The 60,948-nt window shown below is 30.1% G+C and overlaps 4 protein-coding genes across 8 annotated transcripts; 2 read left to right on the forward strand and 2 right to left on the reverse strand.

Moving 5' to 3' along the window:
* Positions 1-7,584: 7,584 nt before the first annotated feature.
* LOC113005860 lies at positions 7,585-10,180 on the reverse strand. Of its 2 annotated transcripts, XR_005576342.1 has the most exons (4): positions 9,522-10,180; positions 9,146-9,358; positions 8,454-8,675; positions 7,585-7,710 (listed from the first exon to the last, which is right to left on the reverse strand). XR_005576342.1 is itself a non-coding variant. In XM_026141764.2 (3 exons), the coding sequence occupies exons 1-3, from the start codon at positions 9,711-9,713 to the stop codon at positions 8,520-8,522; spliced, it is 561 nt and encodes a 186-aa protein (XP_025997549.2). In that variant the 5' UTR covers positions 9,714-10,180; the 3' UTR covers positions 8,392-8,519. The 2 variants fall into 2 exon arrangements, 1 of the variants encoding a protein (XP_025997549.2); XM_026141764.2 differs by lacking the exon at positions 7,585-7,710 and having other exon boundaries at positions 8,392-8,675.
* A 70-nt stretch (positions 10,181-10,250) lies between these two features.
* On the forward strand, positions 10,251-15,418 carry LOC113005728. Its single transcript, XM_039457077.1, has 9 exons — positions 10,251-11,459; positions 11,917-12,074; positions 12,185-12,262; positions 12,417-12,585; positions 13,134-13,237; positions 13,320-13,760; positions 13,943-14,180; positions 14,261-14,380; positions 15,405-15,418. The coding sequence occupies exons 1-9, from the start codon at positions 11,216-11,218 to the stop codon at positions 15,416-15,418; spliced, it is 1,566 nt and encodes a 521-aa protein (XP_039313011.1). The 5' UTR covers positions 10,251-11,215.
* Positions 15,419-37,559: 22,141 nt separating this feature from the next.
* On the forward strand, positions 37,560-47,606 carry LOC105206407 (ralA-binding protein 1-A). 4 transcript variants are annotated; one of them, XM_039457297.1, is made up of 9 exons: positions 37,560-37,861; positions 37,958-38,033; positions 43,825-44,029; positions 44,107-44,295; positions 44,425-44,505; positions 44,712-44,888; positions 45,653-45,812; positions 45,905-45,974; positions 46,063-46,291. In XM_039457297.1, exons 4-9 carry the CDS (start codon positions 44,223-44,225, stop codon positions 46,081-46,083), a joined length of 582 nt encoding a protein of 193 aa, XP_039313231.1. In that variant the 5' UTR covers positions 37,560-37,861; positions 37,958-38,033; positions 43,825-44,029; positions 44,107-44,222; the 3' UTR covers positions 46,084-46,291. The 4 variants fall into 4 exon arrangements, with proteins under 4 accessions (XP_039313231.1, XP_039313230.1, XP_039313233.1 ...); XM_039457296.1 differs by having other exon boundaries at positions 37,560-38,033; XM_039457299.1 differs by lacking the exons at positions 45,905-45,974; positions 46,063-46,291 and adding an exon at positions 45,277-45,499 and having other exon boundaries at positions 37,562-38,033; positions 45,653-45,775.
* Positions 47,607-54,394: 6,788 nt separating this feature from the next.
* LOC113006259 lies at positions 54,395-60,460 on the reverse strand. The gene is made up of 11 exons (XM_039457648.1): positions 60,249-60,460; positions 56,843-56,970; positions 56,559-56,762; positions 56,326-56,474; positions 56,156-56,246; positions 55,848-56,039; positions 55,540-55,707; positions 55,248-55,389; positions 55,052-55,149; positions 54,828-54,917; positions 54,395-54,758 (listed from the first exon to the last, which is right to left on the reverse strand). Exons 2-11 carry the CDS (start codon positions 56,912-56,914, stop codon positions 54,402-54,404), a joined length of 1,563 nt encoding a protein of 520 aa, XP_039313582.1. The 5' UTR covers positions 56,915-56,970; positions 60,249-60,460; the 3' UTR covers positions 54,395-54,401.
* Between the last annotated feature and the right edge of the window lie 488 nt (positions 60,461-60,948).

Raw genomic sequence — 60,948 nt, forward strand, 5'->3', positions numbered from 1 at the left:
TGCTCGGATGAATTCAGTGCCTCGGATTACGCGGAGTGTCGGTTAATTGAAGCTTGGTTAAACGAGATTCTACTGTAATATTTAAATTTTTCATATTCAGAAGATTACGATCAGCAATACTTGAGAAAAATTTCAGATTTTTTTAATAACTTTTTAGCAATATTTTGGCAAGGTTTTAAATGCAAGAATCGCGGACATTTTGTTATCCCAGCAACATCTTTGAAACGTTGCAAACATATTTCGAAACTTTTTTAAAATATTTTATTTTTTTAATTAAAATATTTTTGAGACATCACTAAAAAATTGTAGTATTGTTTGAATATATATAAACTCGTTATTACGAAATGCCAAAATAAAATAATAGTACAATAATTCATTTATCACGCAAAATTTGATTGAGGGAACAAAACTTATGTGTCATCTTTACCATACGGTAAGTACGAGAAAGAGGTTATAATTTCTACCGCGTTGACAGTGGCTACTATGTCGCAGATGAGGAGCCTTAAGACATAATATATAAAAAATAAAAATATTATGTTTATTAGGATTATCGAATACGTCACTTGCTAATGAAGATGTTAAGCCATTTGGAAAAACTTCATGGTAATAAATTTTTTATTTTTGAAATTTATATAATTAAAGTACATGTGTGAAGCTTTTTGAGCATGATTTATATTTCTGCAGGTCCGACTGTATCCAACCTTAATAGGGATTTGTTTCGAAACGTGTCAAGTAAACTTAACATGGTACTAATGCACCTACGCCGCATCTTAAATGAAATATTTCCTGGCGAAACTATCATAGACAGACCCGAAAATTGTCCTCTCCTTCCACGACGAGCGGAGAAGTCATTCGAGGAATTCAATACATTAAAAAAAAAAATAAATTTGCATTTACTGAGTTCGTAAGTACAGTGGATCTTTAAATACTTATTTTTATCTTCTTCAATACATAAATTTTTTTTACATAGTTATCATTTATTTTCTTGTATGTTTTGAAGGTCAGTTATCTTAATGGATATATCACTGACGATTCAGATAAATGGAATGCTACTACTTGCCTCATGTCCGTCATAGTGCATAATGAGCTTGCAAGACAAATTAGCTGGAAAGAAATCAAAGGAATAAAAATCCCTCTTTATAGGACAAAACTTTAGGAGACTTTGTTTCGTAAATATCGATTTATCGATTTAATATATGTTTCATTTTTTATATATTATGTCTTTAAAAAATGTCTATATTGTAACACACGAACACACGTGCGTACACAAACATACACACATACCTGTTTACTTTGAGAATATTCAATATGGTGATGATGAAATAGATAATTTTTTTATTGCTTTTCCTTTTATTACTGTTTAGGTGCTATAATGAGTCGTTTTAAAGATAAATACCATTGGAGACTGTTGAAGAAGTTGTGAAGCGTTGGTTGAATACCTCTGGTCAACATAAATGAGATAATTTACATTATTCTTTTTTTTTTTAATTTAACTTTTTCTCTTAAAGTTTCCACATTTCCATGTTTTATATAATTATTTTTTATATAATTATTTTATTATGAATTCTTTTATTTCGATTATTTGATTTGAAGTTATATATTTTGTTTTCTTAATTCATTTTAGGTTGCATTCCGATGTACACTGCCAGAACTGAAAATGTATAGTTCACGTTACACATATAGATTTTTAGTACTGGCAGTGAATTTTGGAACGCAGCATTTCTATTAATATCACTTTCCTCTATATTCATATAAAAATGTATTCTATATTCATATAATCTGTATTTATATAAAAATGTTATTTATCACAGATGTAGTATAATATAATAAATTGACATATCATAAACAACAAAACATAACACTTATAGATTTCTTGACATTTCCGTTATGCCAATATTTTCGTATACAGTCAAAAAAACGTCAAAATTATGTCGTCGTAACATAGTTTTGACGGCAACAAAGTATCAAAAATTTATGCAATTTGACGTCATAGTGACAAACTAAAATTTGATCATATTTTGACATCATTTTAATACTTTTTTGCTTTTTCTGTTTTCTTGTGAGATTGAACCTTCCCCTTTACAATGTCTTTATAAATAGAAATGGTGTATTTGCTTTGAACTGCATATAAAAATGTCGACCAGTGCAAAATGTTTTGAATAGTCCCGAGCCCAAGATAATTCGAAATTAGTCCAGGAATATTCTGAAATTTATGTTTTAAAATAAAAAAATGTAAAAAAGCTAAGCAAAGTTAAGACTTTGTTTTATTCAGAAATGATATATAGTATTATGAAGAAATGTTACATACTATATAAGAATACAAACGCACAACAAAGAATTTTATTGCTTTAGCGTTTTCGAAACAAGTCAGGGACTATTTGTATTTCGTATAATTACGTCTGTTGAGTATTAAATTGTGTATTTTGGTACATCGAACGCGAATATGAAAGAAAAAAAATCATCCAAACGACGACGTTTGATGTTTCAAATATCTCCGACGTCAACTATGCGCATTATGATCTACAAAAATAAACATCAGTATATAAACACGAAATGTTTCAAATACTTTCAACTAGACATAATACATTCAAAGTTTTCAAAAAAAATCATATATATCTTACTTAAATTTGGAAGAAGTACTGACTGTCAGAAATTATTTCGACCATCGCAAAACACATTTTTCACTACTTCAATATGACGCCGATGCCAACAAAACATTGTTAGCAGCGTCGTTACATTAGAACGCGTTTACAGTATTTTAAAAATAAATTTTTAAACAATTAATTAGTTCCGGACTTTCAAAATTGAAATACAATTAATGAGTGAAAAATAGGCTAATGAGAGTCAGTGCGAGTCAAAGAGTGCAATCATAAGTATCGATATTGAATCATTTATTCAATTCAAAATTACAAAACAAACGTTTCGACTCGTTTTGGAGTCATCTTCAGCACAACAAAAAATAGTACAGGTAATAGAAATAGAAGCTGTCATCAGTCCTCAAAAACGGGAAGCATCCAAGTCATTAACGGTTTGACAAATCTGTGATGGTATTTTTAACTGTGAAAGTATTGCAAGAGATGACACATAACTGTATAATTATTAAATCTCGGAAAATTATTCTAATTGAGACTATATTTTCTCGTTGTCATGTCGTAAGAAGTGATACTTCACTATAAATTGTTAAATAATTATTTTAGATATCAAAAAATTATTTTAGTTATTGAGTAAATTATAATTGATTTAATCCTTCAAAATGATACAAGGTTAAGTAATTTTTATTTGTAATATTCTACTCACCGTCAATTTATTCTATATATTTTTGGTACTTATGCATTTGAATTTGCCGTTGTTTATTTACAACCGCCTGACCTTCTGCGTAACGTTCAGGTAAAATGTAATGTTCCGGACAGTTAGTATGCATACGGATTCAAAACCGTAAGCACGTGTTGGTGTGAAACGAGTAACGTTTGAATGCTTACTTTGTCAAGAAAAATTGATTTCTACAGACGAAACTTATCTCAAGCTTCATTAGTCATCATCAGCTCGAATGGAGATCCACGGGTACATACAGTCGCAACTAAAATAATTTTTCAACATTTAAAGTAATTATTTGACAATTATATAGTAAAGTATCACTTCTTACGACGACGAGAAAATATGTCTCAATTAGAGTAATTTTTTGAGATTCAAAATAATTATACGACAGTTATACAGTTAAGTGTCATCTCTTGCGATACTTTCACGGTTAAAAATGCCACCACAGATTTGTCAAATCGTTGGCGACTTGGATGCTTCCCGTTTTCGATGACTGATGACGGCTTCTATTTCTATTGCCTGTACTATTTTCGTTGCGCTGAAGATGACTCCGAAGCGAGTCAAAACGTTTGTTTTGTAATTTTGAATTAAATAAATGATTCAATATCAATACTTGTGATTGCCCTCTTTGACCCGCGCTGACTCTCATTAGTCTATTTTTCACTTATTAATTGTATATAAAGTTTTAACATGTACTCATAAATAGATATTTCTATTTTTCGAATTGCCCCGTCTTTCGAATAGCCCCGATCTCCCTTATCGTCAAAAAATTAAGTAGGTGAGAAGAGGGTATTATAACTGGGAGAGTCCCAGATGCGCACAGACCCGATTAGATATCATCAATCACGTAATCTAACCCAACCAACAGAAATAGGCATCGGTCGCTACAATTAGTGGTGTCCAATTGGGTCTGTGCACAATTGGGACCCTCTCTTATAACTACTGTGGGCACTAAGATTCCCACTATTTCCATCATTTAATGACGTATTCTAACAATTGTTTATAAAATTATTTAACTAGCAGCCCGCCGTTTTTTTAATAGCGCTAATATGCAAATACACAATAGTTAACAATTATTATAAGACATTTTCACTTTTAAACACTTCTAAACTTTTTCAAGGTACGATACATTTTAACACTTGATTGCACATATTTTCACATTGTTTTTAAACTTGAGCATAATATCACACAAATGTATCTACATTCGAATGTTTGTTACTTCCCGTACGGAAAAAAACTATTGGAATGCCAATAGTAACTAGTAGAATTCTAATAGTAACTATTTAACGGCAATAGTTATAAACATTCAACACTACTGCAATGAGTACTGTAACACTAGTAATAAATAGTTTCCACTACACAATTACAAACTATTGACCAGTGTGAACTTTTAAAATGTAATAGTAAGAACTACTGAAATCACCACTAGTGCAGACATTTAATAGTTTACACTATTCTCATACTAATAATTGAATAGTGCAAACAAATAGTTTGCAGTAATGTGCAATATTACACTAATAGTCCACATTTTGTACAGTGTATACAATTGAATACTTCTTGTAGCATTTAATAATGTATGTTCTTCAGTATCTTCATGGCGATATTTCTTAGAATTTTTTATAATATTTTTCACAATTTTTATGAAAAGTTTAAAATTTTCTTAGACTTTTTAAATTTATTTATACAAATTGAAACATTTTTTAGAAAAAGTCAAATCAAAATTGAAATTCCCAGAAAGTTTTATATCTACAAATATTGAATTATTTACAGAATCCTTATTCAATTATTTCGGAAAATATCTGAAAAATTTTACATGTTTTTTTCAAAATTTACTGAGTTTTTTTGAAAATAATTTTTATTATATGCCATATGTACAGCTTGGTTACTAATATCTCATTTTCTCTCGTGTGGCACGACAAAAGAATTATTTATTAGGTTCCTGCGCGTACAGATCGTAGGAGAATGAGAGTAATAAAATAACATCGTATTAACAGAAAAGAATAGAAGTTTTATTTCTTACTAGTAATACATATTTAATATACTATAAATTGTATATTTTAATCAATGCGTCGTAATACAAAATTATATTAAAGTTAAAAGCTTGTTGAAGAAAGTTTATGTAAAAGTAATATCATCAATTTATTTACTAAATAAATGTTATACAATATTGACATATTAATCACGTTCAATATTATTTACGAGGCGAACAATGCAATATTTATCGACATTATTGTATGGAATCATTACACATTTGGTACATAACATGTCAGGAAAGACAACGGTGACAGAATCAGTCAAACGAGTAATATGAAAAAGACGATTTGATGAAAGTGTTGGATTATTTGTTTTACAAATTGTTTCCGTATCAATACAATTAAGAATCTTTCCAATAATGATATATCGTATATAATTGTTTCGCACAGTATGGATACCAAAAATTCCGGATATTATTATGAATATATCATTCCGCAATAATGCTGTACTGTTTTGTCGCTTTTGAAGTTTTCCATAGTTCTCGGAATGCCACAATACATTTCGAAAAATGAAACGCTTATAGCAGTTAGTCTCATTTAGAATATTTTCATGCAAAAGAGCTTCTATACAAGTCTGTTCCGTTAACGTTAATGCCCTTTGAACCGGCTTTCCAAATATTTTTAAATGAAGTTCATATTCCAGATAATTTTTTGTATGATACATTCCACTCATTTTATCATATAAAATTTTTGCATTTTTGAAACAATCGGGTCTCGAAAATACTTCTAAACATGAATCTTCCACGCGCTTTGATCTCATATACAATTTACATATCTGTTCCGGAACAGCTTGTGAATTCCGGAACATTTGTCTTAATACTCCATTATAGTGTTCATAAGGAAAAGTAGATATAGCCCACAAAGCCCCGAATTGTTTAACAAATTCTGGGATATGTAACAATAAATGTACATTATACTTATAATATTCTAAACCATATAAGTCTTCTATTTTAAGAACAAACATTTTCAATGCACTTTCAGCCGTTGGAAAATCTACGTCACTGATTTTTTCTTGTAGAAATATATGCATACTAAAAATAAAAAGAAACCAGTGTTTCACATATTGTAAGGGCAATACATTTTGTAAACAAGTAAGGGAATAGTAGAGCAAGAAGTGCTTCCATTCTGATGCCTTCCATAGATTTCTTTCACTGATAGATCTAGGTGTACGAGTAATCTCACAGGGTGGTTTTATTTGCAGGAGTTTTTCGTCAATAAGATTTGCTTTGTTTCCAATATACCAGTCTTTTAAGTGATTTGACGAATTAAACCAAGCATCCGTAAAAGTTTTACACACTCCCAATAGAACAGTATGCAGATAATCAGGTGTAAACGAAAATGTTATGTCAAAGATCGGTAACAGCATTAGAACTGATGGCCCTTTCACACCGTGAGGTATAGTTCCAGTTTGAACAGCAGTTTCACAATCTACTTCATGTTGGCGCAATGTGATCGGTTCCTTTACGCAACCAGGATGTATTCTTGTCATTCCTCTACCGACTTCAACGTGTATACCTTTATGCAAGCAAAAACTGCAGCCAAAGCTTCCGTTATATTGTTTTATGTTTTGTAACAAAGGTCGCGCGACAGAATCTACAGGAGACGCGATTGTATGTACTCTGATACGAATTTCTTCTTCTCCTTCCACGTTACGTCTAATACCTACTTCATGCATGTAGGTCAATTCCTCAACAATTAAAGATAAAAACAAATTCATATCAGGTTTTTCTTTGTTATACCATAAACCGCATAACATCATATTTTTTCTCCTTTCTCTATACGGCAATTCATTCACCATTACCTGTATAGGCCACATAGTTACAGATGATGAATTAAACACTTGAACACCGTCAGTACTGATCTGTAGCGTAATATCATGTAATTGAATTACTCCAGCATCTTTCAGAGATCTATAAAACTTTCCACAAGTTATATCAGAATAATTATCGTTTTCTCTTTGAAGCATAGCATATTTATTGCTATTCACAAAATCACGCAACTGCTGTTCTAAAGGCAAATATAAAAAATAATTTGCGCTTTTTTTCAATGTAAATTTGTTGTATCTACATTCGCACTCTGGACAAAAAAGATTTTCTTTTGTTCTATCATCTGCAGCAAAGATTTTTAATATTATATAACACTCTGGACAATAGTAGCATTTTCGAATTGATGCTGGAGTATCATATTTCTTCATAAATATGTACTTAGTATGATATACTGAGTATGGTAGATGACAATTTATCAAAGTGATGAGATCTTCAAGAGCAACATCGGTCAAACTGTGCCGTATCGCAAAATTTAATATGAGAAGTTCGCTTTCCATCTTGGATATATTCGATTGTTCATATAATGAAACGCGTTCCTGTAAATAAATTAGGAATTATTAAATATTCAAAAAATTATTCTCAGATATAAATATCTACAGTGTATGTGATATGTAATAAATATGTTATGGATTGGAAAAAATGTGAATGTTGGTTTGATGCAATTTAGTTTTTCTTCTTAGAGAATTTTTCCTAACAAGAATTGCATATTGAGAGACTATATACAATATGCTTTACTTTACTTTATCAAAATAATCTTTTGATTTATTTTATCTAATGGTAAAAATTTTTTAGAATCGAAATTATAAAGTGCCAAATTTGAAAAAAGGAACATTTGCGACATTTTCTTCTTTATGAGTTTAATTGAGAATCTAAAACTGCAGAGGTCACTCAAAATATTTGTTCTATCTACTGAGAACATTTTATTGGAAAAAAGGCGTCATAAATGTTTCTTTTTTTTCAATGTCATAATTTATAATTTTCATTCTGAAAACTTTTTACCATTCAGATAAAATAAAAATTAAATAATCTATTTTAATAGAGAACAAACATACAAAATATATATTCATATGGCCAATATGCATCAACATTATATAGCCAATATGCAATTTTTGTTAGAAAAAATTCTCATATAAAAGAAGACACGAACTATTTCAACCTAATATATATCTTAACATCTTTCAATGCAAAATATATGCTACAAATATGTGATAGAAAGGTTTCTCTTTGACTGCAAAGCTTACATAAGAAAATGTTAATTTAGTCGAATTGATTGAAGTACCTTATCATTGCCCTCTGGTGGAATAAAATTTGCATTCCCTGCAGGTTCCAAGAATTCTTCATTATCTTAAAATACATCTTCTAAATCTGATGTGTCATTATTAGATGTAACATCAAACGAGTTTTGTCTTTCGCTTCCAACTGAACTATTTGAACTATCTGATATTGATGCAGTATCAGAGTCAGCTTTATTAACTACAGAGATGTCATCCATAATTGTATCCTATATAAAAAATACAATATATGCATTTAAACACATGAATAAATAAAAAAATATTATTGGCGTATTGAATCAATAGAAGAGTGTTCTTATTATATGTGTGTGTGTGTGTGTGTGCATAATGTGTATGTTTAATATGCCATTACATATAATAAAAAAATAAAACATTATAAACAATTGTGTATGTTCACACCACACACACACACACACACACACAAGTGTTTAATATTATTTTTTTATTTCTAATAAATGTTTATACCCATATTGTTATAAGATTTCATACACGTATATTGCATTTCAAGTTTCATCATTTTTATTTTACTCGACTATTAAAAAACTAAAGTAATTCATCGAAATTTAAATTAATTCTATATTTAGAGAATTTCATATGAATAATAAAATGACATATCAAAGCGACTATTTACAATAAAAAATAGTATACTTATAAGGTCATTCGTATTTGTCAAACATACGGAGGCCTTATCCAAAAGGTCGAAATTTGATTCAATGATTACACTGACTGCATCATCATTATGTTTTGGACTGCCAGATGCTGTTGGACCGTTAATACTCTGATCACTGTTATCCGAACTATTTTCAGCATCAGTGACATGTTCGTTCTCATTGGAATTCACAGATAATTGTTCCGATATCACAGAAATATCGTTGATATCCGTTTCTTGCTCCTAAATAAAGAAGTACACTATTATTACAAGTAAGAAATTAAAGGATATTCTTATTTATAAATATTTATTAGGAGGAAGACTTTTTTGTGTAATATTTTTAGAATACAATGAAATATTCAATGTAGTGAAAAGAATCATAAGTATATATATGGTATAAACTGACCTGTTGTAATGACATTTGTTCTCGTTGTATACGGGAACGGATTGTTGACTCCGGTACTGATACATTGTCGTCTTGCAAATATCGTTTATAAGACCCTCTTCTAGTCAATACATTATTATTATCCTCATCCATTTTGTATATGTAATTACACACGAATATGCATATGAAGAAATATAGTCTGGCATACGACATAAATACAGCAATACACCAGCCGCGGAAATTCGAACGATAGCTATCAACGTGTTTTTCCACAAAAGGTTATTATTAAGGCTGCTTTCATGTAGAACGTAACTTGCGTCAACCAATCAAATTGTCTCAATAAATAATTAGACAGATTTGTGTATGATAGTGAGACGATTTGTTTGGCTGATGTAAGTTTATAAGCTTATGCAAATTACGTCTCATATGAAAGAAGTCTAAAAGCTAAAAGCAGCATAATGGGTGGATTTCATCAACACCATTAAAATCATTCTTTCTATTTTATGAAAAAAATTAAGAAAGCGCAAGAATGATTGGTTATCTCGCCACGCGTAACGCGTTGACGCGTCCTATGTGCATTCAATCTAATTGAGGATCTCTTTCATCAATCTTTGTTAAAGCAAACAGATCGGTTAGTCCATTAGAATTGACCAATCGCATTTGTCATTTCACATAACAGATAATGCGATTGGTTAATTCCAATAGACTAATCGATCAGTTAGATTGGTAAAAGAGGCCCTTAGGATCCATATCGCAGCTACTAATAACATTTATGGCTTTTATCTACTAGACTCAATAATGGGCTGCGTTCGAAAACATCATCCATTGCCACTACGTATCTTTTTATCTTTATTTAATACTCGGTGAATAATAAGGATAAAATGATATATATGGGCACTCGGATGATGTTTTCAAACGCAGCCGTGATTGCCGAGCGGTACAAGTTGGCGCGGTAGCCAATCATCTTTCGCTGTGCAGAAAAAGTTAAAGTGATTGGCTATCGCGTTTGTTTCTTACCGCGCGGCAAATGTTTCCGCGTTCAGTGAGTAGGAGCAATTAAAACAACAGAATAGAGTGTTGTACATACACAAGGTGCTTTGGAAGTGATGCATGAACGCATCATGCATGAAATGGAATGCACTCGTTGTGTATAATACATTTGTTCTAAATACTACCAGCGGCCACGATATTGCGATCTCTGCATGTATGCGGCTATTTCTGTTGTGCGAGTATGCGAGTGAACATGCTGATTTTATCTGAACAGCAAATTCGTTTTCTGTAGGATTTAGTGCCAGTATATTGACAAACATTTGTTTTTTGACTTACATCAACTTTGCTTTAGGTAAGTAATGAATTCTTGATGTTTACACGTTTAGAACGATATAAATGTGTAGAACGGCTTGGTGTTCAAAGCATCTGCGGGTAGTTAAAAGTGATCTTTACACAACCTTTTCTTTCTTCACATAATACATTCGAAATAAGAACTATAATATGATTTTAATAAATGTAACAATCATAGACAACTAACCTCAATTAGTTAACTAACCTCAAATGATCAAAACAGTTATTTTAATACTAGCTGCGAGCTACTGCGAATATGTTGTCTGTGTCAAACGTATGCAGTTCAATAATTAAATGTTGTCAATACTTGCATTGTTGTAATACTGAAATGCCTCTGTATTTTATTTTTACATACAGAGTATACGTTACAGATAATGGACGACCAAAAATATATGGTGTGTGAGTTTCCAAATGAAGAAAATAGTATAGCTATTGGATTTTTGGAATGGTTGGAAGATAAATTTACAGTTACTGAATTAGATGATATAATTAAACACGAAACGCTAGTGAAAGTTCGATGGCCAAAAGACTGCGATATAGGCCCAACAACAGCAATGAAAAAAAAATTAACCAATTGTCAGTGGGAGGTGGTTGTAACAAAATTATGTGCACATGGAGGTAAGCAATGCTATTGAATAATAAATAGCTTATATATTTCTATAAAAATTTAATTAAAAGGTCTGCAGAATTATGGTACTTTGGTATTGTATCAAATTTTTTAATGTATAAAGTAGATTCTGTACTTGAATAAAGTTTTATGTAATGGCGTGTTTATATTGCTGTTCATAACGAAGTAGTGAAAACTTTAAAATACTTCATATTACAATTAGTACTAAAATTACTCATAACGAAATTGCTATAATTATTGTAAACACGCATAATTTTTTTTTTAAACGAATGATGTCTGTAAAAAATTTGTAATTTTAATATATTATGATTAGTGTTCACAGTACAATTTTTTATACTGAAGCAAATTCTTATGCAGATTTTATAAAGTTTTATCTCCAAAAAGGAGTCTCAATTGTCAAACAATTGTAATCATTTTCGATTTGAATAAGATTATATAAAATGTTAGAATGGGTCAAAATGTGCGAAATTAGAGATAACTTGGAAAAGTATGGTATTATTGAACTTGATAAACATGATAGGAAACAGTTCACAAGAAAACAAACAACAGATATTGACAAATCAAAAGTAAAAGAAACAAAAAAAAGCGCAGTATCAAAACAAAAGGTATATAACATTTATTTTACATAATTAAATATGAATGATTTTAAAAAATGTTATGTTAAAAATTAATTTATTATATTTATTTAATTTAACCAATGTTTTTCTATTTATAGAAATGTACTCTAAACGTAAAGAAGGGGAAAAATCTTTTAAAACAATATAAACACAACAAGCAGAAATACTCGTCACAGGTTATTTTTTTAAATATATATATATATATATATATATATATATATATGTATGTATGTATATACACACATATGATTCTTCTATTTAATAGTCTTTAGATTTTTCATTCGAAATATATATAACAAAATTTTGAGATATAATTTCATACTATTGTAGAGTGAATATGTGGACGATGATAATGAATGTAATGAAGAAAACGATAAATCTCCCGTTCATAAACAATCGAAGTCGCAACTAGCAGATACAATCATTGTGTTACAAGAAGAAAATAGAAGATTGCGAAGAGACAATGAAAGATTGCGCAGGTTACGGTCTGTCAACGAAGGTATTTTTGAATTTTTTTTCTTTCAATTATACTGACAAATCAAATCAAACGTTCCATTACATATGAAAAGTTAAATGAGAAAAACAATGGAGATTGAACTGTATGTATAATTGTAGCAATTCTTACATATTTATGTAACTTTAGTAATGGTTAAAACAGATTCAGAGTATCTCGAAGTTTTCATTATTTTGTCATATAGCTCAAATCATGCAATCAGATTAAATAAACTTCTATAATTTTTATCTTAATAATTCTTTTATAATTAGTCAAATTACTTTATTGCACTGCCTGCAATTCACCAAATAAGTAGATTTATAATAAATGCGGAACGTTAATAATTCCTTCACAAATACATTTCTTATGATACTTTTTTAGCGTTTTTCAATTTTGGAGATACATATATATATATATATATATATATATATATATATATACACACACACACATATGTATTTTTGAGCAATAAAAGCACTTAAAACAATAATTTGTTAATTCTGAGTTGTTTAAGCCTCTTAACAAGATCTTTAGTATATATATCATTTTTTTAGATTTGCCAAAGATGGATAAAATGATGAAAGATCTCATGACTAACTTGGAATCTGTAACATTGACAACCAAATCTTTCAATCGTCAGATAGATGAATTGCAACAGGTATATGTAATTTTGATTTATATCTACATTATATCGTTTTGTAAGTAGTGTAAAACATAAACTGTTCTAATTTATTTTGCAGAAAGTACAAGCATCAAGTAACTGCATCATTAAACGTAAGCGAAGTAACACTCCTCCTGCAGTAACATTAGACTCTGATCCGATCTGGATCAACAAGTTGGATCTACCAAATAATAAATTGAAATCATCTGCAACCGATGCATCGCCTACATCGATAGTTCAAAACAGGGAATTAGATCTAAGCGATAAGTTGAAATTGTCTGAAAAATCGGCTACAGAGTTTCGTGAATCAGCACTATTACGTGAATCAACATCTTTGACATCCGGACATAATCTGATATCACAAAATTTAGAAACATCGGAAGACTTCCCTGATACTTTAGATGTCGCTACAAAAACAGTCAATGTACATGATTTGGAACACGTTCACGAATCGAACCATGCAACAGATAAAATGAAGTTCTCGGATGACCATCAATCAAATGCAATACACAAACATAAGGTAAAAATAATTTTATATATGTATATATATTAAATAGCATTGTAATAATATATATATATATTTTTTATTACAATGCTATTTAAAATAGAAATTATATATACTCAGAATCTCTGTGCATTATTTGGGTATGAATATTTAATAATTATATAAAAATTTTATATTTTGTACAAAATATTTAACAGGACAATAAGACAGTCAACCTTGGAGGACCCCTAATACCTTGTATAGTAAATAGCACTCGCCTTTCCTTGTGCAATCACACGTCTGTCTCTAAGTTGATATGCGAGATGATGTCTTTATTATTTACAAAAGAGGAGTTAGCTACCTCTTCGCTTACAGGAACTGTGGCAAATTTTCATTGCGAAAAAGGTATAGCCGCTAAAAAGAAACTCGACACAGTAAAAATTGAAGCTATGAAAGGTAAAGTTATAATGTATACAATGCAATATTGATTTCACGTAGTTGAGAGTTTCAAAACTGATAAATATATGTGCTTTCAGCATACGTTAAGAACAAGTTTCCATTCGAAAAAGATTTCGAAAAAATATTTCGGAAAGCAGTGCAGCAGAAGTGCAATAATGCAGTTCCTCGAAACAGAGGATTAAATAATAAAGAAAAGTGCAGCTATAATTAAAAATATATTGTATATTTCTATAGAAATATATCGTTCTTATTGAAAACTGTGAACGTTCAATTTTAGTCACATCTTTATATTCCAAAAGAATCCCTTACTTGTGGCACTATTAAAGTGACAACTATTGAATAATTAGTACATACTATTAGTGCACATTACTAGTGCACACTGTATCAATAGCATTAATTTACACTATTAGTGCAAATTCCAACAGTGCGCGAAATTACTATTGATGTAGTGTGTACTAATAGTTTTTAATAGTTGTCATTTCAATAGTGCCATCAGTTTTTTTCCGTAAGGGTTAACTTTTTACTCGGCTGTACACTTTGAGAAATGCAGATTGTCATATCGAAATATTTCTTTGATAAATACTTTAAAGGACGATGTTTAGAAACATTATTTTATGTTTGTTGTTAATATTAAATAGAAATAAAATAATATTTCTAATATCATTTTATATCTTTAAAGTCTTTGAACGCAGAAAAAAATTTTAAATCAAAAAAATTCAAAATCATGAAAAATTAAAAATATATATATTTAAATATATATATATATATATATATATATATATATATATATATATAATTTTGTAACGAAATACTGCGTGTTTTTTTTAATAAAATTGATTTTTAAAGAATTATTTTTGGACTAACCGATTATATAATGCATCACATTTTTATAAATTATGTCCTAAGTAATAAATATTTTATTACTTTGAGTTTAGAATCTGTTAAATAACACTTTGACAAATGATAATAGCTCAAATTTCAATATAAAATATTGGTTATAAACAAAAGTTATTCAATAAAATAAAAATGGGTACCACATTACAATTCCATTTCTTTGTTTTTTAATATATAACATTTTTGAAATGTCTTTTATTGTATTTTGATTCAGAATCCAAAATTTTAGCCAATTAAAAGAATGATTAAACTCCGTCATATGATTTATTATAACTGAATGTCTCGACGCATTTAATTTTTTATTGTTTATGTTTTTGTTTATTCTAGTTTTCAGATCTTGAAATGAAACTTGTATAGCAGCAAAAATTATTGAAAATGATTTAGTTTTTCTTTTTTAATTATTTAAATTTTTTATCTAAGGTTGAACTTTTATGTCAAATGTTTTCTTTTTGGAATTGTGATATAAAATGTTTTTGGCTTATTATCGCTTGTAAATGTTTTTACTTTCAGAAACTCTAAATTTTCCTAAAAATTTTTCTGAAAATTAAAGAATTATTATATTTGATTCCTTAAAGGTGTATAGAATTGTGTTGTACTCGTATTATATGGTTTTGTTAGTTTTTCCTTTACCGGTAGGTATTAAATTCCATAAAGGACGTGAAAAACTTTACTGTATAATATAGTTTTGGAATTATTTAAATTTTCTGAAGAGATTTGGTAACCTTCCTTATTAACGCTTCATTTGTAAACGCTTTTTTAAATTTCATTATATCACACACATTTTCTTTTATATTTCATACTATTAATTTCTGTTGAACATTTATGGAACCGTTATTGATTCTCAACTACAAGAAAAGGGAAAGAAAGAAAAATAAAAATATTTATATAATTGAGTAACCGACTCTCAAGATTTAACAAACAATAGACAAAAGCAAATGAGAGTCTAACGCGGTTAATGTTGTGCAAAAAAAATAAGTTTATTAACCAAATTAACGTTTTCTACATTCGTACGTTTTGACTCTACTTTAAGGCATCTTCAACGTGACAAAATCTACAATATTAACGTCTTCTACATTCAAAAAAAAACAATATTAAAAAAATTTATATTAATCAAGGAGATAATAACTCAGAAAATGAATGTACGCTGGATTACGGACGTCAATGGACTTCATCAAACTTTCGTCGGAATTCAATGGAATTCATTGTGATTTCTAAGAAATATCTCCTTAAAAAAAACGTTATCAAAAATCCCTCTTTAATAACTGATTAACTGATTTCAACCAAAAATTCGTTATAGAAGCCATAATTTCACGGTATAATACATGAAATTCATTAAATTACATCGGATTTCATCGGACTATGCCGGACTTCGCCGAACTTCATCAAACTTCGAGAAATTCAGCGGACTTCAAGGAATTCAACGGACTTCTGGCGGGTTGTATGTACACAAAGAGACTGTGTTGTACATCGAAATGATTACTCCCTCGATATTAATTTATTTTAACCCTTAAACACATAAGTGGGTCTGAAAGATCCCATATGAAGTTTTGAACGCTTGCTATGTGAAGACGGAATGAGATAGGAGGTTCGGACAAAGACGTAAAAAAAGTTTGAAATCCTCTCTCTCCTCTTTCGATTGATATGGTTGATCAACTTTTTTGCTCAACTACAATTCGAATGGCACGGCAGCATAGTTTTGTTAGGGTTAATACGACCCATATAGTGTGTAAGTGAAACTTTTTTGTGAATATTTTACATAAAACAGCTGGACAAAATACGTTCGAACAGGTCAGTTTGCGGATATTACTCGCATATACTCTGTCTAAAGTTGGAATACTATAAAATGCTGTAGAAAAGGGAGTTTATCCGAAATATATCACGAGACACATCAATTTTCAATTTTAGACACGATTTAATCAAAAATACCTTATATTCGCCTTGTTACATCAGTACATTTTTTAATAGAAATGACAATAATATAATTTTTTTTTGAAAGTATGAATCTTTAGCTTTAAAACACCGTATTGTAAAGTCTTTAAAAATTTTTTGTTGCAAAGATATGACTTTTTTTAAAGTGGATTTTTAAATGCCCAAAAATACCTCATATTCTCCATGTTACATAATTATACTTTTTAAAAGGAATGACTTTGCCAAATTTTATTTTGAAAGTCTGACTCTTTAGCTTTAAAACGTATTTGAAAGTCCTTAAACGTTTTTTGTTGCGAAGATATGACTTTTTGAAGGAAAAGTGGATTTTTGACCAATTTGTCATTTTTGCTTAATGGTTTTTCTTTTATAACTTCACAATAAATTATTTTTTGGCAATGCCAATTGTGCAGTCACACTCCTGAGATTTTGAACTTTTGTTTTAAAAAAAGTATTGTAGAAAAATATTGATTGTAATCAAAGTTATAGCTTCTCAAAGTTAAAAAAGTCTCCCAAACCCAAAAATGTGTTTCCGTATTTTACAGGATCGGTGTATTTAAGGGTTAAACAAATAGAAGAATGAGCACAATAATAACATTGTGTTAGTTGCAAAATACAAGCTGGACATTGAGGGGGGGGAGGGGTAAACCTAATTTAAGTATGTTGAACCTAATGGTGCAATCGTTTTTCAAAATTAGTTCGCGTTCGAACAATTTCAATTAAAAATTTTTAGTTCCAAAAACCTCTCAAAAAAATAATTTTTATCATTTTTTTGATCATTTATTGAATTTAAATTGATGGAAATTGATTGAATAGACATCGTATCTACGAATACACATCAAATAAAAACTATTAAAAAAAAAATTAAATTGATTCAGTCGATTTTTCATCAATTTATTGCAAAAAATCGATATACATCTTGATTTTTTCTATTTTTCGAATTTATTTTACTCAATTTTTGTTTATAGACCATTCGCGAACCTTCTAGAAACTTCCATTCCCACTGTTGCCACTTGGTCAAATAGATATACTGCCGCTCATTAATTTCAATGCACCACTCAAAAATCGTTGATTTTTCGGAAAGTAATGAATACTAGAAGCTATTTTGTCATGTACATAATCAATGTACGTAAATACAAAATATGTATATTTACCTAAATAAATATAGATTTATTTAGGCAAATATACATATTTTGTACATTGTTTACAAAGAAATAGAGCATGGATTTCCTTATATCACTAACAATAAGCGAATCTGATGAGCATAGCGAACGTTTTCATCAAGTGACGACGAGGCTCGAACATTGATATAGAGCGACAGAAAGCTATATGCTCTTTTGGGTGACATATGTTGAAATGTATTACAAGAAGAAGATGACGATACAGAAAATCAGGGCAATCAAAAAATGAAAAATCAAAATAATATAAAAAAATGTTGATTTTTTTACAATAAAAATGATGAAAAATTTTTTTTGTTTCAATTTTGTTTAAATACTTTCTATTTGATATGTATTCGTCGATAAGACGTCTATTTAATCGATTTAAATTCAATAAATGGTCAAAAAATGATAAAAGTTACTTTTTTGAAGAGTCTTTAGGACTAAAATTTTTAAATTAAAATTGCTCGAAAACGCGAGCTAACTTTGAAAAACGGTTGCACCATTGGATTCAGCATACTCGAATTAGGTTTATCCTCCCTCCCAGTGCCCAGTTTGTTGCAAAAAAAGTCTCCAATTCGAGCACAGTGTAACCAATACTAATAATAATAAACTTAATATTATTATATATTGCTTGAAAGACTTTATAGGTCCAAATCGACATTATAAAATGTCAATTTCATATAGCCGAAGAACAAGACTGTATACTGTATACTGTAAAGAAGAATACAGATGAATGAGTTGTAGAAAAAAAGTTAAAAAAATAAATTGTAGAAAACAAAGATGTTACGAAAAGGCCTGTTTTTTTCTGTGTTCAGAGAAAATAAATCAAATCTTTTCTCACATCATTTCTTACAGTTATTGAAGCGAGGAATCCGATAGTACTAGTTAAAATTACATCATATAACAGTATCACAAAGAAAAGTACTTTTAATTTGAGTAAATTCGTGGCGTCGCAATAATTCGTGATAGAACGCTGCACTACATGTATCGATAATAGAGTGTGATACGATTATTAGAAATACAGAACATTTTATAAAAATGCTATATCTAATAAGGAAGATATCAGGCGCAAAGATATTTGTGCGCACGGCCCGCCAGCGCTAGGTGTGGAAACCCTCTTAAACAAACATACGACCGATATTGCGTCAGATATTCTTGATAATATAGCATTTTTATAAGATATTCCATATTTTTATAAGATATTCCATACTAATACTAAAACGTGAAGTTATCATACCTGTTATCATATCATACCATGTCTCTACACCTGAAAGTTCTGGAACCTCCCCACCCCCCGTTACTTGCGTTGCATTATCCACAGTTTACGATTGGTTGATATGTGATAAATAAATGCATACAAGTGATAAAAGGTATAAACTTGTTTCTAAGCACTTAACCCTGTGTACTCACAGAACATATATAAACCAACATCTACCACCAGGTTTAACCACAATATATTATAGTTAATCGTTATATCAATGGTCTAACGCTTGGTTCCATAAAATAACTATCACGCGTTTTTCCTAGCAAAAATATTTCACCGTTTTTAATCCACAAGTATGGTTACTTTAAATAGTAAAAGCGTGTATTTGGTTCAATGAGTACAATCCATTTTTCTCAAACAGAAACTTTTTCGGAAAAATAAGTAGTTAAAAAGTGCGGGCTGCATACGGGTATATCCGAATAACGTACTTATGAGTATTTTTGAGTGATAAAAACGCGTTCGTAAATTTTAGATATGAAAATGTATATTCAACAACGAGTACAAAATACTCATTTAGGATTCACAAGCATTCACTTTGCACATTTTAAAACTGCACGATTCAGTAAAGATTATAATTATAATTATTACTACATAATAAAAAGACATTAAAAAGACGTAGCACTAAAAACTTTTGATGCAAACTTCTTATAAATCCTTGAATATTACATCGTGTCACTTACTCATGAATTAGAGGGTAAGTACTAAAATATATTTGAAACTCTCTTTTCTTTTATTCATACATGCATTCCCACACGGTTCCTACTCTATTTCTACGGGCTAATTGTATATGTATATTATTTCATTTCATTTTTGTTTTTTATTATATTTAATGACCCTATACCTATTTAACATGCAATATTACTTATTATTACTACTTATGCTACTATGGATATATATTTTTTTTATTTACCTTCTTCGCGCGCTTTCGCGCTTGTCGCACTCCTAGTCCATCACGTCGCCCTTACTGTGCTTCTCGGCTTTCGGCATTTCGATCGTTGTGGCTGGGACTGGTTGTCACTTTCCGCGCTCGTGTCTTTGGATAGCCCTAGGTTCTTATTGGTCATCTGTAATCAGAACTGAGCACATTTTAAATACATATATTTAAAATATAGTATTTGAAATATAATTTGTATTTTTTATTTTGTATTTCAAAATACATCTTTCCGTGTATTTTGTATTTTAAATAAAATTTCCACATATTTTGTATTTATCAACAAAATCTTTGATATAAATCCTTAACACCAATAGCAGTAACTTTAATTTTTCTTATATGGCGATATCAGTTTGGAATTTTTTGCTTACTGCAAAAATTTAGTATCTGAAAAAAACTTCAAAATTTGTCTCTTAACTGTATGGAAACAATGAAAACTAGTATGTTTGAACAGGCTGGTACAAGTGATAGAGGAAGGTCGAATAGTATTGGACACCTAAGCTTTTTTACAAATAATTTTTTTTTTTTAATAGCTAAATTTGAACATAGGGGAGACCGGGGATAAAAGTTCCAATTTTAAGGAAATATCAAAAATGACTAGTACAATAATTTGCTGTTCTTTTGACTATTGACTGATTCATCATAAAATTTATTGTATTTTAGGATTATAAGGTTAATTGTGGTACAATATATTATCATTGATTTTTATACAAGGTCATTTATATGTGTCAGAGTTAGAGAAGAACGTTTTACTCCTTCGTGGAGCAAGTTGTTACTGCACTGAAGTAATTTGTTACCAAACGATATAAAGTCACATTTAAAGAAAAAAAAATTTTTAATAAATCAAAACACGTGAATTATATTTATAATTAGTATTTAATGAGGTAACGAGACAATCAGGTATATTAAAAGTGAACAACTGATATTTAATTATAATTATGTCAACAATCTTAGAGTTCATAATAATTATAAACTACATCTAAAACTATTTTATCTTACTTTTTGTTACAAACATTTGTATTTATGAAATCAGTGCTTTGAAATAATCTTTACAATTCTTGTAAATAATAAATTTAAAATCTAATCTAAATAATAATAAAATAAAAAAATAACCTTGTAGAAAAACAATAAAAAATTAAATATTAAAAACTTAAGGAGAGGTTTACTTGAGATGGACCAAAAATTATGTATTTTTTTGGAATTCTTTTCTCAAAGACTAAGCAAATATTAATTTCAAATTTTGTACACATATTTATGAAGTATAAAAATATAAAAAAAAATTTTTTTCAAGGAAAAATATAAAAAATTGTCCATTTTATAGATAGCGCGGTGTGACGATCCGAAAAAAGTTGCCTTGGTTGACATCATAGCGCCGGTAATAAACCACTAAAATTAAAAAACAAAAAAGATTTATAAAATATATGAATAGTACCGGCACCTAACCAATAATATCAATAAATTGCTGAAAAAAAATGGCGGACGTGTGAACTTTTGATCACGATTTTTGCCTTTTTTTTGCTGTTTACAATAAAAAAAAATATTAAAAATGTGTCGGACTTAGGTATAGGTGCCGGAGAATTGAATTATCGTAAAAAAAAAGGGGGAGGATCCATCGGATAGTTTTTGAGTTATCGTGTCAACCAGTTCCAAAAACGTGATTTCGCGAAAAACGTGTTTAAAGTTTTAGTTAACAATTTTTCTAATGTTATGACAAAATAAAGTACCTTGTGACTAATCAGCGATTCCAGGTCCATACATGACACCCTCCTCAATCTCGTACTCCATCATTTTGCTAGCCTGTTCTGTTTTTTTTTAAAGATGATGCTGCTTTTGCGTAGTCTGTAATACTATTCTCCGACGCCGTAATACGCTTAGCATCCACGTTTTGCGAGCAGTTACTAGCTTCTAATCCAATTGAAATATTTAAAACTTGCATAATTTGTAATAAAGAAATAGAACCTTCGTTAAACAAGCTGGTAGCTGTGTAAGTGGCAATTTCTAAAGTTTTAGAGCCACAATGTAGATGTTTTGGTGCAAGTTTTCAGATACAAGCATTGACAGACTCATTACAGACTAGTATGATACCTGGCGGCTATTTTTACAATTACACTGACCACAAAATATATATAAAGGCGCGTATTTTCAAAATTTTATAAGTAATACTCATTATCGCGTAAACTACGTTTTTTGAGTTTTTTTTTTATAAAAAACTGGATTCGGTTAATGTGCAATAATTTTTTTTTTTAATTACTATCAGCAAAATCACTTTGGGAACATATTCTACACATAATTTGCTATCAATTTCTGCAAACAAAAAAAATCGATTTTTTGATCGAATCTCAAGTAAACCTCACCTTAAAAAAGAAAGCAGAAATGAAAAAATTTTATTACAATAAAGAATTTTTTAACTATGAAAACTTGGCACTGCTGGATAAGAAAAACAATGAAAAGAATTGACAGAAAAAATGCAATAAATGTAATATTTGTAAGATATGTTATAAAAGCAATTAGAAGTAAGTTACAGATTAACTTTCTTTAACATTTAAGTAACATTGTAAGTTATTATAATTGTCTAACAAGGAACATTATGCAACCCAAAAATTCAAAAAAATCTGAAACTTTGTGTACAAATAAAGGAATTCATCTATAACACAAAAAAATTTTTTATTTGTGCCCAATCTCAGTTTTAAGGAGTGAAACACCCTTTTGAAGAAACTCGGGTTTTTTTCTTTTGGAGCGTATGTCGTCGAAACTATAAGAGATAGAAAAAAATGTTCAAATAGAAAGTTAAATAGCTCGAAGAGTACTTTATAACAGTGATACAATTTCTTTTTATTTTTTTTTTACTTTTTCCCTTAACTATTTTTTTTAATTTTTATTTCTTTTTATAAGCAAAATAAAGATTATTTTATTACAAATTTAACGGTATATAACAAAGCTATGTTGCGACATTTCCATTCTCCAAAAATAATTAAAAACCACTCTATAACGCATGGTACGCGCACCCGTCCGTGCGTTATGGAAGTGTCCCTCTTCGATTTTGACGTGCCTTTGATACATTGTAATACAAATCAAAATAAAGGACACGTATTTTTTTATACGTGCTCATCAATCTCACTTTTAGTGAAACACCTTTTTGAAAAAATCAATATTTTTCTTTCGAAGCATGTATCGTCGAAATTATGAGAAATAGAGAAGAATGTTCTGAATAAAAGTTAAATGGCTTGAAGAATACTTTATAAAAACAACAAAAATTTTTTTAATTTTTTTATTCTTTTCCCTACCACTTACCTATTTTTTCAAAATTTTTATTTTTTGTATAGCAAAATAAAGCTTATTTTATTACGAATGTTACAATATATGATAAAGTTACGATGCGACATTCCCATTTTCCAAAAATAATTAAAAACCTCTCTATACGCATGGTACGCGCACCTGTCCTCGCATTTGTGCGCTACGGAAGCGACTTCCTTCGATTTCGACGTGCCTTTAATATATTGTACAGTGCGTTGCATTGATGCCTGGGGTACCGATTTTAGGGACCACGTTTCTTTCTTGATTATTTTTATGTTCATAACTGAAGCTGTGGTGATCGTTGACAGCAGCATTTGGTCATAAACGTAAAAATAACTAAGAAAGAAACGTGGTCCTTAAAATCGATACCCCAGGCATCAATGCAACGCACTGTACAGATAAAAATAAGGGACACGTATTTTTTTATACATGCCTTAATGCACTTTTAAAGGTGAAACACTCTTTTGAAGAAAATCGGTTTTTTTCTTTTAAAGCGTGTATCATCAAAACTATAAGAGATAAAGAAAAATGTTCTGAATAAAAGTTAAATAGCTGTAAGACTTTATAACAGCAATAAAAAAAATTTTTTTAAATTTTTTAATATTTTTCTTCACCACCTACCTATATTTTTGAAATTTTTATTTTTTTTTTATAAGCAAAATAAAGTTTAGTATACTACAAATTCAATGATATATGACAAAGTTATATTGCGACATTTTTATTTTCCAAAAATTATTAAAAACTACTCCATAACTCATGGTACGCGCACTGTCCGTGTACTATGAAAGTACCCCCTTTGATTTTGACTAGCGTTTAATATGTTGTAGAGGACACGTGTTTTTTTATACGTGCCCAATCCCACTTTTAGGAGATGTAACATCCCTTTTAAAAAAATCAGTTTTTCTCTTTTGAAGCAATATATTATGTATATTTTTGAAACTATAAAAGATAGAAAAAAATGTTCTCGATTAAAAAGCAAAACAAAGCTTATTTTATTACAAATTCAACGATATATGGAAAAAGTTCTGTTCTGACATTTCCCAAAAACAATTAAAAACGTCTCTACATGTGCGCACTTATCCGTGCGCTACGGAAGTATCTCTCTCCGATTTTGACGAGCCTTTAATATGTTGTACTACAGATCAAAATAAAGGACACACGTATTTTTTTATACGTGCCCAATTTCAATTTTAGAGGGTGTAACTTTTTGAAGAAAATCAGTTTTCTTCATTCTAAGCATATAGCATCAAAATTTTGAGAGACAGAAAAATATGTTTTAATTGAAAGATTTTGATTATAAAAAAAATTAAAATTAAAAAAAAACAAAGTAGTGGAGAAAAGTATAAAAAATTTTTTTTTAACGTTTTCTATCATTGTTATAAATATATATACTTCTCAAAACATTTAACTTTTAATCAGAATATTTTTTTCTATCTCCTATAGTTTCGACAATATACTCTTCGAAAGAAGGAAAACCGATTTTCTTCATTGGGGCGTTTTACTCCCTAAAAGTGAGATTGGGCACGTATAAAAAAAATACGTGTCCCTTATTTTGATCTATACTACATCATATTAAAGGCTCTTCAAAATCGGAGAAGGATACTTCCGTAGCGCACTCTATAACCAATTTCTCTTCTAGTAGTATATGTTCTAAGATTGTAACGGAAGATAAATGAGCAATGTAAATATTATTCATTTGTTTAAGGGTATCAGTTGATGACAGTTTTTGTGCTTTATAATTCTGAATTCATAATAAACGTCTGATAATTATTTAATAAAATATTATGTATCATCTCTTTCACTATATTTTATTTAATTCAGAATCAATTTTTTATAAAGAAAAACTTGTTTCAACATCATTATAAATGGAAATGAAGTTAGGCCACTTATTTACATGTTTACATACTAGTAGAATTTAATTTATATTTAAGATTAGATTATATAATTTATTCAGAAACATATGTATTTATATAAAATAAATATAAAAATAAAATTGTAAATAGCACAATTAATAGAAATAACATTAAATAAAAAACATTTCAATAATGCAAATAAGCATAATTTTTAAACCTTAAACACATAAGTGGGTCTAGGAAACCTTCTCAAAAAATTTTATTTTTGTGCCATTTTATTTTAGTTAAGCAATAAAGTAAGTTAATCGTAGCAAGTAATAGAGAAAGCTTCAAATTTTTTTTTCATCTAACCCGAATCATTTTTCTCATTCCGTCTTCACACAGTAAGCAGTTAAAAATCTAGGGAAATTTTCAATATATGTTTAAGGGTTAAATATTTGTTATACACTTTTCTGTTTAGTGAATTTTTTTTTTTTATTTGTAGAACAGATAATTAATCTCGGAATGACAGAAATTCTTGTAGTGTTCTCTTTAGAAATTGTAATAGAAATAATATTTCGAAATACATACGAGATTTCCTATTGGTACATTTGTCTAAAGAAGAATTAGCGTCATCCAGTTTGATTGGGAAAATAAAAAATACCATGAAAGGCACAAACGATACAAATTTTAATTAAAAACATTTTGAAGCAATTAAAGGTAAAAGTATCCTAATAAAAAACTTTTATAAAATTTTTTATGTAATTTGATCTGATAATAAATTTCCTAATAAAGCATTGTTCAAACACGCAAATCTCATATTTTAACAACCTATAATTTGTTGATTTTATTTGTAAACTTTATCACATAAAAATACGTAATAAACATGTTATAATTCAAAATTTTACACTAATATACAGTATTTATAATTGTGAAGTTTTTGTCTCTCTCTCTCTCTCTCTCTCTCTGCTAATATTACTATTATGTTATTTTATTTGTTTTTGTTTTGTTTTGTTACTATAGTTTACTTTTTTCTTTTGTTGCTTACTATTTTCCTGCAACGCCGTTTGATCTTAGTTTGTAAGTGATATTGTTACTCTCTACGTTCAATTGTACTCTTGAGTGTCCTTAGAGGGCTTGCCCTAGGACAAAATAAATGCTTATTTATTTATTCATTTATTCTCTCTCTCTCTCTCTTTCTCATGCGCGCGCGCACACACACGCACACGTACACGTATATAGTAAAATATATTTATAAAATATATTTATAAAATGTACATCGTGAATAATGTGCATTACTTTTTATTATTACAGGACTTGTACTTTCAATATTTGAGTATGATAAAGACACACAAAGTTTAAAGTAGCAGTCAAATAAAAATGTAACAACGCTATACCTCGAGCAGGCAAGAGAAACCAAGAGGACACAGACAATGAATAATCTTTTTTTACATAATTATTGTTAAACTGACAAATTGGTTTATCTCCGCCTATGCCGGTCCCAAGCCCGGATGCAAAAGGAGGAGGGTTGGCCGAAAGATGATCCAAATGGCCGGAAAACACCAACGCCGAATATTAGGCGGCGATTAAATAATCAACGTAGGTTCAGTTGATCTTGAGAAACTAAATCCACTCCAAACAACTACCGTGGAAAGACGAGGGAACCTATCACGTGTATATATTCCGAGAAAACCTCTATGAACTTATGAATCCGAGAGTATTAGATAGTAGTGCGTCGGATAATCCGACTAATAATTGGCGTCATCCGATGCCCAGGTTGAATGATGAAGAGGTGTTTTGCCGCGTCTTCGTAAGAAGAAATGCAACTGGCAATAACACTAACAACACCAAAAACAAAAATAATGCTGACATGTTCTCGATTCGGAAAAAGCATTGCGTCGGTACTTGGAACGTCCGCGGATTGCTACAATCAGAGAAGCTGGACATGGTGGAAAAAGAGGTCAAGAAACATGGCGTAATAATAATGGGCCTCAGTGAAACACACATGGGCGGACAAGGATGTAATACAACAAAACAAGGAAACATCCTATATTACTCTGGCAACCCAAATAAAAGCGCGAACGGCGTAGGCATTCTGCTCCCGCCACATATTGACAAATGCCTTTTACAATGCAAATTGGTTTCCGACAGAATCATCACCGTGAAGCTTAATGCCAGACCGAACATCCTAAATGTTGTGCAAGTGTATGCGCCCACATCGACAGCCAACGACAAGGATATCGATGGATTCTATAAGCAGCTTGAGACCACGCTAAATTCAATACCCAACCGCGAAATTACGATGATTCTTGGTGATTGGAATGCAAAAATTGGCAGTACCACACACAATGATCATATAAGATCTATCGTCGGTAAATTCGGACTCGGAATCAGAAATGACCGTGGTCAAAGACTCTTGGAATTTTGCATCGAAAAAGACCTCAGCATAATGAATACTTGGTTCCAACATCACCCAAGGCGCTTATACACATGGACATCTCCGAATGGTGAATATCGTAATCAAATTGACTACATAATCATAAACAGGCGTTGGAGATCATCTGTAACAAACGTAAAAACATTCCCCGATGCTAAATGTAGGTCAGATCACAACATGCTGGTTGCCGAACTGGTTCTTCGACTAAAAAGACCGAAAAAATGTCAGTCATCCGTACTAAAGAGCCTGGGTCCATCGGAACGAACCCTCTTCCACGAGTCCTTGAAAAGAGAGTTACAGCACGAATCGCCAGTGCCCGGGGCAAACGCGTGCTGGGAACGCCTAAAAGCCCTCACACAAAAGGCCTTGAACGACCTTTGCAAAGACAGAGAAACGCATGGCAGAGACAACAAACGCAATGTATGGATCTCCGATGATACATGGAAACTAATCATGCGCAGGAAAAATATAAAAAAAAAAGCCTTGCATGACGCAAAAATTAGAGAAGAATACATTAATCTCTGTAAAACTATAAAAAAGAGCTCTCGTCAAGACAAAAATAAATTCATAAGGAACATATGCGTAGAAATTGAGAACCACTCTGTAAACAATCAAATCTCCGATCTCTTTACAAAAGTTCGCCTACTCTCCAAACAATTCAAACCAAAATCATGGGTCATTGAGGACTCATCCAGAAATCCTGTACACGACTTGGACGCCATAGCGGAGAGATGGAGCAAATATTGCGAGAAGCTATATAGAGACGTCCCACGAATACCTTACAGTCAATTGCTCAACTGGAAGGAGATTGAGCTTGAACCCTTAATTATTCGTTCGGAAGTAGAAGCAGCTCTCAAACAGCTCAAGAGTAAAAAAGCGCCGGACTCTGATTACGTTACTGCGGAAACATTGAAAGCCATGAATGAAATCGGCATTGACTGGCTACACAAGATCTGTAATCATATATGGCAACACGACGACTGGCCAAAAGATTGGACCAAATCAATTATTATCCCATTGCACAAAAAAGGTTCAACCAGGAAATGCACCTTGACCCTAATATCACACGGCAGCAAAATATTGTTCCACATCATAAACAATCGGATCCGCCACTACCTGGACTGGCAGATCCAACAAGAACAGGCGGGTTTCGTAAAGGAAAGGGGCACTAGTGAGCAAATTCTAAATATTCGACAACTCATTGAGAAATCTTACGAATTCAACAACCCATTTGTGATGTGCTTCATTGACTACAACAAAGTCTTTGATTGTGTCAACTGGAACCATCTGTGGGAAATCTTAACAAAGTTAGAGGTTCCCAAACATCTGATAGCGCTACTCCAATCCCTTTATTACAATAGCCAAGGAGTCGTAAGAGTAAACAAAACCCTCTCACAATCCTTCAAGTTTGAAAAAGGAGTGCGACATGACTGTATACTGTCGCCCATCTTATTTAATATCTATGGGGAATACATAATGCGACGTACCTGCAAGGAAATGTTACAACAACACGAAGGAAGGACATCTTGGAAAGGAGGTATCACTATTGACAGCATAAGAATCACCAACCTGCGCTATGTTGATAATACCACTCTGTTTGCGTCAAATGAAACAGAGATGGTCGCTTTTCTGGACAAGATGGAAGAAATCAGCAAAGAACTTAGACTCAATATAAATAGAAACAAAACTAACGTAATGTTGGTTGATCGAAAGAAAAACATAACATTTACGGACAAATTAAAACCCAAACTGGTCGACAACTTTAAATACCTAGGATCATACATTAGCAACAACGTCTCATGTAATTACGATGTGCGGGTAAGGATCGAAATAGCCAAAAGCGCAATGTCACAACTCCACAGAATTTGGGCAGACACAGGCGTAGGCTTAAAGACCAAGCGTACGCTGGTGACCACGCTGGTTTTCTCAATATTCCTACATGGATCTGAGACTTGGACGCTAAAGCAGACCGACTTCAGGAACATAGACACCTTTGAGATGTGGTGTTGGAGAAGGATGCTGTGTTGGACAGCTGACCGAACCAACCTTTCGGTTCAGGAGAAGTTAAACATCCCCACCAATGCTACACTCTCAGCCAAATGCATCTGTAGGATCCTGAAGTATTTCGGACATATCGCCAGGAAAAAGGATAATAGCCTAGAGAAACTATGTGTGACAGGCAAAGTAAAGGAAAAGACAGGAGAAGACAGGATAAGACCTAAGGGCTACAGTCCACCACGGTGGACCGATCAGATCAGCCACGCTCTCAAAATCGAGATAAACGACGCACTCCAAGCTGCCACGGATCGGTGTGCCTGGCGCAGTATCGTTGAAAAAAGGATAGACAAATAGAGGTCCCGAGCATTGGAGAACACGACGCGAGGAGGAGGAAACTGACTTTAGAAAAGTTAACTATAAAAGAAAGGAGGGAATTGTAGAATACCCAGGATTGGAAGAGTTACTTTGTAATTAGTTACAGTTACAGTTTCTTTCTTTCAAAAAATAACTAGTTACCATTACAAATTACTGACTTTAAAAATAACTCATTATAGATACAGTTATTAAAAAAGTAACAAGAAGTTACTTTTTGGTTACTTTTCTGTTTTTTCTTGTAATATTTTAAAGCACTGATAATTTAAATATTAGACTTTTACATTTTTAACATTATTCAATTATTTTATTTATATTAGAAAATGGTGTTAAATTTAGAGACAATATTGCTTGAAATTGAGTGAAGAACAAAGATAAAATTACTCTATTAGTGTTATTTACTGAAAAGCACCCATGTAAAGTATCTTTAATTGTGTAAAATGCTTGTGTCATATCTATATTAATTTATACTTATATGTAATTTATAGCGATCATGGCGCAGAGTTGTGCCGAAGATCTGGGTTCAAATCTCACTGATCCAAAATATTGATTTTATTCGATCGCTACTTTTCGGAAGGCAATGGCAAGCCACCGAGTATACCACCTGCCAAGAGAACCCCTTCTGTGTAAATTGTAAAAAGCACACAGAAAGCGCAAAAATTGAGGGGTCACTACGCTCTGATAAGAGTTAAGGACTTATGATGATGATGATAATGAGAATGTGAGTTACGTACATTAAGGTTGTGTTTGGAAACATCACTCAAATAATGCTGTCATATATCATTTTATTTTTATTGTTTACCGATTGTTAAATAAAGATAAAATGATACATGACGCCATTCGGGTAATACTTGCAAATACAACCTAAATTGACAAATTAGTTTGAAAAATGTAAAGTAACTGAAAAAGTAACTATTAATGTAGTTACTAGTTACACAAGTAATTGATTGTGAGTAAAGTTATAGTTACAGATAGAAAAAAGTAAGAAAGTTAAATTACAGTTACAAAAAAGTAACTCTAACTGTAACTTTGTTACAAATAAGTTACTTTCCATCTCTGGGAATACCATTTTGTTTTTTGATAATAACTTAATAAATATTAACACAATACAATTTTAATTAATACCAGTTTATTACCCATAGAGTTCTATCAATCATCCTATAAGTAGAAGTTCATCGAGTAGAACAAACATAATTTACAATTACTGAAGAGGAAAAAAAGAATGCGTTTATGGAATAGCACAGGAATCATGGAATACTAATAACTACTTACTGTTATGAAAAGCACTTTTATAAAAAAAAAAAACACAATTTAATATTCTTTCGTAAATTTTATAAAAATATATGCCACAAAACAAGGATTTACGAACAATTCATAAAATATGTTTTACTAAAGAAATTTTTTCTTAAATAGTTTTTCGGCTTAAATATTTTTAAAAATAAAGCATAAAATTTTTTGAAATAATTTCATTGCTTCTTTAATAAACATTGTAGACAACGCTTACAATAAGATATAAAGTCAGAAGAGAGATGCACATGACAGACGACCATATTCTACAATCACAATCCACATACAACATGACTTTATTTGCCAAATTCATACACATTACATTCAAATTATTCACGTTCAGGCCTTCCATTTAAACTGAAGTTAAAATATTAATATGCAACATACTTTAATCAAAATTACGTAGAAAATACATTGAAGGACTTTGACTCTGTCCATAGGAAAATTTTCCAAACTGAGAAGTCACCACTTTCTACATACTCGCAGTTCATGATTAATGAAACGACTAGAGCTTATTGGTCGTTACGTTAATCATGAACTGTAAGTATGTAGAAAGATAGCGACTTCTCAGTTTGGAAAATTTTCCCATGGACAGAATCAAAGTTCTTGGATGTACCTATATATTTGTAAAAATGTTTGCTACCTGCAAAACTGAAATTCAGCTTTTATAGCGAATATTAATGATTAGTGACTATTCTATAATATCTAACCAGGAAATCTCTCAAAGTATCATACCCCGATTATAATAAAATTTTACATACATACAGGTAACATAATTAGATGGATTTAGAAAATATCAGTTGTGGTCAAGGGGCGGTTTCAAGGGATAAAATTATCCCTTATGTGTATAACGATTTTCAGCTTTTTTGTTATATCTTGAAAACTATTGAAAATATCAAAAAATGTTTTATACAAAAGATTTACAATAAAATTATCACTATTCATTCACGTTAATAACATTTAAAAATTATTTTTTAAAGTTAAAAAAAATAATATTGACGTGAATAAATAGACGTAATTTCATCTCACCAGAAAATTAAATTAAGACTCCGTTGCTTAATCCATTTCTATCTCTATTCCTATAGTGATGTTCGTTCGTCTTCGAAAAAAAAGAATCGTTACTTGGTAAGACGTAATAGTTTGAAAATCAAAAGATTTTTTAAACTTGTTTAGCAACAAGATCTTTAGTAATATAATCTACTTGTTCAAAAAATATTACATTATTTATAAATAAAAAAATTTTACAAAATTTATATATTATAGAACTATAGAACTTTGAATCTAAATATATCTTCAATTTCCCACAAATTTCTACAATTTCTTACCTGGAGCAATAAAAATTGATTAATTTTTATAACTTTTAACTCTACTGCAATTATGGATAATTAAAATTTATATTTTTTTGAAAATTTATGTAAAAACTTGTTTTATTAACATTAAATTTATTTAATTGTAACATTAATCTTCTACATCAGTAACAAATCTGAATTGAAATATTAGAGAATTTATAATTTACATTGGAAAATTGAGAAGATAGATTTCTACTTATAATTTTATATACAGTATGTACATTTTGACATGTAATGTGTATACTATTTTACTGACACTGTTTGCTTGTAAGCGAGGCTGCTGGTACAACCTTAATAGGAAGACTCAATTGTCAAGGAGTAGTAGTGCAAAATCGTTTTTGGTAATAATCCAATGTCACTTTATTGTTGGCATTCGATCGAAGCGAGAAGTCGTCGAAACGATCCAAAAATCAACGATATAATTATATGTTTCTCAAGAGAATTCTAAATGCTGACTGACTAACTTTCAGCAGAACGGAGCGAATCGGTCATTTCAATAAACGTTTTACCGAAATGCTTGATGATCGATAGGGCGGGAAAACAATAATAGATAGTTTTCGGTCGACATGTGTTCGTTGGGTGATCGACGCGTTCGCGAAGCGTTTCAATATCGAGTATTGAAACAGCGGCCAACGGTGAATCCAAAACAAACATGTAATGTATATTTTATTTTATTATTCAAATGTTTTTCATTACAAAATTATAAAAATAGATATAAAATTGTAAAAATAAATTTTTGACTTTAATCGTATAAAACAGGATTTTATTTAAAGCACACTTGATTTAATTAAATTAAAAATTAATTTTAAAAAATGTAGCCACTATGTGATGGTTATTAATTTATAAATATATAAGAGAGCTGTATTTTAAAGCAATAAATTAATACAAAGATCTTTTTTTTCATAAAACTTTGTTACTGATAAATAAAAAAATTAATTTTAAATTATAATAAAATATTTAATATATAAAACATTAGCTTATATTGATTGATTTTTATAAAAATTGATTGTAATCTCATATGAAAAAGATGCTCGGGCTAGAAGTTGTAATCTTATGTATTACAATAATTATAAAAAAAATACTACAATAATCACACACAAATATAGTTTTAAAGGCTTGGGAAAAAATCTGTTCTTTTTTCTCCAACTTTTCCGCGGATTCAGTGGCGCAGTAAGGCTGGGGTGAGGGTGGGGGATCCGCCCCGGGCGTGATCTTAGCAAGGGCGTCAAAAATTAGCAGTTACTCTTCCTTGTTACAAATAAAAATTTAGGATCAAAGATTTGTTTGTAACAAAAGACAAAAGGCCATAAATCAGAAATGCCCAACGTCCGGCCCGCGCAATCTATTTTCAGTTTCTTTCTTTTCTCCGCGCTCCGACAATCATCGCGTGGAAACATGAAAATCACTTACTTTTTTTACAATTGATATTGCTTTATGGCAAACAATTGCCACAACCCTCAGGTAAAAAATTAAATTTAACCGGGCCTATGACTTCCAAACGTTAGTCATAAAAATTCTAACATTTGGTAGTCATAAAATTTCTTACATTTCCGTTGTTGGAGCAGGTTCTAACCCGTTCGATCTGCAACGATTCAGAAGTGAAATCGTTGGCCCGGACAAGGCATATCTCACTTGATTTTTGATCTTTCAAGAATAAAGTAAACACAGCAATTTTGTCCGCTGTGTAGTGCACATTTACGGGTCAGATTTCTGCACTAGTGTATTAGTTAACGTTCTACCGTTTCTAAAAAAGTGAAATCAGTAAGTATTGAAAACGCTCGTTATTTCTAAAGCAATAAAATGTACAATAAAAAATAAAAATATATTTCTTAAATAATATAATGTATAGATAAATGAAATAAATATCCTTGTACATTAAGTTGCATCAATGCTACCAAATTTGACAATAGCTTTATGAATTTTTCTGATTATGAGCGTGAGTGTTGCAACTTGCAAACAAAGCTTTCGGAATTAAAGCTTATTAAAACCTATCTTTATTCAACAGTGAGTCAGATGCAATTAAATAAGCTTGTAATGCTTTTTATTGAACAAGATGCAACGAAAGAGATAAACTTCACAGATTTTATTACAGAATTTGCAAGCATCAAAGCTTAAACTAAACACAAGATTAAACTTTAATATTTTAATATTTTAACATGTTTTTATTGTTTTTTATTTATTAAAATAATTCAAATTATTAGGAGTATAAATAAGTTTCCGCCGTTTTTTATCAAAATTTGGGCATTTATTGTGAAAGAACGGTACCTAATGTTTTATTCGAAGTATTGTCCATCGCTAGCCACTACTTTTTCCCAACTTTCTGGCAGCATACGGATACCGCGTCGGAAGAATGCTTCATCTTTTGAAGCTATCCACAAATCGACCCAATTTTTTGTATCTTCATATGATGTGAAGTGTTGCTCAGACAGGCCATGCGCCATCGATCGAAACAGGTAGTAATCAGAAGGAGCAATGTCTGGTGAACGGCGGCTGGGGTAAAACTTCCTAATTGAGTGTTCCAGGTAGGTTTTGACCGGCGCCGCAACATGTGGACGAGCATTATCATGCAGAAGAATAACTTTGTCGTGTCTGGAGTAGTAGTGGGCACGTTTTTCCTTGAGTACTCGGCTCAATCTCATCAATTGTGTTCAGTAGAGAGCCCCAGTAATGGTTTCATTCGGTTTGAGCAACTCATAATACACCACACCAAGCTGATCCCACCAAATACACAACATGAGCTTTTTTCCATGAATGTTCGGCTTGGCTGTTGATGTTGAAGCATGGCCAGGTGGTCCCCATGATTTCTTCTTCTTTGGGTTATCGTAGTGGATCCATTTTTCATCACCAGTGACTATACGATGCAAAAAAACCCTTTCGTTTATGACTGGCAAGCAGTATTTCACATGTGAAAAATCGGCGTTCAACGTTTCTCGGCTTCAGTTCATATGGAACCCAGTTTCCTTGTTTTTGAATCATTCCCAATGATTTTAAGCGATGTGAAATTGCTGGTTCAGTCACGTCTAATGTAAGTGCAAGTGCTTCTTGCGTTTGGCACGAATCTTCATCTAATAATGTTTCCAATTCCGCGTCTTCGTACACTTTCGGCCTTCCACTACGTTCTTTGTCTTCGATGTCAAATTCACCGTTCTTAAACTTGTGAAACCACTCACGGCAACTTCTCTCACTTAAGGCAGTCTCATCATATGCTTCTACAAGTAATCGATGCGCCTTGGCTGCAGATTTCTTCAAATTAAAGAAGTAAATCAAAAGCTCCCGCAAATGACGCTTATTCGGCTCAAAACTCGATATTTTCGCACGAAAAAAGATATATGATGCTGATACAAAATCGCTAATATTTTAAGGTTATGTTGTTGCCAGATGTCTAACCTTACGATATAACGTTTTACAACAGACAATTTCAACCATAACATACTAGTGGCGCCATTTTTTGTGAAACGGCGGAAACTTATTTATACTCCTAATATTAAAAACAATTGTAGTTCCTTTTAAAAAATTAATTTATTGAAAATTTTTAATGTGTTTAAAATTTAAAAGAATATTTATATTTATTGTTTAAATGTTTAATTGCTAGAACATTGTACATTAAAAAGAAGAAATAAAATGTAAAATAAAGGTATTACTTAATAAATTGGAAAAAATAATTAGTTTCTATTAATGTAGTAAAGAAGAGACAGTGCGATTCTCTAACTCGTTATGTTGTCGTTATGTGTTCATAACGACAAAAGGCTGCGTTGCGCAGCTTTTCTATCACGTATAATATCTGCGCAACAATACTGTAACGATACCGAATTGTCATAACGAGTTAGAGAGTTCCAACAGAGGAGAGAACCGCCCCGCGTTCCAGGCGCTGTAATCCCTTACTATGCCACTGCCCGCTAAACATGAAACCTTCAGGGAACGTTACGTTTTCGCTCTAATTTAGCAAATTTGTAACGTTTTGTATGTATAGGTTAAATAACAGATTTTATATACGTTTAAAAGTAACGTTCTATTTGTGTTAGTCCATGGAACGTGTCAAAAATATTACATTTTTACCTTAAATGTGACCCTTTGGAACGTTACAAAAGAAACATTTTGTGACATGACAGTAATGTTTTATATAAAATGTTTTTTTTATAACTTTAAAAACATTGCCTCAACGTTACACGTACAATATTTCTGAAACATTCAGTTTGCTACGTTTCTTCAATGTTTCCTTTGAAACGTTAACTTTTACACATTCAAAAACGCCGCAACAACGTAGCAAATGCGACATTTCTGAAACGTTAATTTGCGACGTAATGTAAAGGTTTCGTTTGAAACATTAATTTTGAAACATCTTACACCCCGCGTTAATGTGCATCATCTGCATGCGTTTAAGGATACGGTCACGATAATGCTGCAAATAATGCTTTGAAGCATTGATTGGTCAATTTGTAAAATTCTTTACTCTGATTGGTTAATCATATGCTTCCAAATCATTTGTAGCAAGACTTTGACCGCACTATATAAGTGCATGCAGCATCATCTTTTGCATGAGAGAATTATATATAGAAAAATGATATTGTTTAAATAAACGCGCTTTGTAGCGAGTCTGCATGGCTGCGTTCAGAATAAATGTCTAAGTGCACCCAGACATCATTTTTATCCTTGTTTAACATTCGGTAAATAACAAAGATAAAATATCTGTGCGCACCTGCAATGGACGTTCATTCTGAACGCACTCCATGGGACACGGTGTGAAGGCGCTGAAGGAGCGCTCGACCGGCCAGCGGGGATCTGGCGACACGGACGCGGGCTCCCGTGTTTTATTTTCTAAATCTTTCTTTTCTCTCTGTTTCTAACGGCGGGTGGACGTGGCCCGGTTTTTCCGTTTCTGATTCTTCTTTTGCATTTTTTTTATTTTGTGCGTGCACGCAATTCCGGAAGGAGAAGTGAGTGGTTGACTGTGGTTTCAAATCGAAGTCCGAGCTCTGGCTGCCAGAGAAGCCGGAGCTCGGACTTCGAGATAATAATCGAGTGGTTGTCAGGGAAGGAAGCTGGAGCTTGGAGACATATTTCAAGATACGAATTTTTTTACGAGTTTTGGAGCCTTGTGGCCTTAAGGTTAGTATTCGTCTGAAGATTGACTGAATCACATCTTTCTCTCCGTATTCTCTCTCTCTTTCTCCTCTCTCTCCGCTCTCTGCTCTCTAAGATTAACTAAATCACATCTTTCTATCCGTATTTTCTCTCTCTCTCTCTCTCTCTCTCTCTCTGTCTGTCTGTGTCTCTCTGTCTCTCTCTCTCTCTCTCTCTCCTCTCTCTCCGCTCTCTGCTCTCTAAGATTAACTAAATCACATCTTTCTACCCGTATTCTCTCTCTCTCCCCTTTTCTCCCCCTCTCCTTTCTCTCCGCTCTCTCCGCTGTCTAAGATAGACTGAATCACATCTTTCTCTCCGTATTCTCTCTCCTCTCTCACCGCTCTCTGCTCTCTAAGATTAACTAAATCACATCTTTCTATCCGTATTCTCTCTCTCTCTCTCTCTTTCTCTCCCCGCTCTCTCCGCTCTCTAAGATTGACTGAATCACATTTTTCTCTCCGTATATTCTCTCTCTCTCTCTCTCTTTCTCTCCCCGCTCTCTCCGCTCTCTAAGATTGACTGAATCACATTTTTCTCTCCGTATATTCTCTTTCTCTCTCTCTCTCTCTCTCTCTCTCTCTCTCTCTCTCCCCTCTCTCTCCGCTCTCCGCTCTCTAAGATTGACTGAATCACATTTTTCTCTCTGTATATTTTCCCTCTCTCTCTCTCTCTCTCTCCCCCTCTCCTTTCTCTCCGCTCTCTCCGTTCTCTCCGCTCTCTAAGATAGACCGAATCACATCTTTCTCTCCGTATTCTCTCTCCTCTCTCACCGCTCTTTCCTCTCTCTTCTCTTTTTCCGCTTTCTCTTTCTCTCTCTCTTTCTTTTTCTCTCTCTCTCTCTCTCTCTCAAATATTGTGTATTTTTTGTTTGAAAACGAGATGATCTGTCACTCATATAAGATGTCAAAAGATTTCCCATATATTCCATGACTAGTTAGTTCATCAGTTATCGGAGATAAAGGAGAGAATTATGTCGTACAGTTCTATGACAATACTTACGGTCGCTACCGATGTCCATGAGAAAATTTGTAATGAGAATTGTCATAGATATTGAAAATATTGTCACAGAACCGTACGACATAGTTCTATAAGCTGGCGGTTCTTGAGTTACACCTTCAACCGCGTTACTATTCTATTGAACTCGCAGGAGGGACAGTCTTTTCAACTCCTAGAGGGAAGGGCAAAATGATAATGAGTCTTGTCGTATATGGGAAATCTTTTAACATTTTATACGAGTGACAGAAATTTTCTCACTTTCAAACGAAAAATACAGTTTTTGATTTTATAATGTGATTTGATTAATATTGAACAAACTATTAAACAATCATTATTTTGATAAAAATCAACGTTTTATACCGACATGTCCAACGTTTGTGATTATTGATTGTTATTATTTTCCATCATTGATGTTTGGTTTATGATATTAATTATAATTAACTTAGAAAAAGAGAGAGAGAGGCTAGCTTAGCTAAGTAAGTAACTTATTGACATAATAATTGTATATAATAATTTAATCTGAATCATGGAAATAATTGTTGCAGAACTTACTTCGATTTCATCGAAGATGATATCATAAAAATTAAAGAAGAGTGTGATCTTATTAAATTGCTCTAAATATTGAATGAATTCAAAGTCGATATATTACCACTTCAAGTTAGATTAACAGTATATAAATTAATCTTGATTGAGTACTGTTTAAATAACCAAAGGGATGCTTATAAAAATAGACACAAATTGTTAACATTAGCAATTTATTTACGAATTAAAGGAAATAATAGTAGACTTCGTATATAAAATGACATAATAAGAGAAACATTTTAAAATTAATAGCAAAAATTAATAGCAAAATTAATAGCATTTTTAAATTAATATTACATATAAGAACATGGCACTTGCAAAGTATTACACCACTACCACTGACCATGACCACTACACTCAATTGACTCAACTACACTGCACTGTTACAATGACGAGTCAGGATGACCGTTACGGCATGAAGAACCATGTACCATCGAAATGCATGCGCAGAAGCTCTTTGCTGCGATTTGTTGGCTACAATCGCATGACTTCATTGACAATTTTAATTGATGAATGCAAATAAAAATCAGAAAATATCAGAAAAAAATCAAAATATTAAAATCAAAGATAACATATTATATTTAATCATACAATGATCATTTTCTCACTCATAAAATGCAATAAAAATATAGTTTTACTAGTAGTTTTTCTTCTCATAAGTTAGATTTTCTCTTTGTATAATATTTTTTTATATTTTATCATACACATATTTAATACGTTCTCAGATAGTCTCATATACAATATATTATAAATTTTTTCAGATTTTTTATTTGCTTATAAAAAATTGTCACTTAAAAAAAATTAAGAAAAAATTAATTTTTCTACATTTTTCTTCTATTTTTTTAGATTTTCTCCTTTTACATAATATACTTAAATCGTGTTTTTTTATACACAGCATTTTTATGTCTTATACAATTTATTTCCTCATATTTTTATTTTTGCTTACAAAGAAAGATTAGATTTTTTTATCCAGTTCTGTGATTTCACGGTTCTTAAGATTTGCAAATCTTAAAAAATTCCATAAAATTACGGTAAGTTATAGATGAAAATTTAAAAAGATATAATTTGGAAAATTAAAATGAGAAAACCAGAAAACACGATACAAAATTGTTTTTTTGTACTTATTTTTCAAAATATTTTTTAATTTTTATCTATAATTTATCGTAATTTTATAGGATTTTAAATCTGCAAATTTTGTAATAAAATTACAATTAGATAAAAAAAATTATAGTTTTTTTTATAAACGAATAAAAAAATTCGAGGATTGTGAAATAAATTTTATGAGATATTCTAAGAAAGTATAATACTAAATGCTGTGTATGATAAAATATGAAAACATACGACATATTTGAAAAAAAAATCTAAAATCGAGGGAGAAAAACTTATATATATTTTCTTCATTCATTTTTATAAGAAAATGATTATTTAATCTGGGTACGTATAGGATGAGGACAGAAACAAACAAAACTTCTGTACGCAATTGCATAATAGAGATACTGATGAAATGTGATTAGGGACAAGATGCAGACGGAAACGGATAGGATCTACTTCTGGAAATGCGGATTTTCTATCCGCATGTTATATTTGCAGATATAACAGATAGTTTGCAGTTAGAAACAGATAGAAATCTTGTCATCTGTTTTTGTCAGCTTCTGTTTGTAATTTTTACCAGGGTTAAGAGTTAAATTATGTAAGTTTAAAATTTAACAACTTTAGCATTACCAAAAAGTAATGGTAACGCGTTACTTTTTTAAATCAGTAACGAATAACTCTAATTGCTTTTTACAAAAAAGATTACGGTTACATGTTATTTTTTGTAGGTCATTCCCATCCTTTAATCACAACTCCGATTTCCATCAAAAATTCCTGATTTCCCTACCTTAATAAATAAATATACACAATATTAAATGGGCAAAATAAAAAAGTTTATGACCAAAAGACACATGCGTCGAATTGTTAGAAAAGAACTAATCCAAGTTTTAGAAGATAATGAACATTTACATAAAATATCTATGTATAAAAAACAGACAAGTGCACTAAAACCTGTGCAAAAACAAAGCAATAACCAATTTGTACAGACAGAAAATCAGTCTTCATTAGTATTTCCAGTTATTGCAGAACATAATGTGAACACAGTGTATACAGAAAAGGTGGATGACTTTAATTGTTCATATACATTTAGAGAATCTGAAGAAGTTTCTACTGAGGATTTTGTACTTGATTCTATGAAACAATGGTTTCTCAAATATAGACATTTATTAAGTCAACAAGCTATTAACGACTTGTTGCAAATTTTACGAGTACCATATCCAAAGTTTCCTGTAGACTCGCGTACTCTTTTAAAAACGCCAAATTCATGCCCGTATAAAATTATAAGTGTCCCTCTCGGATCATATTGTCACATTGGCATAGAGACTACATTACGTAAATTTATTTTCAGTAATATTTACATGCAAAATTTTATAAATCAAAATACAGAAGTAGTGTTACCTATTAATATAAACATTGACGGATTACCAATTTCGCACAGTTCAAAAAGTCAATTTTGGCCAATACTTATATCTGTAGATGTAAACTCAGTGAGTAAAAATGCATCAAAGCCTTTTGCAGTTGGAATTTATCATGGGTACAAAAAACCAGCTGATGTAAATCAATATTTAAATAATTTTATTACAGAGTTTAAACATTTACAAGACAATGGATTTAACATATACAATAAAGTTGTAAAACTAAAGGCCAGTAAACTACTTTGCGATGCTCCTGCAAAATCGTTTGTTTTATGTACGAAAGGTCATACAGGATTTTACAGCTGTACTAAGTGCACTCAAGAAGGTAACTTTATTAATAACAGGGTAGCTTTGCTAGAAACCAATGCTGAATTAAGGACAGATGAAACTTTCAAATCCAAAATAGACGACGAATTTTATAAAGGTACAAGTCCTTTCGAAAACATTAACATCGGATTGGTTTCGCAAGTACCCCTTGATGGCATGCATTTAGTATTTCTCGGTGTGATGAAACGAATGATAATGTTTTGGATACGAGGAAAAAAGAACGTTTGCTTGACTGACTATGAGAAGAAAGTCATTAATGATCAGATATTGTTTTTAAAGAATTATGTACCTAAAGACTTTGCTCGCTTGCCAAGAAGCTTGGATGACATCGAATATTTTAAAGCCACTGAACATAGACAATTTTTGTTGTACATTGGACCGATTGTTTTACAAAATATGGGAAACAAGAATATGTACACACATTTCATGACTTTATCATGCGCTATTCGCATTTTATGTAGCCCTGCATTGTACTCTGTATACAATGATTATGCATTATAACTCCTTCACTATTTTATTGAAAAATATTCTGTACTTTATGGTGAAGAGCATGTCAATCATAATGTGCATGGCCTTATCCATTTACCTGCAGACTGCTTGCTGCATGGCCCTCTCGATACATTCAGCTGCTTCAAATATGAAAATTATTTGTACGAAATTAAAAAAAGAATTCAAACGACAAAACATCCCCTACAACAAATTTGTAATAGACTGAAAGAAGAAGATGAAATAAAGAAACAAGACGAAAAGCTTTATCCGATTTTATATCATGAATTTAAAACACAAGTTACGGATAGAGGACATTTCATACACTATAAGAAAGTAGATACTGAGAAATATGAAGTTACCATAGGAAATAAAGATAATTGTGTCATGATAAAGGACAAGTCTGTATTATGCATAGAAAGTATTTGCCAAAATAGAAACACACTCGAAATTTTTGTAAGTGGAAGGAAGTTCACAGAATCAACAACGTTTTTTAATTCACCTTGCTCTTCAAAGCTATTTCATGTACAACTGATGCGAAATATTTCTGACACTACATATATTATCAATATTAATGATATTGAAGCAAAATGTTTACAATTTCCGCACCAAGATGCCTTTCTAATTATCCCATTAATCCATACACAATAATAAAATACTTAGTAAAGTAAGAGTACTTTCACATTCTACACTAACACAAGGAATACATTAAAGTTAATATAAAGTGAAAATGATGATTTTGGTTAGAAAAGTTGACTTTATTGATGTTAAGAATCAAAATAAAGTCATTTTGATATTCTTCTGACTTTTGTGTGTTCCTTGGGATCTTGTATTTTTACTCATCGTAATTACAAATAAAATGTATTATGTTTCAGGTTCTTTGGTCTGTGGTCGAATTTTTCGATAATTTGGAAGAATCAGCTGCTATCGAGGTAATACCAACAATATGGATCACAATTATCAACAATGAAATAACGTGCAAATGGCCTGACAAAAATCCTCGGAAAGCTATAAAAAAATGTGCAGTCCCAAAAAGTTCTTGGAAAATATATAAAATTAAAACTATATTACTTCAAACTGGTAATATTTATTGCCTTTAATATTATTTTTAGTTCAGAAAGATATTTCTTAGGTTATAGAATAATTTTAATTTACAGATACATACAAGTCTGCTTTGGAATTTGCAATTAAAAAAACTCAAACCGATACTGATATATCCGTTCCAGAAGTTCAAAAAAGAAGGAAACCAAAAAGAAAAAACCTAGATGATTATATGACCACTGAGCTTAGTGACAATTCTGAAAGCCAACGAATGACACCTCCTCCAAAACTTCTAACACTATGTGGTATGTTAGTAAAGCTCGATTTTAATGGCACGTGGAGACCCAAGCTACTCATGATCTACAGCTTCGAATAATTGAGTCGACATTACTGAGATTATAACTTATTTTATTATAACTTACTTTATTTTTTAGATTCCGCAATAGATCGTGGAAATGTATTTCCGAAGAATGATACAAACATTGCTCCAACTGACAAGACAATAAATGATAATGGTTAGTATATCATAATGTATGTGTAGTTATAAATAGAATTATATAAAAGGTCAAAGACGTACGTTAAGAATAAAATAAATGTATTTAATTAAAAATATTTAAGAATAAAGTATAAACGGCTCGTCTTTGATCTATCTTATATAATTCTATTGTTTAGATACATGAGTGTATTAATATATGTAGTTATTAATTTATTATTTATGTAGACTTTCACGATAACGATAAAGAAAATCAAAGTCCGAACGAGATTGAAACTAACAATTTGGATTGTTTAAATGACAATGAGGATCTTGAATCCTATCATAGGATTGGGAATGCATCACAGGAAACCATGTTTACACCAAATTTCGTACACAACATTTTATTTGAAGATTTACCATCAGGTATTTTTAATATTTATTACTATTTTGTTATTTAAACATTTGTATATAATAACATATAATACAATTAAGAACAAAATAGGCCTATACACAATCAGGCTCTTGGCGCTGAAATAATATTCTTTGTGATTTTCCGAAGTGGGAGAAATTTAAAAGATGCTATGTTAACATTAATAATAAATAAAAGTGACCACTCAATTTTATCATCAATACTATGAGATGTGTGCTTCAAACTGCAAGTAACGACAGTACACAGTACGAAAGAATAAAATGATGAATATTATTTTAATGCCAAGATTCTGATCATATATAAGCCTATCTTGTCTTTAATTGTATTATATACAAAACGTCAAGATTTAATTATTACTTAATGAATAATAATATAATTTAGACAGTCAGAATATTATCAAGATTTTGGAAAATACAATAGTGATTAGGAAGTTATTGGAAGAACAAAAGACATTTTTGGAACAAAAAAAAGAAAACGCACCAGTCATGTTTACAGACCCAAATTGTAATAACTTGTCTATTCCAACAAAACCGTATAAAAAATTTAAAAAATTGCAAGAGTATGATACTTCATGAGGATTAATACAAACAAAAGAAAACAGCTGGTTAGTACAGATCCAGCTTTGACCGTATTTTGACGTTTCTGTAATTATATGTGTATTATACTTAAATGGTCTTGTTACAAATTATGATTGTTAAAAATATATTAATATTGTAATTTGCATAAACTATTTAATTGTATTTGTTGTATTTTTCAGGAAACGTATTTTTATTTACTAGGTGGAGATTCACCCCAAAACCAAATAAAAAATTCATTGGAAAAAATTTTCACAAACAAATTAGGGATGAAATGTTCGTGGAAAGGGCAAAAAGGGAACTTTGCAGTAAACATGTTAATTATAATGGAGATAATAAAATGTAAGATTTCTCAAAAATATATAAATTATTTAGCTCAAAATTATAATTAAACATAAATAAAGTTAATAATTTTTCTTTGCATTTACGCGTAGGTGCTACTCGAAAACATTTTCCGAATTTAACGGACAAACAGATGCAAAACTACGTATCCGCATGGCTAAAGTATGCTAAAACAAGATATGACAGACAGCAGGTTTATTTTATTTAAATAAATTATTTTGAGATAATATTTGAATATCTTTTTCTTTAGGCAAAAGTACAACCGGAATAAAAACGTTGACATGCCACAAAAAGTGCTATGTGAAAGTGTCGATATAGTGCGACAAACAAATTCACGCAAAGTATTTGGTATACCTTTATACAAGTTGGACTGCGGTGATGGCAAAGTACCACTCGTAGTAGATCGATTGATCACAATTATCGAGATGCATGGTCTCTATACCGAGGGTATATATAGAAAGAGCGGCGTTAGTTCCAAAGTGAGAGAACTCAAAATGAAAATGGACGAAGGCAACTTAGAGAAGGTGGATTTCGAAAATTACCAAGTGCATGTTCTAGCGGTGTAAAACGTGAAAAACTAGAAAGTATTTAAAGAAAAGCGTACTGCTCTTAATATACATACATATACACACATACGTATACATGTATATTAAGAAATTTTTGCTTATATTAAAGTGACGAGTGAGTCATACCGAATTACTTGTTTTTACAAATTTACGGTCATAAAAATATAATTTATTGTTACACGGTGTTGCAATTCTCAGCAAACGTTCTTTTTTTACGGAGAATCTTTTTAATATATGGTGTGTAGATGCGCTGTTTTTTTGTAATTATCCGTTTAGCATTAGTAGATCTATCTTGAAAACCATCTCTTTCCAAAGGATCTATTTGTCACGTTCAAGTAGAATCGATAATCGACTGTTTTAAATTTCAGCGAGATCCTTTTATTGTATTTCGTTATGACGTTTGACGATAGCCGATTTAAAGCGTTAGTTTTAGGCGTACAAATTTAAAAGAGGACAAACAGTAAAATAGGAAACCAAAACATACTTTGTACATGCAATCTAACAATTTCATAATAATCTGTCATTATTATTAAATTTATGCAAGAGACGTTTAACAAGATTATATTTCTATCTATCAATATTGTATTTATCTATTGAAAGAAAAGCGTACTGTTCCTAATACACATATACACACAAAAATAGACACACATACACACACAGATGTATGCACATTAAGAAATTTCCGCTTATATCAAAGTGAAGAGGAAGTCATACCAAATCACTTTTTTTTTCAAATTCATGTTCATAAAAATGTTGCACCGTGTTGTAATTCTCAGCAAACGTTCTTTTTTACGAAAAATCTTTTTGATATATGATGTATAGATGCGCTGTTTCTTTGTAATTATCCGTTTAGCATGAGTAGATTTACCTTGAAAACCATCTCTTTCCAAAGTATCTATTTGTCATGTTCAAGTAGAATCGATAATCGACTGTTTTGAATTTCTGCGAGATATTTTTTATTGTATTTCGTTATGACGTTTGACGACGATAGCCGATTTAAAGCGTTAGTTTTAGGCGTACAAATTTAAAAGAGGACCAACAAAAAAAGAGGAAACCAAAACATAGTTTGACGTAATATGCAATGTAACAATTTAATAATCTGTCATTGTTGAATTTATATAATATGCGAGAGACGTTTAATAAGATCATATTTCTATCTGTCAATATTCGCTATCAATATGTGTATTTGTGTTTAATATTGCAATAAATCTCAATTCAGATGAATAAATATTATGTGTACTTGTTCATTTATAATCCCTAAATTAACATTAGAAAAACGTTATAAATTAACGTTACAAAACGTCGCAAATTAAACGTAAGTTAAACGGATCATTTCTGGTTCCTGTGACTTTACAGAAACGTTTCTGGAAATACATTTGTAACGTTTCCTTAACGTTGTATACAAGTTTCATAAACGTCTTAAGAATGTTGGAAATGTGACGTCACATATGTAAAGTAATTGAATCGAGACATTTCTGGTTGCTTGGACGTTGCTGAAACGTTTCTGGAAGTGCATCTGTAACGTTTCTCTAACGTTTTATACAAGTTTTGTAAACGTCGCAGGAATGTTGAAAATGTGACGTTGCATATGTAAGGTAATTGAATCAGGACATTTCTGGTTGCATGGACGTTACTGAAACGTTTATGCGACAAAACGCAAAATGTCGCATGGCTACAACGCAACGTTACAAAAACATTGTTGCAACATGATATTGTTTAACGGGTGCGCAGATTTTTTTGATTTTTTCCTCAGGAGTAGAAAAATTCATTGGAAAAATTCAAAAAGTGTTATATAATACTATGATGGTATCTCATCAGTATCAAAGTTAATGTTTAATTGTTGCAATCGAAAAATGTAATATAATAGTGGGCCCACTACGAAGCGTCGCCGAGCGACGATGTCGAACGATAATCGCGTACGGTTGACCTACCGACGAATTGCATTCGAAAAGCACGGCAAAGCTGATTGGTTTTTCCACAGCTTCAGATTTTCGTATATATAGCGGCCGCCTGCCGAGATCAAGTCAGAGAGAAAAAAGGTTTTCGAGAGTAGAAGCTTTCAGAAGCCAATAGTTACCGAGCCGAGTCTCGTGCGATAATTATATTTACAGAGACAGAGATCTTTTTCATTATTATACAATAAGTTCGTGTGACGTGGCCGAAACCTCTTTGTAATTCATTCAAAATAATAAACATTTTTACCCAAACAAAAATAGTGTATGGAGTGAACTTCCGTATACCACGAAACATTAATGATATGATTTCTTAACTCTAAATCGCCACACTTATATTCGAGTCCATAGTTTGCCATATATTTCTATTCGTGAGACAACTCGATTTTTCATCTTGTCATTTTCATTCTAATTAATATTTTAAAGCTTGTATTGCAAAAATTTAAAAAATATATAGTCTAAATTTCATGCTCATAAAATAATAGCAGGACAAAAGGATGATTTAAAATAATTAAATTTATAACAATACACAGGAAGAAGTAAACTGTATAACGAGGATACTCTTCAGGATTTCACCGGATCAGGATATGGCGAACTAGAGTTAAAAATCTGTGTTAATGAAAAATAACTAGAAAATGGTATAAAGTTAATTACTAATGTTAGTTTCTGTTTTTAAGTTTTTATCTTTAAGTTTCTGTCGTTAAAGTTTTTCTTTTTATTTATGATAATAGGAATACGAGGGAAACAAAAAGCAAATCACAAAAATAAATAGAAACAGAATTAATGTATTTATTAAATAAAATAATACGTATGTGCTTCTTGATAATTACTAATGTTCTAAAAAAATTCTTCAAATAATTAATATAAATATTAACTTAAATTAGTCTTTAAACTAATTGCTAGGATTACATTTGTTTTTAGAACAATTTGTTTAATAATTATGATAATTATTAAATCTCAAGTGATATACATTATTCCAAATATAAAATATAAAAATTAACGCAATATTAATTTTTACAAAGTGTCTTACTTTAATAATATTATAAAATTGGGTAGCATGTCATTTACATATCAAAAATAGCAATTTTTCGCAAAAAGCAATTTTTTGGAAAAAAATCGGAATTTTTCTGATTTTTTTTCAGCAATTTAAAAAAAGCGGTTTTTTTAAAACTATACACATAAATATTACACAAATAACATGTAAACATTATAATATAAACTTGTGTGGTTTTTTTCGTGCTACGGTCAATGGATCAAGAAAATATTTTAGAAGATTACAATAATCACAGAGATTACAATTCCTAGTCCGTGCGTCTTTTTCATAAGAAATTATTGATGTTTGTAACTAACATTAATTATAAATGTAACTAACATTAATTATAAATGTTTATAAACTAATAATTGTTGTAATAATAATGTAAATAAAATAAATGCTCAAACATTAATAAGCAGTAGAGTCATCTGATAGATTTTATGAGAACACTTGATCATACGTTGATCATACATCGTATATTTCGAGCATCAAAGTTAACGATTGAAGATAATTATAAAATAAATTTACTTATCAAGAAAAACTGTGAATATACATATAATAATTAACAAATACAAATATAAATTAACAAACATATAATATTTTCATTATATATTTACATTTACAATGTAATACACCTAAGAATTTATCTGTAACTTTTATTAAAACATTTTAGAAATTTATATTATAACATAATTTAATAAATTATTAGGATATAACTACGATTATATTTATAAGTTAATTTTTTTTATTAATGTTTACACTGTAAACTTTACAGCATGCTCAAATTTTTGTGACAATTGAAAATAAGTCCTGGGATAATTGAAGAACGATGACATTACCAACCGTTTAGCTGTACGGTTGGTAATGTCATTATTCTTCAATTATTTCCAAGTTCACTTGATTTATATAGGTCACGAAAATTTATAAAATTTAACCTTGCTAATAAGTCATCTCTTATGGTAAAACGTGGGGACAACTATTAAAACTCACCTTATATGTATAGATAGATATACTTTTTGGATATCAAAAAATTTAATTTGTATATGTAATTACAAAACATAGAATAAATGAAAATCACGAGTTTGATTAGAAGAACGTTAAAATACGAATAAAGAAGCATCATGGGCAAAAAGAAACATTTTGGAAATGGTACATATTAAAAGCCAAATGCTAGAACTTAATAAACAAAGTGACACAAAGCTCCTCTCTGATTCGTATCTTCGCCTATACAACCTCCTTTCCCCCACCTAACTACTTTTCTGGCTTGAATATTTAAATTTAGTAATAACAGATCAGTCATGTGAAATATACTATAGTATTTCTTTAGATCCGTAGATTTTAATAACGGACTTGGACAGAATGGTGTTGCAGATATTTGAAAAAAATTATTACTTTTTAACAATTGAATCTAATTTTGTTACATAATGATAACATAATTTACTTAACTAACAATAATTATTCACATTTTATTTAATTTACATATACTAAATTTTTACAAATAGAACTATTCAAGTTACGTTACGTATTGCCTTATATGCTAATTTATTCATTATCTTACATTTTACATTTTATTGTTCTCAATTTTTCTTTTTTTTTACTTTTCTTTTATTACAATTGACTACTACTTGTTTTACATAAAAGACAGCAACCCGGTCATGCAAGTACGATCTCCTTGTACAAGATGTTCCAAAAGAAATATTTCAGTAAAAGAATTCTTTGGTCTTTGTTAGAAGATGAGGAACGCGAGCTATGTAACAAGAAAAGGTCTGGACTCCGAACAGAATTGTAATTCTTGATATGAAATTGATCGTCTTGTCGTATTATTCGATTTGTACACTGATGAAGACCGTTAATAAAAAGGTCAAAACGTATATTGTTGTTTAATATAATCTAAATAACAAGAAATTGAAGAATTGTATTTGTTATTACACATTCGACACTAATTATCGCAGCTCTTTTACTCATGTTAATCTTCATTAAAATTTTATTTGTTATTTTATTTTTTAATAAAGAAAGCCAAACGATTGATTTTATTATGTATAAAATAGTCGAATTTTGGTGAATTGAGACTACAAAATGGCGAACGCGCTTAAATCTTTACATCATTTATTCAACAAGAAAAAATTATAAAACTTGACAAAAAAATGATAGAAAGTTCTATGAAAATATGCACAGAGAATGCAAAAATAAATTATTATCGTAATTATATCAATTTTAGTCTGGGTTTTAACACATTCACGCGGATGATGCACATGGTCTTTGCACGAACAATTGTTTATTTATTTGAGATGATTTAGTGTTTACGTACGTGTGATCGTTAAAGTTCTTTCTTCAAAGTTTGAAGAAAGTAAAATTTACTTTGTTATTCGAATGAACGTTACTTCGTAAATCATCATTCTACTATAGTGAAAATACTATTTTAAAACATTAAATATATTTAAAAATTGATTTTATATTTTGTTATCTTCTATACAATTCTTATTATTGTTTTATTTTACTCATTTATTAATAAATCAAATTTTTCAGTATTAATGTTTATCAAAAATGCAAAGCTTTATTATTTTGTGATATTATTGAACATATTATTATTAATGAGTTTTAAGGGGCTAATAAGAGTAACCGCGCTTGTTAGTGCCTAAAAATAATAACAATTTTATTATCTTTATATAAAAACGTAGTACGTTTTGAATCAATTTCGAGTCATCCGCAAGCAATTTTTTATTCCTAAACAGCGTTACATTATTTCTCTTATACTGGATGCTCTTTAGCCGGACAATCTACCGATTTGAAAATCAGAACAATTTTCAGCTGATCGGTACGCCAGTGAATCATTTCCTTTGTAGGCGGATTAATTAACGGTCACTGTATTAAAACTAAATACTGAGTTTAAGAAGCTGATTAAAAACTTTCCATCTCCCAAATCGTAGAATCACTCACCCTAAGGAGTCCGCACGTTGTCAACTAATATTATTTTACTTAACTGAGAAATAATTTAAATAAAGCTTGTGCAACAATAATTAATTCACGCCAATAACTTATGAGTTCAGAGGACCAAACCGTAATGAGTCCGCAGAGCAAATTGGCTTAAGTCTAATGGTAAACTAAAATCTATTGTTTTCTTTCTGTAACATTATCAGAAACGTACGTTCATGTATTAAAATATATTGACTTAGGAATCATTAACCTCAGTCTTTAAATTTATTTAAAACAACTAAAAATCCATTATGTAGGAATTTGGTGTCAGTCTAAAAATTTAAAATATTGTTCTGCAGTTTGATGAATAACATTTCAGAAATTAATGTTTTGCTGAGAACTTTCAATATCAAGGCTCTCAGCATTATCCGAATTAAAGTCATATTATGATGCATCCTATGCTCGGAAATAACCGAGTGATTGCTTGTGTGTTTTTGAATGTTATTTCTATGTTCAAAAATTCTAGTTTTTAGCAATCGGTGAGTCTGTTCAACATAGGAATTTGAAATTTTGTAAACAACATTCTGTTTTTTATTGATCGATAGAAAATCTTTTTGTGCTCGAACAAGTTGACTTGATTTATTGAGATTAAAGAACAGCTTTTCGTTAAAATTTTTGACTATCTTTTCCATTTTCTTTGATAAAAAAAGGGATGGAAGTGTCCCCCTCCGATTTTGACTAAACTTTGATATGTTGTACAGTAACAATAAGGGATACATATTTTATACGTGCCCAATGTCGCTTTTAGTAAAACACCCCTTTGAAGGAAATAAGTTTTCTTCTTTCGAAGCGTATATCGTCGAAACTAGGTGATAGAAAAAATGTTCTAATCGAAAGGTTTTGCTTATAAAAAAATAAAAATTTTCAAAAAAAGATAAGTAGTGGGAAAAATGTAAAAATTTTTTTTTTTAATTGAAAGTTGAATGGCTTGAAGAGTATTTTATAACCAGTGATAAAAACTTATTTTTTAATTTTTTTACTTTTTTCTCCATCACATACCTTTTTTGAAAATTTTTATTTTTTTTTTATAAGTAAAATCTTTCAATTAGAACTTTTTTTTTTATCTTTTACAGTTTCGGAAAAAACTCGATTTTTTTCAAAAGGGTGTTTTGCCCTTAAAAGTGTATTAGGATACGTGTAAAAGAATACGTATTTTTTATTTTTATCTGTACTACAATATATTAAAGACTCGTCAAAATCGGGGACACTTCTGTTCCTTTCCTTTTGTGAGATACTCTCTTAAAGTCAATCAGTGTATTATAACTGTACATCAGTGAATTGTCACTGATGACCATAGTTATAAGTATAGCACTGCAAACTAGTACAATACTGCTAATGAAATCAGTTGACTACAGTAACTGTTTCCAGCAGTGATATCTGACTGCTGAAAATAGTTGTTGTACACAGTAAAAATAGTAATATGTACTGCTTAGATCAGTATATCTTAACTAATAGAACAGTGAATATATACTGCTTAGATCAGTAAACCTTAACCAATAGAACAGTGAATATGAACAGGTAATTTCAGTTGCTGATATAATGCATTTAATTCAATAATATAAATGTATTTCAATTTTAATATACATTAAATAGAAAATTTAATGATACATTACATATATATATATATATATATATATATATATATATATATATATATATAATAATTTGTGCACATACATACATATATATAATTGTATGGGCATATGATTAATATATTTTAATAAATGAATATAAAAATAATATTATTGTTTGCAAAATTTTTTTAAGTTGAAAACTATTTTCAACATATGCAAGAAAATTGAAACAAAAAAGTTATATGATGTACTAAATAAATGAATACTATATACTAAATAAATGATATATCAAATAAAAATGAAAAATTTATGCATTATTAAATTATATAAAATGCAAACTAAGTATATCATTTTTAACAAAAATAAAAATTATTAAGAAAAACAACATAAATTGTAATGATAAAATAATTTTTTCCATAAATTTATAGAATTTTGCAAACAACTAACATAAATATTTATTTTATAAAATAAAATTAAACTGCTGAATAAATTTATGTATCTGATGTGTTATCTATCACATTTGATATTGGTGTGGTATTACAAATATTAATATGAATAGAAGATACAAAAGCATGTGCTTTTTCAGATGAACATTTAAAACAATAATGTTCTAAGAAACTGAAAAAGTTTAGTAGTGTTATAGGATATGTAACATTTAAAACATAATGTACCTTGAATAATAAATCAAGTGCTATGATTGGCGAATTGATACTTGGAGTCAATGTAACATTATCAGTCTGAACAAAATAAGTTAAACTTTTTCCTTTGATTAATATAATATAAGGTTGAATTGGACCTTGTGCCTCTTTTTTCATTTCCTTTATTTTGTTCTCCATGCTACATCCTTCCTATAAAAAAGAACATTAAAATGAATATTAAAATGAAGAAAATTAAAATGAATATTTAACAAAACTTACGGGCCAAATTTGTATTAAAGAAGAATTAGGAAATGTAGTAGAATATACATCGTCGTAATCCTCTTTCCTCATATTTTCTTTATTAGAACTCTAAAAGTAAGTGATTTCAATAATTTAAAATTAAATTTTATTCAATTAAATTTAAAGATAAAGCTTTTCCAATAATTATGTATATTTATAAATAAATCATAATCTAAATTATATAATATATTCAAAATATTTACTTTCTTTGAAGTTACACCCTTCTTTTTTCCTTTTCCCTTCCTCAATGAATTTGACACAGGGAGTAAATGTGCTAAAAGTAATATGGCACGAAGATTTTCTATAAAATAAAATAAAATAATTGCGATTAGTATTTTAATATACATGTAAATAATGTAAAATATTTAAAAAAACTGAAGTAAGAGAATTGAACTATACCTTCTTCAATAAAATTTGAAACTCTATATAAATCTTGTCTCACTGTGTTGCAGTATGTAAGAATTCTAGGAACATAAGATGTAGATTTTGTTAAAAAGTTATCAGAAGCTCCGCTGTACAATCTGTCGAACTCCTCATCAATCTGTAATCAAAAACATAGAAATGAAGTGAAATAAAATATACTTATTATAAATACATAAATTCTTAATGTTAAAAGAAACAAAAAAGGAAAATAAAATGTGTTTCTCTTTAATACAAATATAAATTATGAAGTCAAAATATTATTACTTACCATTTGACCAGAATAATCAGCTAATCGAGGAAATTGATCAAATATTTCGTCTATTGTAGGAAGATTTTCTAAAATCCATTTTCTTCGATTTTTCATAGTAATGTTCATACATTCTGATATTGCAGATTTATTCGTTTTAGACGGTACTTTAAATTTTATCCATGAAATCTGATAAATATATCAAATAAAAATGTAGAAAATTAAAAGAAAATAATTTTTTTCTATGTCATAAGAGTATCTATCATTAAAAAAAGTATTTGTGTAATTTAGAGAAAGCTATTAATATCCAAAAAAGTATCATAACGCACCTTTTCTTGATACAAATCTTCAGAAAGCAAGTCATCATTTTCGTCATCTGAACTGTCTGCAGAGGATGAAGGTTGACCCATTTTTCTTTTTTTTGCAGTATATTTTTTCTTGGCAGGTAAAATATTTTTTCTAATTGTCCAAAGACGATATTCAATAAAACCTCTTTTACTAAATGGATCATAGTAAAGTTCCTTAAAATGGTAAAAAAAGAAGATAAATAATTCATTTTATATAACAGTTATACAGAAAAATATATTAAATAGTTTATATTTAAAAAATAACAAATAATTTGTGAATTTTTTCTTACATATCCTTTAGTTGTTTCGGGGTCACGTAATTTTGGAAATTCTGTTACAATACTTTCGGCAAGAGCTACTTTGGCTTCTTCAGGTGGATAGCTGCAGGACAATTTTACAAAATTTCATAAAAATATAAATTTAATTGAATACAACTTCATTTCATAGATACAAAACTTACTAGTTAACTTTGTGTGTTTTTACTAATTCAGAAGTTACTATTCTTATAAGGCTTCGTCTATGACTTTCTGTAAATATGTCTTCTGCAGCTGCCGAAACGTTAGCACCTTGCGGATGATGTAGAAGCGTCTTACGAACAGTTGTGAAACGCTGCATTATATAAAATTTTTAATTTTTTAAAAATATTTTGACTATAAACGCTAATTTAATTTTCTGATACAAAAAAGAATATACCAAAAAAGATTCTTTGGGTATAGATATTTCTTCATTAAAAGTTGCAGTTGTAACTGAAGCAATATTGCTGCTGGTAGATGGTATTTCAGCAATTGTTGTCCAATTTTCAGAGTCAATATTTGCAGGTAAAATAATTTCTCCTAGTTGTCCAACAATTTCTATTTTTTCTTCTGTATCCAATAGTTGCTCCACACGTTTAGCAACCTAAAAAGAAAAAAAGAAAAATATAATGTCGGAAAAATTATATGTATAAAAGATTACTTTATTAGTAAGTAAAACATTACCCCAGAAGAAGTTTGAGAACATTCCTCAAGAAATTTTAAAATCTTTTTTGCTGGTCCTTTCTTTATTTTCATATCATTTAAATCCTGTGCATTGAGTAAAAGGAAAGAGGAGCCTTCGATCTTTTTATCTAAAGATTAACAAAAATTGTAATGTATTCATAAAAATAACAGCTGTAATAGTAAAATATCACAATAGAAAAAATGCTTAACATAAAGATCAATATTGTTGTACAAAAAATAATTGAGGGCTTTCTATTGAAAAATCTATTGAAAAATTACAAGTTACTTAATATAAAATTCAATGTGATACATAATGAAATATTGAAATAGAATTATGATTTGAACGTATATTTAAAGACTAATAAATAAATCTTACATTTTTTGCTAAAATGATGCGATGAAAAAAAACTCCATTTCCATCATAATAAAATGTGACGGAGACTAACATAAAAATTATTGGATGTTGGTTCTGACCAGATAGATAATGGTTTGTAATATGCAAGACTAAGACAGTTCACAAAAAGCTGTGAAATGTTATGCATTTCCCAATCGACTTGATAGGCATTAAAATCAGTATCAAATAAATGAGTTTTATATAATGTGGTCAAAAAGTATACTTCATTTTTATTCAACATTAAAATTTCTTTAATACATCCAAAAAGAGGCAAATTTTTTCCGTTTTGTTTATCAATTTTAAGACATACTAATAAATTAAGTCGAAATTCCACACCATTTATTTTTATAGCATTAGTGGTAAATATAGAATCAGTATCAACATATCCTAGATCATGTAAATATGTACGACTTTGACAATTTTGCACTGTAACTGTTTCTCCATTTAATGGCTCAACTCGAATAATTGTGGCATTTCCTTTTCCCCATCTAGCACTTTGAGAACATTGAACAATTCTTATTAATGTTTTCGGTGGATTTTTAAAATTATGAACATTTTGTGCTCTTAGTTTTATTTCATTATCTTTGGCTTCATAACGCATACAGTTGTATAATTGAAGAGGTCCTGACCACAACATACAATCTGGGTAATGAGTTAAATGATAGAATTTATTTATCATATGTACATCAGGGAAAAGTTGTTTGAATGTTTCCAAAAAATCTATAATGAGGGCTCTCAAATAAGACATAAGAGAAACTGTAACTTTTGGCGCAAATACGATTTCCATAATTCTTAGCAAAATGAGAATCAGCTGTAGATGTTCTTCTCCTGTCAAGACCCAATCAGAAATTAAGAAAGGGAAAACGCGAAGAAGACACCATATTTGCATAGCTTTTTGATTTAAAGTATGCCCTTTTATACGCAATATTCTTTCACTGAAATTTGCCGAAGGCTTATTCTTTCTTTCAACAAAATCATATTGAAATGATGCTATTCTGTTGTTAAAATCATTTATATGAAACAATTTTATTTCCAAAGTATAACAAATTAAAACTAACTTTAATATCATTGGTCCAATACCACAAAGAATATTATGCATTGGATCAAAAATAAGGTTTTTACATATATGAAAGAAACGAGATGAATGTAAGCAACACTCTCCATGCATTCCTGTTAACGTTTTAGCATTATCGCTATAGTTTGCATTATGTAGTAAATTTAAGTGCTCATTGTAAACTGCCATATTTCTTGATTGTTTAATTTCTATGCTACCATTATGCAAATCTTGTCTAGTATAAAGACGCATTCGACAAAAGAAATTAGAAGATGGACCTAGCAAATTAAATACTTCATGGACAGCTAATCCATCCCCAACAAATGCAGTCAATGATGCACGCAAAATATATTCTTGTCCTTCTAAAAGTATAACAACTCCTTCATCACTTTCTAACTTTACAAGATCTCCTAAGAAAGGACTTAATATTTTTTTTATTTTATATTTTTGTATGTCAACATGACAACAAAGAAGCTAAACGTGAATACTGCTTGTTTCAGAATTCATGTGAGATGGAAGATTCTGTATTGTATAATAAAAGACTCCTAATTTATGAATACCGGTCTTAGAACCAAGTGGATTGACAATTTTCAGTTCATCATAATAAAGTTGAATTCTAATGGCAAGTTTATATTTCTGAAAAAAAGGATGATTTTTAAAATGCTGCCCATCAATAAAAGATGCAAGAATGCCATCATTTGATTCTTTCTCTGCTTCTATTACAGCGCGTATGTCTTTATTTCTAAGCACCATTGTTAAAGAATCTATTATAGAAACATATTGACAAGTTTCAAGAATTGTTCTTGGTACAGAAGTGGCTGTTTTCTTATCAATTGCATTTTCTATACGTTTACCTAAAGATATTTCCTAAGGCTTGATATATTCTGTATTATTTGTTAAAACTTCTATTTGTTCTTCAAGTGTTCTTAAACCTTCAAAAGATTTATCTATTTCAAAAGAATGTAATAAATTATTAACATCAGGGTCATGAAGCATTTCTTTAGATTGCAAAAATTGTTCAACTTTAATGATAAACACAAATTATTTGTTATTTGTTCATATTCATCAAGAATATCAGTTATAATGCTTCTCGTCATTGATACTTTTGATTGTAATCTAATTATTAGACTTATTAAAGAATCTCTTAAATTAAAATTGTCACAAATTTTTAAGGACTCTACATTATTTGAATTTTCAGATATTTTGTTTGCATCATTTTCATTAATAATTATATCATCATACGAAGAAGTAGATTCTGTATTTTCTACAGAAAGGTTATAATTTTCTTTTCGAGAAAAATGAATTTTCTTTATATGATCTCTTAAAGAGTAAAAATAAAGAAATCTTCGATAACAATTTTTTTGACCACATTGAAACCCAACTTTATCTATTCCGTGTTTGAGTGTCAAACCATGTACTATTGTAAAATGTCTTGCTAAACCATTTAACTCCCCCTTTACAGTATTATGACACATAAAACATTTCAAAGGTTCCATTGCTGATATATTTTAATGAAATTTTTACACCTGTAATATTAATAAACATGATTTAAAAATAACTTTATTATTTTATAATAATATTATAATAATATATAAATTACTATTATCAAGAAATAAAATAAATAAATAGAAATGATAAATATGTAAAAAAGGAAAGATGACATTTAATCAATTTTTAAATATAAACATATATTCTAGTGTCTCCTCATCTGTTATTTCCTCGATTTTTGTTCTTAATTCTTGAATAGACAAATTTGTTATTTTTCTCATTTTAGTCTGCAATTGAGAAATAAATATTAAAGATAAAAAGAGAAAAGTTCACGTGTGTGTCTGCGACTACGTATTACATAAAACACTACAAGAATGGTTATGATAACGAAATACACACAATAATGAATATAATAAAATGTTATAATTATAATAATATAATAAAATGCCACATAAAAGCATCGAACTTACCAAATACCGTCGATCGTTGCGGACAATGCGGACGGATAGCAGCTAACGTGTTGTAACTTGTATCAGTTACGACGTACGACGAACGATGCACGACACGACCGGCACGACACACGACACAAGCACACCGCGGACAAAAGAACGGATATATCGCGCAGCAACAAACTGAGCTCTTATTGGCTCGCGGTTACAGATTTGCAGTGAAATCTTACTTCCACTGACTAAAATCAGTAAATTGTAAGTCTGAGAACCAAGGTGGGAGTATTACTAAACGTCAGTAAATACTCACTGAATGTCCGTGACATACTGTTTCACTGATTCAATCAGCGTTATTTTCACTGATTGACTTTAAGAAAGTATGCAAAACATAGGGTATCGTGTACCAATTTAATTTTTCATTGGAAATTTCTTCTACAAAATTTACATTTATTTTTTGTTTATGCATATCTTTATGACAAAATGATCTTAAGCGAGCGTTAATAGTTTCAAAAACAAAATCAATGATAATAGTTGTTCAGTAACGTTTCCATTATAAATCTCAGATTTTTTATAATGTTGCAAATGCAATAATAAGAATGATCGATTAACCATCCCCATAATTGTTCTCCTCTTTTGTGAGATTAGGTGCATCGACAAATAATTAATGTACTTTCCCGAAAAGATTGGTTTATGGTGCCAATCAACAATTATGTTATTGTCATTT

This window comes from Solenopsis invicta, chromosome 14 (assembly GCF_016802725.1).
Source record: "Solenopsis invicta isolate M01_SB chromosome 14, UNIL_Sinv_3.0, whole genome shotgun sequence".
NCBI lineage: Eukaryota > Metazoa > Arthropoda > Insecta > Hymenoptera > Formicidae > Solenopsis > Solenopsis invicta.

What these genes read in the sequence shown, in the direction of transcription:
- LOC113005860 (XM_026141764.2), bottom strand. Translation starts at nt 9,713, where the DNA reads ATGTCGTATGCCAGACTATATTTCTTCATATGCATATTCGTGTGTAAT. An exon ending in AACAAATGTCATTACAACAG is followed by an intron (nt 9,359 to 9,521) that starts GTCAGTTTATAC and finishes TTCTTTATTTAG; the next exon opens with GAGCAAGAAACGGATATCAA. An exon ending in ACCTTTTGGATAAGGCCTCC is followed by an intron (nt 8,676 to 9,145) that starts GTATGTTTGACA and finishes TTTTTTATATAG; the next exon opens with GATACAATTATGGATGACAT.
- LOC113005728 (XM_039457077.1), top strand. Translation starts at nt 11,216, where the DNA reads ATGGACGACCAAAAATATATGGTGTGTGAGTTTCCAAATGAAGAAAAT. An exon ending in GCGCAGTATCAAAACAAAAG is followed by an intron (nt 12,075 to 12,184) that starts GTATATAACATT and finishes TTCTATTTATAG; the next exon opens with AAATGTACTCTAAACGTAAA. An exon ending in ATGCAATACACAAACATAAG is followed by an intron (nt 13,761 to 13,942) that starts GTAAAAATAATT and finishes AATATTTAACAG; the next exon opens with GACAATAAGACAGTCAACCT.
- LOC105206407 (XM_039457296.1), top strand. Translation starts at nt 44,223, where the DNA reads ATGACCACTGAGCTTAGTGACAATTCTGAAAGCCAACGAATGACACCT. An exon ending in AAAACTTCTAACACTATGTG is followed by an intron (nt 44,296 to 44,424) that starts GTATGTTAGTAA and finishes TTTATTTTTTAG; the next exon opens with ATTCCGCAATAGATCGTGGA. An exon ending in ATTTGAAGATTTACCATCAG is followed by an intron (nt 44,889 to 45,652) that starts GTATTTTTAATA and finishes TGTATTTTTCAG; the next exon opens with GAAACGTATTTTTATTTACT.
- LOC113006259 (XM_039457648.1), bottom strand. Translation starts at nt 56,914, where the DNA reads ATGAAAATAAAGAAAGGACCAGCAAAAAAGATTTTAAAATTTCTTGAG. An exon ending in CCGAAACAACTAAAGGATAT is followed by an intron (nt 56,040 to 56,155) that starts GTAAGAAAAAAT and finishes TACCATTTTAAG; the next exon opens with GAACTTTACTATGATCCATT. An exon ending in CTTTAATACAAATTTGGCCC is followed by an intron (nt 54,759 to 54,827) that starts GTAAGTTTTGTT and finishes TCTTTTTTATAG; the next exon opens with GAAGGATGTAGCATGGAGAA.